General features: G+C 37.0%; 3 protein-coding genes across 9 annotated transcripts; 1 reads left to right on the forward strand and 2 right to left on the reverse strand.

Moving 5' to 3' along the window:
- Positions 1–3,612: 3,612 nt before the first annotated feature.
- Positions 3,613–7,649, reverse strand: snip1 (Smad nuclear interacting protein). Its single transcript, XM_038301269.1, has 4 exons — positions 7,352–7,649; positions 5,781–5,910; positions 4,454–4,998; positions 3,613–4,340 (listed from the first exon to the last, which is right to left on the reverse strand). The coding sequence occupies exons 1-4, from the start codon at positions 7,510–7,512 to the stop codon at positions 4,085–4,087; spliced, it is 1,092 nt and encodes a 363-aa protein (XP_038157197.1). The 5' UTR covers positions 7,513–7,649; the 3' UTR covers positions 3,613–4,084.
- Positions 7,650–8,081: 432 nt separating this feature from the next.
- Positions 8,082–25,890, forward strand: dnali1 (dynein, axonemal, light intermediate chain 1). Of its 6 annotated transcripts, none has more exons than XM_038301254.1 (7): positions 8,082–8,278; positions 9,506–9,612; positions 21,420–21,589; positions 23,644–23,822; positions 24,019–24,183; positions 24,975–25,109; positions 25,217–25,890. In XM_038301254.1, exons 1-7 carry the CDS (start codon positions 8,201–8,203, stop codon positions 25,226–25,228), a joined length of 846 nt encoding a protein of 281 aa, XP_038157182.1. In that variant the 5' UTR covers positions 8,082–8,200; the 3' UTR covers positions 25,229–25,890. The 6 variants fall into 6 exon arrangements, with proteins under 6 accessions (XP_038157182.1, XP_038157184.1, XP_038157181.1 ...); XM_038301256.1 differs by having other exon boundaries at positions 9,509–9,612; XM_038301253.1 differs by lacking the exon at positions 9,506–9,612 and adding an exon at positions 21,239–21,345 and having other exon boundaries at positions 8,085–8,278.
- On the reverse strand, positions 15,301–43,817 carry gnl2 (guanine nucleotide binding protein-like 2 (nucleolar)). 2 transcript variants are annotated; one of them, XM_038301250.1, is made up of 16 exons: positions 43,598–43,817; positions 40,310–40,394; positions 40,099–40,193; positions 39,802–39,941; positions 37,377–37,561; positions 37,207–37,273; positions 34,517–34,675; positions 34,294–34,407; positions 32,798–32,926; positions 32,411–32,515; positions 27,383–27,541; positions 27,135–27,242; positions 26,588–27,051; positions 26,204–26,301; positions 25,985–26,064; positions 25,304–25,610 (listed from the first exon to the last, which is right to left on the reverse strand). In XM_038301250.1, the coding sequence occupies exons 1-16, from the start codon at positions 43,659–43,661 to the stop codon at positions 25,467–25,469; spliced, it is 2,196 nt and encodes a 731-aa protein (XP_038157178.1). In that variant the 5' UTR covers positions 43,662–43,817; the 3' UTR covers positions 25,304–25,466. The 2 variants fall into 2 exon arrangements, with proteins under 2 accessions (XP_038157179.1, XP_038157178.1); XM_038301251.1 differs by lacking the exons at positions 25,304–25,610; positions 25,985–26,064; positions 26,204–26,301 and adding exons at positions 15,301–15,336; positions 15,623–15,803 and having other exon boundaries at positions 26,769–27,051.
- Positions 43,818–71,917: the final 28,100 nt, after the last annotated feature.

Here is a 71,917-nt window from a genome sequence, read left to right on the forward strand (position 1 = left end):
GTCTGGGGTTAAAGAGGGGCTGTAGAATCCAACAAAGCTGCATTGCACAAGTCTTTAGGACACCATCTGGACCTGGTGAATCATTATCATTCAGTTTTCTCTTGACTTCGCTTCTAGAGACAGACAGCTGGGAGGCAGCGGGAGAAGCAGCATCTTCTGATTTGTCAGAGAACAAGAGCATTGAAGCATGCAGGTCTATGGCAGAAGGGGAAACATTTAAGGTGTTACAGAGAAGCTTTGGGTCAAAGGACAGAAGAATGTCCTTTTGACTTTGAGCAGAAGAGAAGAAAGCTGACATTGTTTCTGAACTGAACCTATCACTGCAAAAACATCTTTAAATGAGTAAAACATTCTTAAAATACGTTTATTTACCATTTATTTGAATAGGGAAATAAGATGATCTGCCAATAGAATTAGTATTTTTAGCCTTAAAATAAGATAATTAGGTATTATTCACTTGATTTAAGGGACTACACATTTTCTTTCTTATTTTTTTATGTAAAGTGTCTTATTCCATCAGCAAAATGTCTCATTTAGCTCCTTAAGTCAAGAAGAAATGCACTGAATTTAAGAAAAATTGACTTACAGATTTACAAGGATTTAAATTTTTTGCAGTTTATTTAAGAATGTGTTCACTTCATTGCCTCTGTGTGGACAGACTTCCATCTGTCTGAACCTCCTTCTGCTTGAAGCCTGTCATCATCTTCTTTCCGGATCACACGTCTCTAATTTTGTTTATCTGGAGCTTGTTTTCTGGCCTGTTCCTGCCTCTTTGTTTTCTTATATCTTGACCTATAGTTGTATACTATCCTTTATACTAAATCATTTGTTGCCTCACTTCCTGAAGGCTCTCTGTTCCTTGTTTAGCAGTTCTTTCACATCCCTAGCGTTCCAGAGTTTTTAATTGGGGAAGCATGTAATTGTTCCGGGGGATGGTATATCTACACAGAAGTTTATGTAGTCAATCACACACTCAGTTGTTGCATTGAAGTCCTCTCCATGTGGCCAACATTCCAGTGCGTAGCATCTAAACAACAATGCGGGGTTTCATCAGCCTTGTGTGACCAGTTCTTTTTACAGCAGTTTGTCTCTTACAAAGAGGATTTTACTCCAAGCAGGGCAAAACAAGTTTGTGATCCAGCTTCCCTAGAGGCTGTCTTGTTTAAGAGATGTATGAGTCTTTTAATTTGCATAGGACGAAGTCCTAAGATTAGTTTTCTCTGGTATAGCAGCTGACAAACTGTTGTAATGGTGGCAGTTTAGCAGACAGTGAGACATGTAACAGACAGTGAGGTGTGTAGCATGACTTTAAACGGGTTTTCCATTTCTCCTACACTGTCTAGATTCTTGATCACTGCTGCACTTTATAGATGGTAATGTTCATTTCACTGTTGTAAGCTGTATACATTGTAATTTGGTTTTGTATACACTCTGTATATAGAAAATGGTAATAAAGTTTGTAAAGTATTCAAAATAAACACTTAATTGTTAACAATTGTTGCCACAATTGCATTTGGCTGTTGTGTCTGTAGCTTGACAACAAATAAACTGAAGACATCACACAAAGTGGGGCAGCAGCAGAAAGTGGAATGTAAACAATTACCGAAAGAACACCAGTAAACTCTGGACAAATACTAAAGACGAAAAACGACTGCTACCAGTTTAATATCTGGGTTACAAAGACAAATCTGCACTGTAACATGTCCTGGATCTGTTACTCACATGCACTGCCATCCCATCTCCCTTGAGATTTCCATCCTTCTCTAAATCTCTGTCTGCTTGTGTGGTTAGAAACCCTGGCAGAGACACTGGAGGGATATGATCGTGCAACAACGTTTCAATTAAAACACATAATGCATCTTGATATTCTGGTTGGGTCCTTGGAGTTCCTCTAACTTGTTTCCTAAAGATCTCACATTGCTCAGAATGATTGTTACTGCTCTTCTCTTTTCTCCTTGCTCCTGCACTGCATCCTCTGTGCGTCGTTTTTAACTCAGCTGGTACTTGTGAAAGTAGTTGAAGTATTATTCAAGCTTTTGAGATGTTAAATAGCTGCTCCAGGGTGTAAAATACCAACTTGTTATGATTGCTATCGCTACACAATAACAAGTGTCCAGAGAAGAAAAAAATACTGGCAAAAATCCACCAGTTGTACAGCATCAAACACCAGAGGCAAAAAAACTAAAAAAAAAAACTAAAATAATAATAGTTCAATGAAGAGAATCAAATTCTTAAAAAAAAATACATCAAAATCATGTTAGCAGAGCTACTCCAACATACAGCCACCAATCAGGGCAATCCTAGCATCAGCTAAGCAGCTGCTTTAGGCCCACCTGCAAGAAAGGAATCCCAAAAGCATTTCTGTTTGGTAATTTCAATCCTCTTTTTAGCCAGTATAACTTTATGACCAATGAATATTATCTTATGAGATTTGAGCTACACACTTGCATGTTATTTAGTATTTTTGTTTAGTAGGGCTGCCACTAACGATTATTTACCAAATTGATTAATCTGTTATGTTTTCAATTAATGGATTAATAATCTAATAGCCAAAGGCTCCTTAAAGAAGACTTTTTACAAAATTAAACCAGGGGAAACAAACTTTTCAACTTGAGGAGTTCTGGATAGAGCATATTGACAGATTAAATTTTTTTTTTTTTTTAATCTTAAATGCAAAATGTTTATATATTTTTTATTTACAATTTTCATATAATTTCTGCTCTTAGTGGGTTGCTCTGTCAACTAAGGGCTGTTTGAGAGTCTCTATACTCCAATTGAAAATTTATCGATTACTGAATTTGTTAGTTATTCCAATAATCCATTAATCATGATTCATCTGATTGTTTCAGCCGTAGTTCAGACAAATGTGACATAAAGCAGATATTAAGCTATCATACTTGGTGCTTTAATTAAATTCTGCTTTGAGCCTCAGTGTGGATTAGGAGATGGCGTAAAGATAGCATGTTGTGTTTTCTAAATAGAAGTTATTGCCAGTTGTTATAGTGCCAGTTATCTTCTAGGAACTATTCTTGAACCTCTGGGGATGATTTGGCAGTTCTTTATAAGATGAAGGCCAATATGGAAAGACTTGAGCATTCTCTTCAGAAGACCATTAACAATACAGTGCATTAAAAAAAAGACTACTACAGAAGATCATTCCTGTCTGCAGCTTTCAACATCAATAACTTGAAAAAAGTTTAATAGCTACATTTGATTTCCCATTTGGAATAATAAATTGTTTTCAAATCCACTATTAAAATCTGTCTGGCTTTTTTCTAGATTTTTTTTACAACATTATAACCTCAACATATTTCAACTTCTAAATTTGAAAAAAAAAAAAAAAAAAAATAGTATTAGCAGTCACATCTAAACTGATTGGCAAAAAAATATATTCATTTGGTAAATTACATGCAGAGATAGTGTGTCTTACATGTTGGGGTGATTTTTCAGGAAAGGAAAGCCTGAGATCATTGCTTTTATTATATACACTAATCTACTGATCTGATCTACCATTCTGAATCATGCATAAAAAAATATATGTACACCAACAAAGCCTACATTAATTAATATTCTTTAAGTATAACAGGAACGCTAAGAATGTAAAACAGCCACAACCGGTCACTTTTTTTTATTTACAGTACAAAAAATAACACTTACTACAAATTGATATGAACTGAAAAACATGGCAGTCTCTGAATACCCATTGCAGTGATGCAGAGACAAATATTTCTCCTGCTTGTTCTACAAAAAAAAAGGTCAAAAGAAAAATAAATGCAATCTGTAGGTCTATACTTATTCTGTTAATAAGAAAGCTTTAAGAGTCCAGGGTGCACACTGCAGTCATGTTTGGTACCCTGACACATTACATGAGATCAGGAAGATCAATCATGCATCCCACAAACCTGAGAAAAAGAGGTCTATTTTGACACGACTGTGGCAGGATAAAGCAAGACTTCATTTCTTACAGAATATTTACAACACTACTCGCTTTCAGTAAACAATTCCTGCCTTTACCAGTTTATAAGTCATTTTTTAAGCACACAGCTTTATTTTAAAACAATTTCAAATATCGTATAATGGGCTATCACTCATCAAGCCCTTCGTCATCTTCTTCCTCCTGCTTTACATCCACTTCGCTGGTATCGGAGAACTCATGCAGCAGGACGTACTCGCGGCTGCTGAAGCCAAACTTAAGAACATCTTTTTCTTTGAGCTCATAGTAGCGCTGGGGTTCAATCCGCTGATTGTTCAAGTAGGTGCCATTTCCAGAACCAAGGTCAATAATGTAAGGCCTTACCCTGCGGCCAGTGGTGCCATCTGCTCGAGTATACTCCACCAACCTGCAAAACAAACAACCACAATTAACATTTATAATTAAAGTTAAACATGGTCCAAAAAAATAAAAAAGTCATCTAAATTGTCAGAAAACAGCCATGGCAGGTTTTCTTCCCACCTGTACTGGAATACTGCATGTTGCTTGGAGCACGAGGGATGGTCAATGGGGATATCAGCGATTCTTCGCTGTCGCCCCAACAAATAGGCACTCTGTCTGTGGATGTACATCACAGGTAGTGGTTCATCATTCTTAAAGGGGTACAATCTCCACCTACGCTTTGGAATGCGAGCCTCAGGGGGCTCGTTGTACTTGATCACCACTCCCCGGAATGTGTTGGTGTCTTCGGTGAGCGCGCCTGACAGTTCAAAGTTGGGCTTCTCTTTCTCAGCAGGAGGAGCCCTGGAGTCATCACTCCCTCCTTCGGATGTTCCAAAGTTAAGGTCCTCTTCTTCTTCTTCACGCCGTTGACGATTTTCCCTGCGCCGCTCATCATGTTGCCGACGCTCGTCTTGCTGAGAAGCCAGGGCAGTTCGTTCTCGGTTCCTGTCTCTGTTGTGCTCCCTTTCCCGTGACCTGTCTGTTTCCCATCGGCTCCGTCTATCATCCGACTGGTCACTCCTCTTTCTTCGGCCATCACCACCTGCCCTATGTTCGTCCCTTTCCTGTGGCATTTACAAAGAAAGCATTTACAGAGTGAATATATGTTGTGCTATATCATTTACACCATTTGTATGAATAAAAGCTTCCTAGTGTTGGTAAAATAGTGAAATGATTCCATGCTGTTCTAATAACAGCAAGACAACCTTTTTTTTAAGTTACTAGTGGCTATAAAAAAAACAAAATCAAAACTAAAAAGTTGAATTAATTTGTATATTACAAATTTAAAGACTGATAAAAATCATCATAGCACAACACTGCCAACACCATGCTTTATAGTTTGGATGGCCTCTTTATGTGAAGTGTTTTCTCTTCACATTGATGCATTTTGAATAGAGCTCACTGCACCTTGTTCCAGATGTCTGCCCTGTACCCATCATGGTTTATGGAGAAAGAAACAAATATATGGAATCCTACACTGAACAGCTGGCTTTATTACATCATTATAGTAGTAAACAGAGATGGTAGACTCCGTATATTTTTAATATAAATTGTTAGGGGAGTTGATTGAGAGTTTCATATTAGATGGTGCTTAATACAATCCACACTATCAAGAACTTTTAATTGGTATTTTTTTTATTTTAGAACAACCCATACCGCCCCCCCTGGACTACTTTTTTTGGTCCGTTATTACAGTGAAGCACACAGAATTTTGTAGAAAAACAATACAACAACGTTTGATGGATGTAAACACTGGTGCACAACCAACATGTGTATAGATATAGTGGGTTTCAATCCCAGCACCACTCATTTTGTTGATTTGAAAACTCAAACCTATTCTAATTACCCGCTTAATTTTGACATCACCACCACGATGAGGACTGCGGCTTCTTCTGTTTCTGGGAGATCCTCTACTTGTTCCAACAGGAGAGTTTGTCCTTCCGTCCAGCGAGCGCTGCCTAGCCCTGGGTGGTGATCTACATGACAGACCAAACAGACTCCTTAGCTAAGCACATACGTTTGAATACTTAATTCACTACGAAATCAAGTAAAATCTTGAATTAGTTTTAAATATGTGACTGTCATTTTAGGCAGTACCATATTAAAGTCAAAACCTTTTTCCAAAGGTCTACATTTTCACCTCTGCATATCACTGACGAAGATTGAAGAGTATTTAAACACATCATTACAGCCTACAAGAAAGTGAAAGCCTCATTTTCAAATGAGACTGCCATTAGATTATTTACAAATTCTGTTTAGTTTACGTACGAGCTATACTCTGTGTGAAACTTTCATAAAACATACATGAAGTGCCAGTTGATCAGGGATTCTTAAAAGAAAGGAGTTAATAACAGATGGAAGAAAGTAAAAACAGTCAGTATGTACGGATAAATCAGGAAATTAGCTGACGTTTGGGAGTCAGCAATGTAAGATAAAGGTGAGAAAATGTGTAAAAACAGAAGTCTTTGGTTATTGTCAACTAAAATAATCTCTCCAAATCATCATCAACCTTTAAGCAGCTTTAAATTATGTTTAAGTATACATTTGCTGTCTGAACAGTTCCAGAACCACAAGCACTCTGTGTCAGACAGTAATGCTTCTATCCCATTACAGGGGCATGACATAAATAGTATTCAATTTTAGAATGACACCAAAAACATTCGGGGGGGGGGGAAAAAAGCAACAGAAAATCGATACAATAGTGCAGTGGGTAGCACTACTGCCTTGCAGCAGGGAGGTTCTGGGTTCGATTCCTGGCCTGGGGGTCTTTCTGCATAGAGTTTGCATGTTCTCCCTGTGCATTCGTGGGTTCTCTCCCGGTGCTCCGGCTTTCTCCCACAGTCCAACCATGGCTTAATTGGTTAATTGGCTTCTCTAAATTGGCCTTTAGCTGTGAGTAATACACTGGCGACCAGTCCAGGATCTACCTTGCCTCTTGGCCATTGACTGCCTGAGGCACCGGCCCCACCGCGACCCTGACAGGACTAAGTTGGAGAAGATTGATGGATAGTGATGCGATCGTAGGTGCGGGGGAAAAAAAATATAGATTTGAGGCAGTAAAGAAAGATGCAGCATTCAGTGCTGCAACAGGTTATGGATGGGAGTAAGGAAACAGTTAAAAAAAGCGAAAAATATATTCAATGTTATTTTTTATCAGTATTCGAGCCTGCAGATTCTGTATATTTTATCAATTTATTGCTATATATATATATATATATATATATATATATATATATATATATATATATATATATATATAGTTTAAAAAAATGCCCCCCAATAGAAGCAACAACATCGCTGTTCGGATAAACGGACACAAATCACTCCCGATATATATTCTACTCAACAAATACAAAGGCTAAATGCGTGTCTAAAAGTGATATAATTAATTCTGTATAAGGATCTTATTAAATATACCTGCTCCCTCTTCTTCTCGGTGGACTCGATGTCCCGGTAGATCTGGACCTGGATCGGCGTGATCGCTGTGGCCTGCTGGGGCTCAGTTTCTCCTGTTTTATCTTTACTTCGGTCTCCCGCGTCGGAGACTCCCTTCTTCGGTGCCGTTTCTCTTTTGTCATTTTAAGAGAAAATAAATGTAGCAATATGGATATAGTGGAACTAAATGTACATCTTTACGCAAAAAAAGTCAACAAAAACCTGCTTCAAACCCTTACAAAACTTCTGGCACTGCGTCGTTACAACCAGTTCCGGTTCCTGTGGTACACAGAAAATGGTTCTCGGCAGAATCTTTGCCTTCTTTAAAAGTTCCGCTACTTTTGACGTTGCACATTCAAATTGGCCACATATATAGCCTATATCTAAGGTGCTGTTGTTTTACTTATTAATAAGTATAATTTATAGTTCTTGTTAGGTGTAAAAATATTAAAGAGTGTCATAAGCGAACATTAGGTGGCTACTGAGTCAAAAAATAAATTCAAATAAATTCAATTAAATATTTTTTTTTTTCCGATTGCCAGATTTCCAATCACGATTTGTCAAACTAGCTGACATACCGTTTTTTGTGTGTTTAGAAAAACTAAACCTTCATCAAAAAAGATCATATATTTGGTTCTTGTTTTGATAATTTAAGCACAGCTTAAGTACTTCTTTCTGCCATGCCATTTAAAAGACGTCAGGAACGACAGGACACCGTTACCATGACGACAGTTACAACAAACTTCAACGAGCAAATAAGTTTCGGTGTCTGCGGGCAAAACTTATTTTATTTTTCCTTTGTGTTAAAAAAAAAAAAAAAGGGCGTGAAAAATGATTCCTACATCCGATTCTCTTCTGAAATATAATAATCCGATGTCGATCAAGAATTCAGAGACTAAATCTCCAAAGGTGAGTTTGCTGCAGTCACATTGAAATGGTAGGTTTGTACATAATCGGACCAAGATTTATGCGGCAGGACCACCACAACATAATAGCTATGTGCGTTGAAATAAATTCCAATATAACCGAAAAGACTTGGCCTATGTGGTTAAAATAACAACAACAACAATAATAATAATAATAATAATAATAATGATAATAATAATAATTCAATTAGGCCTCCATGTATACTAATTAATTTCAACGAAAATGGATTACAGCTAAATAAAATAGTAATTTTTTCAAGGAAGAATAAATAGTTTCTTAGTTGATTGCTTAAGGAGTGTCTTCACCCAACGGCGAAAAAAAAAAAAAAAAGTTATAGCTCTTATTCTGGATTCAGTCTTTGATGAGAGGTTTGCTTCATAAGGATATCCAGACTGTACTTGTTTATATTTTACACACCACACTTTCCTTCCACCAATGTTTTCAAGACAATTTACATTTAAAATAAGGGAAAAACAATTTGCCTTCTCTTATTTCAGGAATATAAAATCTAATGATCTTATTTTAGGATTAAAGGCCAATTAATAACTACTCATTCCAAAGGAAATCAAATCGTATTTACCTACTAAAATTAAGGGGAAATACACTGAATTTAAAATAAATGAATAGATTAAAAAATAGAAAACTTTATTGATTTCATTTGGAGAAATTTATCTCTGCATTTAACCCATCCCCTTGGGGAGCAGTGGGCTGCCATTGTGCGGCAGTGTGGAGTTCAGAGTCTGGTTCAGGGATCCAGAGTGGCAGTCTGTGGAGATCGAAACTTGCAACCTTCTCAGAGCACAAGCGCACTGCTCTAATCACAAGGCCAACACTCCCAACGTAAATTAAGAACATTTTTTAATTATTTCTAGATAGTTTTTTTCAGTGTGGTCGGCTATTTTCTTCCCATGATTGTACACACCTGAACAATGTTTCTTTAAATGACATTACCTCAAGAGCAGGCTGCACAGCTTACAGCCCTGTTGCTTTGCAGCAAGAGCTGCTGCACGCAGCTTTTATCTTCTCCTCAACCATACGCTTGTTCTCTCTTGGTCCTCCACAGCTAAAGACACAACTTTTAACTGGTGTCTTTAAAGTGCTCTTAGGTGCATTCAACTATTAAATAGATTCAACTATTAAATGTTCACATAGCTTTTCTGTTATCTGGTATTCTCTGGACAGCTGCATAAAACAGGAACAATCCCTCAGCAGCCATCAGACTTCAAACCAGCTACTCCACCTTCTAAATCAAAACCTGCAATAAGTGAAGACAATGAGGAAACCAAGGAGGTCCTGGAAGTCATTTTTCCACCCAGGTATGCCCATGTTCTTATTTAGTAAAAACTGTCCTATTTATTTCAAACAATTTACTCTCAACCATTAATGTTGCAGGGAATGGATGGACGGAAATCTGCTGTGGGTGCAGAAGGTATCTACTGCTCCGTCTACAAGAGCAGATGTTATCCAACTGAAGAAACAGCTGGATACAAAGCTGCAGCAGAGACAGGCCAGGCTTACAGGCCTCTGTCCCATCCGCAGAGAGCTTTATTCTCAGTGTTTTGGTAAGGAGTTGCTCACAGTATTTTAGCAAGCTTCTGCTTGCTTACACACTTTTTAAAGTCATCAAGCTTCTTGCATCATTATGTACAACTGACCAAAGATATGGGGGGGAAATGTAGCATTAATTTCAACTTGTGAGTTTTCTTTGTATGAATGAAGATTTTAAAAGAATACTCTTGATTTTAGGCAGGCTATTCAGAGAGTTTGTTAGCCTTCAACAACTAGTTATGAAACATTGTCTTATTTCATCGCTCAGTTTTCTCCAAAGTTTCAGTCATCTGACACAAACATTCAAAATCAGATTAAAGGGAAATTGTTTAGATGTTTGGGAACCATCAAGGTTCAAGCCTTAAAAAGGCCTACATTAGTCTTCATAGCCTACATGGACTGGAGTGTTCCTGACTAAAAAAGAATGTCCGTTCCAAGGTCAATGCCTTTGAGCATGACTGAAATATGCAGTTGAAAATTTCAGGAAAAGCTAAATGATCTCTAGAGAAAATATTTATTACAAGATGAGGATGAGACAATGATAGAGTTGTTGAGCCAGTGTCAAGACAAATATTTAGAGTCATCAAGAAACAATTATCTAAAACAGGTAAGAGAAAAAAAAGTTCCTTTAATCTTACCTCACCGAGTAAATGGTTGAAAAACAGGCTCAACTAAGTGCAATAACATAAAAGCAAATCAAAGCTTATTTTTTTATTTTAAACAAGACTAGCTCACATGTAACTTCAATTCTACATTCAGTCTTATCCCCTTTAGGCAAGGCAAATTTATTTGTACAGTAAAATTCGGTTCAAGGACAATTCAAACAATGCTTTACATTAATTAAACAATAAAATAAAATAAAATGTTCTTCAGGTGATAAAAGGCTGATTTAGTAACTGTCTTTATCTGCCTCTGAATGTTCAGGTCTGAGTCCCTCATGACACCAACATTTCGGCCATAATCAGTAGTTTCCAGCTGTAGTCCATGAAGCTCTCTTACTTTGGTCTGAAGATTATTACCTAAGATTTGTTTTTATTCAGTTGAAGAAAGTTATGGTGCATCCAAATATAGATTTATTCTAAGCATCTACACAATGCCCTGATGGGTTCATAGTCACCTGGTAACATTGTGATGTAAAGCTGTGTGTCGTCGCAACAAAGTGATTTGAAGGTCCTGAATACCAATGTTACCATCTAGCATGTGAAGTAGACAGAGCCAGTTGGGGTGGGGGTGTGGGGTGTGATTATGGCTTTCAGGAAGTGTTTGGCTGCAAAGAGGAAGAGTTTTTTTTTTTTTTTACAAAGATATTCCATTTGTTCTATTCGGGTCCCTTTTCACAGAAGATGTTATCAATAAAGCCAATTAATCTTGGTGAACAGGCACATTTGGTGAATTTATTCAGGTAGGAAACTCTGAACACTTCATTTCCTGCTGAAGGTGACGGGACAGGGCCCTTAATGTACGCTTTAAAATGAGACTGTCTCCTAGTGTTATGAACTCTAATCCTGTCTCTGCAATTTTGACTTCCTCTTAGCAACATCATTCCTATGTGAACGACCAAGTTCTTCACGATTGGATGGATCTGTGCAATTCTCATTTGAGGCTTCAGACAGGAAGCTACAGCCAACATTCAACATTTCTGCATTTTTCTAGTTGCAGAAGCATCTAATCTCATTCAAAGCATTGTCAGATACTTATGGTAGGGTGACCAAACGTCCGTATTTCCCGGGACATGTCCGTATTTCACGTCCTGTGCCGGGCGTCCCGGGTTCTTTGAAGAAAATGAGGAAATGTCCTGATTTTTTAAATTACCTTAATTGGACCATTAAATTTACAGGCACTACGGCACTGCGCACGGCGTAATCCCTGAGCCGCGTCAGTGTGGGCAGCCCTGTTCTTAATCAGAATATAGATAGCGTGGCTGTCAGTACGCCAACAACATGCAAAAGCGGAAATGTATGTTTACCGGCGATTTACAAAAGAGTAAATCGCTTTCAGACCGGGTCGAGACAAATGGGAGGCCTTGTGCACAGTGTGCAAAGCAGGCACATATGTCGTGGTGTCTAATGGAGGTGCAAGGAATCTGAAAAGCCACCTGGACACTAAAAGTAAAGATAGTCAATTGATATGTTTGTTCGTTTTTGGTACATTTTGAGATATTTTTCCCACACTAGAGGTATTTTTTGTTAATTAGCTTATTTGTTAATTTATTTTTTCCAATAGCCTACAGAACAGACATTATTTTGTTCATTGCTGAGGCTGAGTATCATCTGTTATTGGGAGTTGAGAGTTATTGTTAACTTTTGTTAATTGAGGGATGTTTAGATGAGACATTATTTCTTTCATTGTGCTATTCATTCATTACAGGAATTGTTAAGCATTTTTAATAAATACATTTTGAATAAGATTATCGTTTGTTATTGGAGTTATTGCTGTTGACTTTTACTGAAAAGCATTTTTAATAAATCAACTGTAAATATAATGTTATTGTAGGATTACGTAGGCCTATGTTAAGTGAGTGCATGCCACAGACATCTCTATGCATGGGAACAGAGACCCCCCCCCTTCCAAGGTGTCCTGGTTTTTCCAAATGAAAATATGGTCACCCTACTTGTTAAATGTTGTCTTACCTTGTCTGGAAACTGGCTGTTCTCTTAACAGGTCATCCAGTAGGCAGCAAACCTGTTTAGTGGAATACCTATACTCTCAGTAACCCCTTTCTTAGTTTGGGGAACAAACTGCTTTTTGCATCTGAAGAAGACATGTTTCTCTGAAGTCTTGCCCAGGTTTTGTCATCTAGATTTGGCGTCAACACTGTCTGGGGTCTTTTCAGATCTGGGTCGGATTGTTTGTTCTTTGGCTTTGCTCCAAGAGTTTCCCAGTGTGACCCGCAAAAGGGGGAACTTTTTAAAACAAGATGCACCAGAACACAGAATAGTCCACAATATTTTAATTAAAGAATTTCTTTAAAACATTTGTTAAAACATGGCTTCAGGCCTACTACTCTGTCTCTGGAAAGAAAAGGGATAATAGGAAATAAGGGAAATTTAAATTATAAAAAAAAAAGAACAAAACATGCAATGCAAAAGGAAATAAATTAGTAACTCAAAATAAAAGCAAACCCTTTATTAACTTCAATAATAAGCAAACAAGGGGTAACCTTCACATTAGCAGATCAAGCACACCAGCCACTTAGGCAGCTGACATGTAGGTAAAACAAAGACAGATGCAACTTGTAGAGGCCTGCTCAGCTATAAGGCCACCTGCCCTGCCCACCAATCAACGGCTTGCTTCTTGCTACACTTGGTGCACAGAGAGGGCCTGGTGGAACACCATCCCACCACACCAGCTACCAGTGTGGTTATTTTCATTAGACTCGGCCTGTTTCCCAAAGTTCTGTTGGTTAGTTGTTCCGACATGTTGCTGGCTAAAACCACAGGTGGGGTCATCTCAGTGTTTTCAGACACCGTCAAGGTCGAAACTGGCAGGGTTGTAACATTTTCATGACCAGCATTTAGGTCCAGTTATTTAATCTTCATTTCCATGACAGCCATCCTCTGTAGAAGCTTGTCCAAGTCCAGTGTGGTGAAGGGAGGCATTTTGTGCTGATGTGGACTTGTCCTCTGCAGTGTGATCATATAAAAATTTTCTATTAAGTAGCCCAGCTAGGGAATCCTTGAAAAAATTGTTTTGTCCAACTTTCTGTGGCTTTGGCTAAGAGATAAGATGGTAAAAAGTAAGAAAATATAAGCAAGCGGGAAGCAAGGAATAGATGCATCTGACCGAAGCCGACCATTTGGTTAATTGTTATAGGCTATGATTAAAAGCTGGGTCTGTGCCTAACTGTACAAACTATTTTAATTTAGATTAACAATGCCTGGAAAAGTAGCTAAAGCACCAAAGATAATCAGTGAAAAGCTTGGGAATATCTACAGACAGAACATAGTTTCTCAGACTCTTGGAAAGGATTGTTTATTCAAATATTTCTGGAGATGTATTAGTGTATTTTAAACTGAAATGGAAAAAAATGTGTAATTTTTTCCACCTGGAACAATTATTTTAAAGATTAGATGGAACAAACATTTGAAATTCCTGTAAATGTTGTATGTAGATTCAAACCTAGGATTTCTAGTAAATCTTTTTATCTATATGGACATATTTGTCAAAATTACACAAGACTGGATCACTTATAACTTTGACAATGCATTAATTTCTATCACCATTAGATGAATTAATCAGGCAGAGCACCATAACCTGTGCTGAGATGGGTCTGCTTCTGCTTAGAGTCAGAGACGAGATTCAGATGACCATCAAAACCTACCAGAAGATGATTGAAAGCAGCATTCTTTATGGCTACAGAAAGGCGCTACAATCTGAACTTGAAACTGTGGATTTAAATAAAAGGGTAAGGGCATATATTATTATTTTTTTGTTAATATTTAATAATTTCAACCCTTTCTGGCTTAAACTATGGTATTGGATTTAAGTTAAAAATCCAGCAGAGAGCACTCTTGGTTTCCAGATGCAACTGGTTACTGTGGTATTCCTACTGTGTCTTTTACATTTGTAGGTTGAAGATCTAGAAAGGGAGAAACAGGATCTGCTGAAAAAAATGGATGAACAGAAAGAGGAAAATGATATAAGGATAAAGAGTGAAGCTCACAAGATTGAAGTGCTGGAAAGCAACTACAAAGAAGAAATCAAGGTTTTGAGGAGAACCATACAACAGTTAAAGGTGACAAAATGTATATAAATACACATACACACATTTTTGTGACATGTAGGATTTCCAAACATTTATAGAAATACATTTTGATTGCAGATGCTACTGGAAGGAAGCAATACTCCAGAGAATTGAAGCGTAACAAGGAGGAAGGCAGACTCACCGAGTTTGTCAAATGAACAAGTCTCAAGAAATTCGGCATTTTATTTTTAGAGCATCACAAATATATTTCAAGCAGTTAACATGGCCACATTGATGTTTAGGATTTAGTTTTTGCCAGTTTCTTTTCAATAGAATGTAGCCAATTTGGCTGATTTATAAACCTATTATATGTTTGTTTTCTGTCAGTCCAGTGCTTTGATCTTTTAGCTCCACGGCTTTCTGTAGTTTGAGGTGGAGACTTTCTGTTCTTGTTCTTGTTTTTCACATTGTGTGTGACAGGTATCACCAAATATACAAGAGTCAGAGAGCTGGAATGTTCATACTGTTTAATCATTAAACTAATAAAAAGGTGCAAAAGTTTGTGGTTATGATTTAAAATCTGAAACCGTTTATGTGGCAGAAATTATTTAGAAAATAACATTTTTTTACATTAGCAAACAAAACCTACTAAACTGTTTGATGTAAGCCTGTGCTGCTGCAAGGACTCAACATCCTCCTCCATTTTTCTCTTCTTGGTCGCCTGGGTTGTAGCTGAAATAATGAAATTATAGACAAAAAAACAACCTGTTACCAGAGTCTCTCTGGTCAGAAAGGGGCCTTTGGTATTCTGTCCAAACAGATGGAGAAAGAGCAAACTGTGAAGTTTTCCAAGCAAAGCCAGCTGTTTATTTCTTCTGGGATTTGCAGACATGAACTAAACTGGACCAAGATTAACTAAACAGTTGATATTAAAATCGTGATTTAGTCTATGGGCTTAAAATGATTGTTGCCACAGTTTGAATGAATGATATGCCTTTCTTCTCTTTGCCTGCATCTTATTACTGAATAAAAACTAAGGCTACAGTCCAAGACAAAGAAAACATGTAATAAGAAACTTGGACATCAGAACCTACCGGATGGCTGAGAAGCGCTTGGATTTGGCTCGGTCCAGGAACTGCTTGTACTTGGCTATTTTCTCATCATGCTCACGGATTACCTCCCGTAAACTCTTTTTGCCTTTCGTAGAGTCAGTCTGACACGATGTGTCCTCAGAGACCTCAGCGTCTCCTTCAGCTGGGTCTACGCTGGGCTCATCTTCATCAACATCCTCCTCAGCGTCAGAGCCAGAAAAGTCAGACAAGTCTAAGTCTGGCATTTCCACCGGGATTAAATCTTCCTCAGTGAACTCTGGTGCCACGTTGATCTTGCCGAAGTTCTGTCGGACATTAGCCAGTATCTTCTGGACCTGCTCCTTCTGCCGCTGCTGCTCCTGTTCCCCTGAGATGACGTCCTGGTTCTCCAGCTGCTCCTCCTAAACCTTCTCCTCTGCAGCTGGCGGTGCTTCAATGGGCAATGTTTTTTCATCCTACAGCAGTTACAGTAATTGAGTAATGCACATGAAAAGAACCGAGCAGTGATGGAGAAGTGAAACATTTAGCTAAGTCTTACATCTGGATCTCCCTCAGGTCCAGGAGGCTTCACAAAGAAAGGGATCCGTCCTCTCTGCCAGTCATTCAACACCATTTCAGAGACCGTACTGAGATCAGGCTCACCTCCCTGTAAACGCAGATAAATCAAACTGTTTACATTAAATCTTTTGGAACCTGACAGCATTTTATCAATATTCAAAGATCAATATCACAGCTAAAAAATTAAAGTAGCCTCGGGTAAAATTGTAATAGAAATGATGGGATGACCTTCAGAAGCTTCCCAGTAGGAAAGGCCAGCTTCTCTAGGAAGTCTTCAGGTGAAGTCCATGTTGGAATACGATACGTCTTCTGGATGTATTCAGGTTTGGCTCGCTCCAGTACCGCGCCAATATGCTCTTCTGGGTTTTTTATCTTCTCCACTTGAACCTTATCAAGGAAGAAGAAATACAATACATGAACTTAAAACCTTTGATGATGGAAGTTATGCTAATGTAACAGACCGTTCTGTGTCTGTATGTTAAAGTTGTTTCCATCCCTGTTGCCGGAGAGCGAAAGTTTGCTGGGTGTACGGCAGGGGGAGCTTGTGAGTTTTGGTTATGTGTTGAAGGGAGAAGAAGAAAATAAAACCGGAAGCGGGGTTACCTCCGAAAACTCTGGCCCGTCACCTGTCCCGTTATTGCATATAAAGTTCATAATACGGACCTAAAACGCTCGGTTACACTAATTACAATGCTAAACCTCCCAAACAGCAAACATTTACCTTTCAAAAAAATACTTAAACTTAGTGTTTGAATTTCTTATACATTTCTCAGCGAAGGAAATTCTCCTTGTTTGGAAATTATCTGTATGCTTAACCAACCCTAAAACAAAACCTCAATGAGGTTTACATTCTTAAAAAAAGGCAGTTCTGGATTAACCCTGCTTTGGTTAAGATAAAATGAAAGCAGACAAACACATATAAAAAAAAAACCAACTAAAAACAGAGATCACCGTTTTCACATTCCGGACTGCTAAAAGCCAAAATGGCCAAAACTCAAAACCTGATACCACTCTGCTATAATTGGAGATTAAGAGCTTTGGAAATGTCGCCTTTCTAATTAATTTTATAATCTTAAAAAAAAAAAAGTATGGAAAAAAAAAAACTCTTATCGCCTCTAACACACAGTGTGTGAGAGAAAAAATATTCCAAATAAAATCAGTTAAAATGTGTTTTTTTCTCTTTATTCTTTAAGACAACAGAACCAGTTAAAACTGGTCTCACTGTGTCAAAAAAAAAAAAAAAAAGACAAAAAAAGTAAAAATTGGACTGGGTGTCCTACATTAAACACAGATTTTTATATATTTTGTTAAAAGCACAATGTTTAACTTATCTGGCTTTTAATTAGCAAAAAATGAAGTATTGGTTTTATAAATTTGTATTCTAATAACGTACCATCTTAAATGAATGCGTTCTCAAAGCTTTGAATTAGTAGATCATAAAAACATAGTTTTTGGTCCATGCACCATTGGGTCGTTTCTTTGCTATTACAGTTACTGAAACGAGAAAAATGTGACGAACCAGGATAAATTTGAGAGTCCATGCATTTTTTAAAAATGCGTTTCATCATTTAACTCTTAGTTTTTTGTGCACAAAAAAGGCAACAAACATAGTAAAAACCAGCTTCAAACCCTTACAAAACTTCTAGCACTGCGTCGTTACAACCACCTCTGGTTGCTGTAATAAAATTAAAATGGCTGCAGACTTTTATAAAAAATGAAACAAGTTTATGGTTTAGTTTCCCTTCAGAACTTTTTCAAAAAATTGGAGGAATAAAATTTCTCTGAAGATGTAACTTTGATCCTTTCAAATTACCATAAATTATCAGACTACCACACACAAGTTCTAAAGTATTGGAAAATGTTATACAAGCACAATTTTATGCCACATAATAAGATTATTTGAAATAACAAATTAATTTTGTATAAGAGAAAATCTGTATACTACAGAGAATGGGAGGAAAAGGGTATCTGGGCCATTGTACATCTTATGGACACAAAGGGTGATATTCTGGATTACACAGTATTTAAAAGAATATATAATTTAGATTGTCCAAGGAAAAAATTTCTATCTCTGATTAGGGCAATTCCGGCAACCATGATACATTTGGTCAAAGGAATGGTTAAATATTCTGATGTAACACTGATCTTTCCCACTCTTCTTATAGATAATTACAATTTTATGGATCTCAAATTTAATAACAAAATGATAAGAGAACACATAAACAATACAATTTTTCCTCTCCCAGTTAAGAGGAACATATATTTAAACGTGTTTTCAGAGATGGAAGTTCTTAAGGTTAGAACCAGATTTTTCTCATTTCCTATATTACCAAAGATGAAAGAAGTTCATCTTAAAACTGTAAATAATATATATCCCTGTGCAGAAATCTTAAGTTTAAGATTTAAATTTGATGTTAGTGTATGTAACTTTTGTCAGAAAGATCTAGAAAGACAAGAACATCTTTTTTACAATTGTTGTGTGGTTAAGTCTTTTTGGGGCAAGATTTATGATTGGTTATCAACGTGATTCCTAATTTTGAATATAAAGGAGTTAAATTTGACATTACTTTTCATGAAATTTTTTTTAGAATTTTTATGTAATATTATTTTCATTATGGGAAAATTCTTTATCCACAATTGCAGATTCTTTAAAGTTTCTCCAAATTTTCAAGCATTCCAAAACAATATTAAAAGTTTTCATGCATCGATTAAGTTACTGGAGAACAACAAGGCCTTAAAGTTTTCAGACTTGATAGCAATACACTTTAGTTAAACCCCTGTGTTTTTTTTTAAATTTAATTTTCTTTCTTATTCTTTTATATTTTATGTTTCTTTTTCTGAAAGAAAACTGTTATGGTTGACATATGTTCAATTGTACGTTTTTGCTTTTCTGATAGTGTTATTTGGATATATGGAAAAAAAAAAAAAGTTACAACCACTTCCGGTTCCATTTGAAGCGCTTAATAAGTACTTACTTCTTAATAAGTATAACGTATAGTTCTTGTTAGCTGTAAAAAAAATATATATATATATATATATATATTAAAGAGTGTCATAAGCGAACGTTAGGTGGCTACTGAGTCAAAAATTTGATTAAAATAAATTAAATGTAATATTTTTTTCCAATCACGATTTTCCGAACTAGCTGACATACTGTTTTTTGTGTGTTTAGAAAAACTAACCCTTCATCAAAAAAGATCATATATTGGGTTCTTGTTTTGATAATTTAAGCACAGCTTAAGTACTTCTTTCTGCCATGCCATTTAAAAGACGTCAGGAACAACAGGACACCGTTACCATGACGACAGTTACAACCAACTTCAACGAGCAAATAAGTTTCGGTGTCTGCGGGCAAAACTTATTTTATTTTTTCTTTGTGTTAAAAAAAAAGGAAGTGAAAAATGATTCCTTTATCTGATTCTCTTCTGAAATACAATAATCCGATGTTGATCAAGAATTCAGAGACTAAATCTCCAAAGGTGAGTTTGTTGCAGTCACATTGAAATGGTAGGTTTGTACATAAATCGGACCAAGATTTATGCGGCAGGACCACCACAACATAATAGATATGTGCCTTAAAATTAATTCCAATATAACCAAAAAGAGTAGGCCTATGTGGTTAAAATAATAATAATAATAATTCAATTAGGCCTCCATTCAATTAGGTCCAGGAGGCTTCACAAAGAAAGGGATCCGTCCTCTCTGCCAGTCATTCAACACCATTTCAGAGACCGTACTGAGATCAGGCTCACCTCCCTGTAAACGCAGATAAATCAAACTGTTTACATTAAATCTTTTGGAACCTGACAGCATTTTATCAATATTCAAAGATCAATATCACAGCTAAAAAATTAAAGTAGCCTCGGGTAAAATTGTAATAGAAATGATGGGATGACCTTCAGAAGCTTCCCAGTAGGAAAGGCCAGCTTCTCTAGGAAGTCTTCAGGTTAGGCCTCCATGTATACTTAATTAGTTTAAACGATTATGGACTAAAGCTAAATAAAATAGTATTTTTTTCAATGAAGAATAAATAGTTTCTAAGTTGATTGCTTAAGGGGGGGAACGGGGGAAAAAAAAGAAAAAAGTTTTAGCTCTTATTCTGGATTCAGTCTTTGATGAGAGGTTTGCTTCATAAGGATATCCAGACTGTACTTGTTTATATTTTACATACCACACTTTCCTTCCACCAACGTTTTCATTTGCTTGGTTTCAGGACTTCAAACCATCACCTTTGGGAAACCTTAAACTGCAGAAAATTCAAATCTAAATAAGTCTTTTTTTTTCTTTTCTTGAAATAAGTGCATATTTTCTTGATTTGAGGGGGAAAGTGAGACACTTTGCCAATTCCACAAGACAATTTACATTTTAAATAAGGGAAAAACAATTTGCCTTCTCTTATTTCAGGAACATAAAATCTAATGATCTTATTTTAGGATTAAAGGCCAATTAATAACTACTCATTCTAATGTCAAATCAAACCGTATTTACCTACTAAAATTAAGGGGAAATACACTCAATTTAAAATAAATAATAAAAAATCGAAAACTTTATTGATTTCATATTGGAGAAATTTACCTATGCATTTAACCCATTCCCTTGGGGAGCAGTGGGCTGCCATTGTGCGGCAGTGTGGAGTTCAGAGTCTTGTTCAGGGATCCAGAGTGGCAGTCTTCTAAGAGCACAAGCGCACTGCTCTAATCACAAGAACTACAATCCGAAAATAAATTAAGAATTTTTTTAAATTATTTCTAGATAGTTTTTTTCAGTGTGGTCAGCTATTTTCTTCCCATGATTGTACACACCTGAACAACGTTTCTTTAAATGACATTACCTCAGAGCAGGCTGCACAGCTTACAGCCCTGTTGCTTTGCAGAAAGAGCTGCTGAATGCAGCTTTTATCTTCTCCTGAATCATACGCTTGTTCTCTCTTGGTCCCCCACAGTCCAAAGACTCAACTGTTAACTGGTGTCTTTAAAGTGCTCTTAGGTGCATGTTTAGATTCAACTGGTACATTTTCACATAACTTTTCTGTTATCTGGTATTCTCTGGACAATCCCTCAGCAGCCATCAGATTTCCAACCAGCTACTCCACCTTCTAAATCAAAACCTGCAACGAGTGAAGACAATAAGGAAACCAAGGAGGTCCTGGAAGTCATTTTTCCACCCAGGTATGCCCATGTTCTTATTTAGTAAACTGTCCTATTTATTTCAAACAATTTATTCTCAACCATTAATGTTGCAGGGAATGGATGGACGGAAACCAGCTGTGGGTGCAGAAGGTATCTACTGCTCCGTCTACAAGAGCAGATGTTATCCAACTGAAGAAACAGCTGGATACAAAGCTGCAGCAGAGACAGGCCAGGCTTACAGGCATCTGTCCCATCCGCAGAGAGCTTTATTCTCAGTGTTTTGGTAAGGACTTGCTGGTGATGCAATCAATATACCCACCATCATACACTTCTAATGAGAAGTTTACATTGCTACACCTCTACACATCTACTGATATTTGAATAACAGTATTTTAGCAAGCTTCTGCGCATCATTATGTACAACTGACCAAAGGTATGGGGGGGGGGGGGGGGGGGAATGTAGCATTAATTTTAGCTTGTGTGTTTTCTTTGGATGAATCAAGATTTTAAAAGAATACTCTTGATTTTAGGCAGGCTATTCAGAGAGTTTGTTAGCCTTCTACAACTAGTTATGAAACATTGTCTTATTTCATTGCTCAGTTTTCTGCCAAGTTTCAGTCATCTGACACAAACATTCAAAATCAGATTAAAGGGAAATTGTTTAGATGTTTGGGAACCATCAAGGTTCAAGCCTTTAAAAGGCCTACATTAGTCTTCATAGCCTACATGGACTGGAGTGTTCCTGACTAAAAAAGAATGTCCGTTCCAAGGTCAATGCCTTTGAGCATGACTGAAATATGCAGTTGAAAATTTCAGGAAAAGCTAAATGATCTCTAGAGAAAATATTTATTACAAGATGAGGATGAGACAATGATAGAGTTGTTGAGCCAGTGTCAAGACAAATATTTAGAGTCATCAAGAAACAATTATCTAAAACAGGTAAGAGAAAAAAAAGTTCCTTTAATCTTACCTCACCGAGTAAATGGTTGAAAAACAGGCTCAACTAAGTGCAATAACATAAAAGCAAATCAAAGCTTATTTTTTTATTTTAAACAAGACTAGCTCACATGTAACTTCAATTCTACATTCAGTCTTATCCCCTTTAGGCAAGGCAAATGTATTTGTACAGTAAAATTCGGTTCAAGGACAATTCAAACTGCTTTACATTATTTAAACAATAAAATAAAATATTCTTCAGGTGATAAAGGCTGATAAAAGAGTGGGCAGGGTGGGACACCATCCCACCACACCAGCTACCAGTGTGGTTATTTTCATTAGACTCTGCCCGTTTCCCAAAGTTCTGTTGGTTAGTTGTTCCGACATGTTGCTATTTAAAACCACAGGTGGGGTCATCTCAGTGTTTTCAGACACCTTCAAGGATGAAATTGGCAGGGTTGTAACATTTTCCTGACCAGCATTTAGTTCCAGTTGTTTAATCTTCATTTCCATGACAGCCATCCTCTGTAGAAGCTTGTCCAAGTCCAGTGTGGTGAAGGGAGGCATTTTGTGCTGATGTGGACTTGTCCTCTGCAGTGTGATCATATAAAAATTTTCTATTAAGTAGCCCAGCTAGGGAATCCTTGAAAAAATTGTTTTGTCCAACTTTCTGTGGCTTTGGCTAAGAGATAAGATGGTAAAAAGTAAGAAAATATAAGCAAGCGGGAAGCAAGGAATAGATGCGTCTGACCGAAGCCGACCATTTGGTTAATTGTTATAGGCTATGATTAAAAGCTGGGTCTGTGCCTAACTGTACAAACTATTTTAATTTAGATTAACAATGCCTGGAAAAGTAGCTAAAGCACCAAAGATAATCAGTGAAAAGCTTGGGAATATCTACAGACAGAACATAGTTTCTCAGACTCTTGGAAAGGATTGTTTATTCAAATATTTCTGGAGATGTATTAGTGTATTTTAAACTGAAATGGAAAAAATGTGTAATTTTTTCCACCTGGAACAATTATAATTTTTTTTTTTTTTACATACTCTAATAATCCCAGAGGGAAATTGCTTCTCTGCATTTAACCCATCCCCTTAAGAGGCGCCCGGGGAGCAGTGTGAGGTTAAGGGTCTTGCTCAGGGACCCAGAGTGGCAGTCTGTGGGAGTGGGGGATCGAACTCACAATCTCAGGATTCAAAGCCCAATGCCCTAACCACTAGGCCACCACTCCATTTTAAAAATTAGATGGGACAAACATATGAAATTCATGTAAATGTTGTATGTAGATTCAAACCTAGGATTTCTAGTAGTTTCTTTATCTACATGGCCATATTTGTCAAAATTACACAAGACTGGATCACTTATAACTTTGACAATGCATTCATTTCTATCATCATTAGATGAATTAATCAGGCAGACCACCATAACCTGTGCTGAGATGGGTCTGCTTCTGCTGAGTGTCAGAGACGAGAGTCAAATGACCATCAAAACCTACCAGAAGATGATTGAAAGCAGCATTCTTTATGGCAGCAGAAAGGCGCTACAATCTGAACTTGAAATGGTGGATTTAGAAAAAAGGGTAAGGGCATCAGTTTATCACTTTTTACAATGAATATTTTTTTTTGTTAATAAGCTGTATGTAATAATTTCAACCCTTTCTGGCTTAAACTATGGTATTGGATATTACCGTAGTTAGAACTCCATCAGAGAGCACTCTTTATTTCCAGATGCAACTGATAACTGTGGACTTCCTACTGTGTCTTTCACATTTGTAGGTTGAAGATCTAGAAAGGGAGAAACAGGATCTGCTGAAAAAAATGGATGAACAGAAAGAGGAAAATGATGTATGGATAAAGAGTGAAGCTCACAAGATTTTAGTGCTGGAAAGCAACTACAAAGAAGAAATCAAGGTTTTGAAGAGAAACTTACAACAGCTAAAGGTGACAAAATGTATATATATTAGGGGTGGAACAGTTCACAAAATCCACGGTTCAGTTCACGGTTTCGTGGTCACGGTTTTCGGTTCGGTATATGTTGATTGTTACCCCGAAATCCCATAAAAATTAATGAAATTAATGAAAAAATCCCCCAAAAAATAATGAATTGTAATTATTTTTAATGATCCGCGGAAACCCTCGATCATTTCTGCATGTTTTGCTGCTTTGAATTTAATCATCTTGTGCATGCCCTTTACTATTTCCAAGGAACTTTGAGCAGGCGGTCTGGAGCACAGCGGAGTGCTGACGGAGTATGTGGGATTTCGGGGTTAGCCTGACATGTTGCTGTTAGCATAAACAAAACGTGTTGCACAATGCTTGCACACTGTTGCACTTTTATAAACAACTTTCTTTCCGCCGTCATCGTAAGTCACTCTAAATGCAAAGTGGTCCCATACAGCAGACCTATAAAGCGCTGCTGCGTCTTCCAACTCCTGTTCTTTGCCACTTGCCATACTCCACAACTGATTTTTTTTCTGCTACACCCGGCTTCGCTTCTTCTTCTTCTTGTTAACTACTGGTGGTTGGCTTTAGTCGCAGTACCGCCACCTTCTGCTCTGGAGTGTACACGCTTCGCCTATGAGAAAAAGGAGCAGCGCATGAACCGAACGGTTCGGATGGTTTTCATAAACTGTTCCATCATATATATATATATATATATATATATATATACACACAAACTTTTGTGACATGTAGGATTTCCAAACATTTATAGAAATACATTTTGATTGCAGATGCAACAAAAAATGGATGAACAGAAAGAGGAAAATGATGTATGGATAAAGCGTGAAGCTCACAGGATTGAAGTACTGGAAAGCAACTACAAAGAAGAAATCAAGGTTTTGAAGAGAAACTTACAACAGTTAGAGGTGACAAAATGTGTGTGTATATATATATATATATACACACACACATACACACATTTTTGTGACATGTAGGATTTCCAAACATTTATAGAAATACATTTTGATTGCAGATGCAACTGTAAGGAAGCAATACTCCAGAGAATTGAAGCGTAACAAGGAGGAAGGCAGACTCACCGAGTTTGTCAAATGAACAAGTCTCAAAAAATTCTGCATTTTATTTTTAGAGCATCACAGATATATTTCAAGCAGTTAACATGGCCACATTGATGTTTAGGATTTAGTTTTTGCCAGTTTCTTTTCAATAGAATGTAGCCAATTTGGCTGATTTATAAACCTATTATATGTTTGCTATCTGTCAGTCTAGTGCTTTGATCTTTTAGCTCCACGGCTTTCTGTAGTTTGAGGTGGAGCCTTTCTGTTCTTGTTCTTGTTTTTCACATTGTGTGTTTCATAGTAATGCACGCCAACTTTCTTTCCCTTCTTGGCACGGTCTAGCGCTCTTCTCTGTAAACATGGGGGAAAAAAAGTACAAAAAATGGCATCAGAAAAATTAAACCCACCATGCCATGCAAAAATATTAATCCTCACTTTGTCACATTAGTAAATTTCAAGGTAGTTTATTGGAACAAAGTGTAATGAAATAGATTTTCAATAATTGTAGCATGCAAACATGCGTCCTTTCAATGTATATAAAGCTAAAAACAAGTATCACCAAATATACTAGAGTCAGAGAGCTGGACTGTTTATACTGTTTAATCACTAAACTAATAAAAAGGTGCAAAAGTTTGTGGTTATGATTTAAAATCTGAAACCGTTTATGTGGCACAAATCATTTAGAAAATAACCTTTTTTTACATTAGCAAACAAAACCTACTGACCTGTTTAGATGTAAGCCTGTGCTGCTGCAAGGACTCAACATCCTCCTCCATTTTTCTCTTCTTGGTCGCCTGGGTTGTAGCTGAAAAAATGAAATTATAGACAAAAAACAAGGAAAAAAAGAAAACAGCTGTTAGTGCATAAATGTCAACTGACCCAGCCAAAGGGTTGCACTGTTCAGAAATGTTGGACTTCCACCACAGAGCGATAAATGGGCGTACCTGTTACCAGAGTCTCTCCCTTCTGGGTTTGTTTAGCTGCTGCTTCCTGTTTGGTCTTCATGCCTGAAAGCACTTTGTCAGAAAGGGCCTTTGGTATTCTGTCCAAACAGATGGAGAAAGAGCAAACTGTGAAGTTTTCCAAGCAAAACCAGCTGTTTATTTCTTCTGGGATTTGCAGACATGAACTAAACTGGACCAAGATTAACTAAATAGTTGGTATTAAAATCGTGATATAGTCTATGGGCTTAAAATGATTGTTGCCACAGTTTGAATGAATGATATGCCTTTCTTCTCTTTGCCTGCATCTTATTACTGAATAAAAACTAAGGCTACAGTCCAAGACAAAGAAAACATGTAATAAGAAACTTGAACATCAGAACCTACCGGATGGCTGAGAAGCGCTTGGATTTGGCTCGGTCCAGGAACTGCTTGTACTTGGCTATTTTCTCATCATGCTCACGGATTACCTCCCGTAAACTCTTTTTGCCTTTCGTAGAGTCAGTCTGACACGATGTGTCCTCAGAGACCTCAGCGTCTCCTTCAGCTGGGTCTACGCTGGGCTCATCTTCCTCCTCATCTTCATCAACATCCTCCTCAGCGTCAGAGCCAGAAAAGTCAGACAAGTCTAAGTCTGGCATTTCCACCGGGATTAAATCTTCCTCAGTGAACTCTGGTGCCACGTTGATCTTGCCGAAGTTCTGTCGGACATTAGCCAGTATCTTCTGGACCTGCTCCTTCTGCCGCTGCTGCTCCTGTTCCCCTGAGATGACGTCCTGGTTCTCCAGCTGCTCCTCCTGAACCTTTTCCTCTGCAGCTGGTGGTGCTTCAATGGGCAATGTTTTTTCATCCTACAGCAGTTACAGTAATTGAGTAATGCACATGAAAAGAACCGAGCAGTGATGGAGAAGTGAAACATTTAGCTAAGTCTTACATCTGGATCTCCCTCAGGTCCAGGAGGCTTCACAAAGAAAGGGATCCGTCCTCTCTGCCAGTCATTCAACACCATTTTAGAGACCGTACTGAGATCAGGCTCACCTCCCTGTAAACGCAGATAAATCAAACTGTTTACATTTAATCTTTTGGAACCTGACAGCATTTTTATCAATATTCAAAGATCAATATCACAACAAAAAATGTAAGTAGCCTCGGGTAAAATTGTAATAGAAATGATGGGATGACCTTCAGAAGCTTCCCAGTACGAAAGGCCAGCTTCTCTAGGAAGTCTTCAGGTGAAGTCCATGTTGGAATACGGTACGTCTTCTGGATGTATTCAGGTTTGGCTCGCTCCAGTACCGCACCAATATGCTCTTCTGGGTTTTTTATCTTCTCCACTTGAACCTTATCAAGGAAGAAGAAATGCAATATACAGGTGCTGGTCATAAAATTAGAATATCATGAAAAAGTAGATTGATTTCAGTAATTCCATTTAAGAAGTGAAACTTGTATATTATATTCATACATTACATACAAACTCATATATTTCAGATGTTTATTTTGTTTAATTTTGATGATTACAAATGACAACAAATGAAAATCTCAAATTCATCATATCAGAAAATTAGAATATTGTGAAAAGGTTCAAAATTGATGGCCCCTGGTGCCACACTCTAATCAGCTAATTAACTCAAACCACCTGCAAAAGCCTTTAAATGGTCTTTCAGTCTAGTTCTATAGGCTACACAATCATGGGGAAGACTGCTGACTTGACAGTTGTCCAAAAGACGACCATCGACACCTTGCACAAGGAGGGCAAGACACAAAAGGTCATCGCTAAAGAGGCTGGCTGTTCACAGAGCTCGGTGTCCAAGCACATTAATAGAGAGGCGAAGGGAAGGAAAAGATGTGGTCGAAAAAAGTGTACAAGCAAGAGAGATAACCGCACCCTGGAGAGGATTGTGAAACAAAATCCCTTCAAAAATGTGGGGGAGATTCACAAAGAGTGGACTGCAGCTGGAGTGAGTGCTTCAAGAACCACCACACACAGACGTATGAAAGACATGGGTTTCTGCTGTCGCATTCCTTGTGTCAAGCCACTCTTGAACCACAGACAGCGTCAGAAGCGTCTTGCCTGGGCTAAAGAGAAACAGGACTGGACTGCTGGTGAGTGGTCCAAAGTCATGTTCTCTGATGAAAGTAAATTTTGCATTTCCTTTGGAAATCAAGGTCCCAGAGTCTGGAGGAAAAGAAGAGAGGCACTTCATCCACGTTGCTTGAAGTCCAGTGTAAAGTTTCCACAGTCAGTGATGGTTTGGGGTGCCATGTCATCTGCTGGTGTTGGTCCATTGTGTTTTCTGAGGTCCAGGGTCAACGCAGCCACATACCAGGAAGTTTTAGAGCACTTCATGCTTCCTGCAGCTGACCAACTTTTTGGAGATGCAGATTTCATTTTCCAACAGGACTTGGCACCTGCACACAGTGCCAAAGCTACCAGTACCTGGTTGAAGGACCATGATATCCCTGTTCTTAATTGGCCAGCAAACTCTCCTGACCTTAACCCCATAGAAAATCTATGGGGTATTGTGAAGAAGATGATGCAATACACCAGACCCAACAATTCAGAAGAGCTAAAAGCCACTATTAGAGCAACCTGGGCTATCATAACACCTGAGCAGTGCCACAGACTGATCGACTCCATGCCACGCCGCATTGCTGCAGTAATACAGGCCAAAGGAGGCCCAACTAAATACTGAGTGCTGTACATGCTCATACTTTTCATGTTCATACTTTTCAGTTGGCCAACATTTCTATAAATCCTTTGTTTTTATTGGTCTTCAGTAATATTCTAATTTTCTGATATGATGAATTTGAGATTTTCATTTGTTGTCATTTGTAATCATCAAAATTAAACAAAATAAACATCTGAAATATATGAGTTTGTATGTAATGTATGAATATAATATACAAGTTTCACTTTTTAAATGGAATTACTGAAATCAATCTACTTTTTCATGATATTCTAATTTTATGACCAGCACCTGTATAAACTTAAAACCTTTGATGATGGAAGTTATGCTAATTACAATGCTAAACCTCCCAAACAGCAAACATTTACCTTTCAAAAAAATACTTAAACTTAGTGTTTGAATTTCTTATATATTTCCCAGCGAAGGAAATTCTCCTTGTTTGGAAATTATCTGTATGCTTAACCAACCCTAAAACAAAACCTCAATGAGGTTTACATTCTTTAAAAAAGGCAGTTCTGGATTAACCCTGCTTTGGTTAAGATAAAATGAAAACAGACAAACACACACAAAAAAAACCCAACCCAACTAAAAACAGAGTTCACCGTTTTACTCAAAACCTGATACTTTTGAAAAAGGGAATGCACAAAAATAAGGGTTACCAGATTGCAAATACAGCAACAACATTTAGTGATAAAGATACTGAGTTTGAAAAAAAACAAAACTTAACATCAGTTTTATTCTGTGAGAAATATCCTTGAAATAAAGCCCAAAAGAGCAGATGTATATATTGAGCTACTAGGAAGAACTATAACAAGGTATAGAAATGACTAGGGGTGTAAATCTCATCCATCATGGCGATTCGATTCAGTATCGATTTCCTGACCCAACGATTCGATTATTTTCGATACTTAAGAATACACCACGATTCGATTCGATTCGATTAATCGATTAATCGGTTAATTTTTTTTTTATTATTATTATTTTTTTACACCTTACAGGCTAAACAAAGTTTCAAGTTTGAAATAAATCAATGAAAGCTGTAATATCATTATGCATTTTCTTTAGAAACAACAGCAAATAACAGAAGTAGAAAAGTTGCATCAAAAAATACTGCAAAAATACTGCACAATATCAGTGTAATGAGTTCAATGCAATACCTCGGCTCCAGAGAAACTGTCCAACATATTTTTTTAGAATGTAATAAATATATTCAGGAAAGAGAGATGTTGTGTAGAGAGTTAGACAGGAATAAAAATAAACTAGATATAAGGGAATTGTTTCAAAGGTCATCTGGGGATGTAGTTTTTGGGGGTATTTTTAATTTTCTAAGAAGAACGGGTATTTTAGGGAGAATATAATAGTTTGTCTGGTCCATACTCCATTCTGGAAGGTGGCGGTAATGCACCTATAAGTTGTTTGCCAACCGCCATTAAAAAAAAGAAGAAGAAGAAGGCTCCAGAGTGTTGACGTCACCGCCCCTTGAGAGACGCTCCGCTGCACCTCTCCCAGATTGTAGCTGACCGCAAACAGTGCAGCAGACAGGAGGCCGGCTAGTTTTCTTTTTATGACCGAAATTGCGGAAAACAACTCGTGAAGTTTGACCCGCTAGAAGAGCGAGGTGCGCGAGAACGCTGGGAGCCTTTTTCCAGCTGAATCTCCGCTCTTTTTGCCCCATTGTCCCTCCGTCGTCGGACTAAACTCGCCCCCACTTCCTCATCGCCTCGGCCGTATCTAGACCCACAGCGTGTAGCTCAGACCACGCTTAAATACTGGGCATAATTTAAAAATGTCTGTGTGAAGCTTGCTGCAACAAACTGCTGTAAGAGTATAACCAGGAAGCGCGGTAGGAGGGGAAAATAGGTTTAGCGGCACCGCAGCACGGGAGGGAGAATTACGCCCAGGAGCAAATGGATAAAAATAGACCGGAGGGGGAAAAAAAAACATTAATCGATTATCTTGCGGACGTGTCGATGCATCGGATCGTCGGCTTTTGGATCGATGCATCGATACAAAACGATTATTATTTACACCCCTAGAAATGACTGTAGTTTATTTCAGTTGACAGAGCCGCACTTGAAGTTGCTCTGTTCCCTGAGCTGCCATGGATCCTGTTATGGTCCATGCAGGTTTTAAAATATTTTACTGGAAGTCTTTGAGTTAAGGTTGTCATCTCCTGAGACTGCCATCTAGGCTTGGAATACTTATAATGATTATAATGTTTTATTTGTTTTGCATGTTGAATTTTTAAGGTCTCAAATTTCTAAACAAGAATTACATGCCTCAGTAATGCTAACCACCACTCTGCTACAATTGGAGATTAAGAGCTTTTAAAATGTTGCCTTTCTAAATAATTTTATATGGGAAACATTTATGACACTCCATGGGTTCCATTGTAGGTGTCCCTCAAAGCTGATGCAATTCATTCAGCTCACCACTAGATGGTGCACCAGTGTTAGAATCTTACACACCCACGCTTTACCCCAGGCTCACACCGACTCCGGTCGGTGGGTGCGGCGCCGCAGTGATTCCAAGTCATTAAAAAGACGTAAACCTCTCTCACCGGCTGCTGAGCTGTCCGGCTGCGGTTACCGAGACACTCCGGCGCTGCAGAAAATTCCGCAAGAAAGCTATCCTTGCGGCGTGCCGGAGCCCTCCGCAACAAGCTCTCGCAAAAATCCTTTATTTGGGCCGTGTTATCGCGTGAAGTTACGTAAACTCAAGTGAACTTCTGTTAAATCTCCGGACCTGTTGCCGGAGCCGCAGAGCCGCACCACACCGTAGTCAAAAGGGCGGTGTGAGAGGGGGTGTGCGGGAGTTGCGGTCTCCGTCGGCTCGGTAACTGCACCGGAGCCAGTGTGAGCAAGGGATTAAGAAAGGTCAAGAGTCTAAAGAGGAGCAGTGAACATTTTGAAATGTCATATCGTTATGCACCTGTGGATCAAAACTGAAAGAACCAGGCACAGCTATTCAAGGAAATCATCAAAATATGCCAATTAGAAACAAGAAGCTTTTTTTATTATATTTTTTCAAAGCACAGATTTTGTATTTAACATTAACGTCATAAAAACAAGGGTAACTTCCCAGAACCTAAACATTTTCAACTCAATTTAGTTTTGTTGGTAATGGTTTAAGGCTTTGTAGTAGCCAAGTATGAACCTGGAAGACTACTGTAGATTAACCCTTGATTGGCATAGTTTTTTTTTTTTTTTTATATAATTTTTATTTTATTTTTTCCCCAGTGCAAAAAATGAACTGAGGGAGTGGTGGCCTAGTGATTAAGGCATTGCACATGGAATCCAGAGTTTCTGAGTCCGAGCCCCACTCCCACAGACTGCCACTGTGGGTCCCTGAGCAAAGACCCTTAACCCCGCACGATTGCAGCCCACTGCACCCCAGGGGGGATGGGTTAAATGCAGAGAGTGGATTTGTTGCTCTGTAGTTGTGACAGTGTAATGACAATAAAATGCTGAAAAAAAAAGAAAACAAAAAAAAAGAAAACTAATGGACAAAAAGAAAAACGTACCACTCCCTTGAGGACAATATCAGACTCACTGTCCTCTGATGGGTAAACAACACCGGGGCAGTCTATGAGGAAGATGCGTCTCATGAGTGTGATGTACTGCCACACCTAGGAGAGGGATGCCAGCCATTAGCAGTAGTAAGCAGTTACAGGTCGGTGCTTTAATTAGCTTTTAGCATCAGTACATACTGGCTGCCACTATTAGAACTTTGATTCATGAACAGAACAAAGCTCACAGCATAAATGTTAATACCTCTGCTTTTACAGATATTTATATTTACAGAGCCTTGAGGATTTATATCCTACTAAGATCTTCCTATTTAAATTCTAATAATAAAGTCAACTTTTTTGTATAGACTTTCAACATAAAATAAAGAATATCAACCTAACCTTTGTTTCTCCAGCAATGGGTGCCACGTTGCAGACCTTCTTGGATCGCAGAGTGTTTATAACTGAACTCTTTCCAACATTTGGATAACCGATGAAACCCACACTTATTTGCTTCTTGTCTTTGTGGAGCTGTACGTGAAGAAAAAAAAGAAATAAAGCTCAGCCTGCTGGGATACAATTTTTAAAAAGAACACTTTAATTAAATATAGTAAAAAAATTGATGTTTTTTTTGTTTCAAAGCATAAATCCAGGGTTATCACAAGAACAAAGAACAAATGGAGCTTGAAAATTGTTTCTAAAGGTCAGTTTTCTGGAACTAAAATCTCTGGACAGAAAAGCAGCTCATAATTTTAAACATTCCACTTCATCGATCAAGCATGTTAGAAGCAAAATAAAGGCATGGACTGGTAGAAAGCCCAACGAATAATGAGTTTATGATATTTCTCAATGTTTTTCATAACTACTTGAAAAAAAAAAAAAAAAAAAAAGGAAAATAAAAAACAGCACCGGCAAACTACAGATAACAGGAACATCAGTTTTTATATACCGTATTTTCACGACTATAGGGCGCATATAAAAGTCTTTTTTTCCCCCTCAAAATGTGCGCCGCGCCCTATAGTGCGGTGCGCCCTATAGTGCGGCGCGCCCTATAGTGCGGCGCGCCCTATAGTGCGCCGCGCCCTATAGTGCGCCGCGCCCTATAGTGCGGTGCGCCCTATGTGTTGTTAATGCGGACGTTGTTAAGACCACCATGAGAACGTTAAAGGGGGAAGTGTTACTGCGCCTTTTAGTATGGTGCGCCTTATGGTCGTGAAAATACGGTATTAGATGGTCAAAGAAAGCTAAATTGTTCCTCATTTCCTTTGTATGAAAAAAAAAAAAAAAAGTACTTCTGATGTGAGGTTAGGTGAGTTAAGCTTTCTGTGGTTTTCCACACCAATAGCGCTCCCATTCCGCTTCATACAACTAGTCAGCTGATCCAATAAGAGACTACTATATTTTTCCCTACAGGAAAAAGCTCAAATGTGGACCTTTGGAAATATCCATGCTCACAAAACAAAAAATAACAAAGAAAGTTAGAATAAAACTACTGCAGTGGGAAGAAAAGAACCGCTCTGAGGCATCTTGTTCTTATCGTAGCACTTGCTTGCTAAAAAGCCTTCCTAAAAACCTGGAGGCAGCTGAGATTATTAACCTAAAATAATTATTTTGGATTCCTCTTGCCCGTGGACAGCTGGAGATAGGCACCGGCACCCCTCGCGACCCCACTTGGGATTAAGCGTGTCAGAAATGAAACCATTTTGGATAATAGCATTCCAAATGATTTACTCTTTAATTTGATATATTATATTCATGATTCCATTTAGTTGTAATGCTGGAATAAAAATTCTCAGACCAGTATAGATTTAAAATATAGATTTTGATTTAATTTCACATTTCTATTTAGCCTCCATGCTCTACAAGATAAGGGTTTCCATCTGATGGAATCAGCTCACCTTCCCAAACTGCCTGAGGAGCTGGATGAGAGAGCCTTTACCAAAGGAGTTGGTCAGGCTAGCATGGAAAGCCAGAGTCGGATACTCTTGTGACAAAACAGCAACCCACCGTTTCTGATTTGAGGGAAAATTGAGACATAATAAAAAAAAAAAAAAAAAAAGTATGCATTACGGGCACAGCAACACAGCAAAGCAAAGATGAAACATGCTAGAAATATCTCACCGTAACCCAAGTAGGGATGAGGTCACATTTGTTTAATACAAATATGAGATGTTTCCAAGGCTTCTCTTTTTTCAGGTATGTCTCGATGCTCTTGGAGCGGGTTCCTATCGGATCACGGGCGTCCAGCACTTGGATGATGACATCAGACGAGTCAATCACCTTTAAAACAAGATTGAGCACACGTTGGTTTGTTGCGCCAAAGGCAGAATGGGCCCTAAACTACTGGCTGTTAAGTTCAAACCTAAATAGCGAACTATCACACTGAAACGGCCTATCCAGAAAAGAACCTCAGCTCAATAATCAGGACTGCAAGTGGGACAGATGATGCTTCTAGAGCATGGAGAAAAATAAAAAATAAATGACTAGTTTACCTGCCAAACTAACTGATGCTCAATGCTAGGGCTGCAACAACGAATCGATAAAATCGATAAAAATCGACTTTTAAAAGCGTTGGCAACGAATTTCATCATCGATTAGTTGTGTCGCGCGATTAATGCGTCATCCGCTGCCGTCGTCATCACTGCAGCTTGGCTGAAACGGGGGAAGAAAAAAAAATACGGCAGCGCCGCAGGTGCAGTGTTGCCAACTCAGCGACTTCGTCGCTATATTTAGCGACTTTTCAGACCCCTCCAGCGACTATTTTTCAAAAAAGCGACTAGCGACAAATCTGGCGACTTTTTACGGTGTCACTGGCGGCTTTTGGAGACTCTTACGTGAAAGCATGTATCGTTCCTCCAGCAGCAGCTGCTGCCGTGGGGTGCCTCCCCCATCCCAACCCGTTCTCCAGCTCCCACAGGAGTCCCTCTCAGCGCTGCAGTCAGAGCAGCAGGATGTTCACCCTCAGCGTCCAGACTGCAAATGAAGCGCGCATGCGCCGGGATTGACGGCGCAAATTGATCACAATAATTAAAATAGCTTGCGCTTTGTAAAGTGAAAAAAGTCGTAACATGCAACTTTTGTAAAAACAAATTAACATGGCACGGAAGCACCACTGTTATGACGCAGCACCTGAAAAGAAAACACATTGGAGCCTTCAATGGCAGTGAAGAGAGCTGATCAGCAGGATGAGTAACCATGTTTGTTTCATTTTAAAGAGGGGAAACGTAACGTCAGTTTCTCAGGTAGCTCATCTGATGCTTTCCTTACCGTGTTAGTAGGTTACAGACAGTGATAAGGTTGGCTACTTATTTTACTTTTAATTTAATTTGAATTAGCTTAAGCAGCGTTTACATTTACTTTATAAATAAATTAACTTGCAAATTATGAGGGCAAGGCTTTTAAAGTTTAAATCTTCAGGCAAAGATAAAGTAAAGAAGATCCTGCAATTTATGGAAGTAAAGCAGAATAAAATCAAGCAAGATCAGTAATATGTCAATTAATTATATGCCACATTCCCATGTAAATATCTGTCTTTGGAGGATGTGTTTTATTAGCACCCCTAGTTCTCTCATTTTTATTCCAAATACAATTTATCATTTGAATCACAGGGCTATTTTTATCTCTATGGTTCAGTATTTTCTCAAGTAGCAACTTTAACTGCTATACTTTCCTGTCTTAAAAGGCAGAACTCTTCTAGTAAAAAAAAAACAACAACTCATTTTTTTAAATGGGAGGACCTATGGTTTGAACCCCTCAGGGGCTTTTAAAAACAAAAATGTCTTTTTTGCGCTTTATGAAACAAAGTACCCTATATTTTGTGGATGTACAGCTACATTTCTCATGTAAGTTTGCGTAGTTTTAACACAAACATTTATTTTTCATATTGCACCAGTACAGTTAATGAGCAACCTGTACTTGTGTGCTTGTTTGGTATGTCTAAAATGTTTATTTTGGAATAAAGAGGTTAATATAAAAAATATTTTTTGTCCGATTCATCGATCAATCGAAAAAATAATCGGCCGATTCATCGATTTTTAAAATAATCATTAGTTGCAGCCCTACTCTATGCTTTCTGCAACCTTTCTTCATCAGTTTAGGGCTCAGACAACAAAATATGCTCCTGATATGAATCAATGACCCTTTTATTGGTTTGGCTTGCAGCAGTAAAGCACTGCAACATCAGGGTCTAGGTTTTTTTTAGAGAACCAATCCCTTGTTCACTGCAGCATCTAATAACCTTTGCTTTTATCCAATATTTGGAGAAAGCACTGGTGCGGTTGTTTCGATCAGCTGAAGCTGGCTGAACGACTCTAATGCCAGTCCTGTGTCTGTTAGAAAAGTTCATCCACTTTCTAGTGGGCCAACATCATGATGGTTTATATTCCAAACCAAACCCATTTATAAATATTTAGACAACAGAGGATGTTATCATAGCCTAAAAACCATGCAAACATTAGATACAACAACCTACATGTTCTTTCCCCAGCATTATTCTTTTCAAAAAATGATTGTTGATATTTTTTCTTTGTCAAGAAACATTTAAATGTGTAAATTCTGTTTTAGCACAGAAAAAAAAGTACAAGTGAGCCAAAATTTTAAAGAAGCTAAGGACAATCAAACAGAAACCAATGTTTGTTTTTATACAACGTAACACTAATAAGACAGCAGCAGCTCGACTGTATGGTAGCTATTTTCTCAATTTGAGAATCCCTTGAATTGACTGGGACCAGTCAGATCTGCTGTCACTGTTTCCCACCACGACTCAAACCAGGAAGCTACAAATGTTTGAAAAAACACTTTAAATCTCTTACCTTGTAAAGTTCTCCCCAGATCCTCTTTGACTGGCCCTTTTTGAAAATCTCTTCACGCACTTCCTCCCTGTTCAGGAAAAAATAAAATAAAAGTCATTATCAATAACCATATCATACCATAAAAAAAAAAAAAAAAAACATTTTGCAATTAGAGCAAGTGAACCTCTTACCGGACGCCTGTGTCCTCCATCACCAGGTTGCTATCCTTCTCTGCGTCGTAGTTCAGGACCGAAGCCTCTGCTCTCTCTAGGAGGTCCTTCACATCTCCAACCATCAGACTGGGCCGCTTCCTCTGAGCCTTCGGTCCAAATGTGGTCTCAAAACCCTCCGTGTCTAGAATGTGCACCTTAGAGTTCTGCAACAACATAGAAAAACCATTTAAGAGCACTGACAGTATTCAAGAACATTGAATTAGAAACATTAAAGAAGAATGATCTACAACAGATTATGAATCCAGAAACCACATTTTGTTTTTTGAAACGACACAACCAGCCTATGAGATTTTTCTTAGAAGTAAATAATTCTTCAGTTCCACAAAATATATAGCTAAAAAGTCAATATAAAAGAGTTGCTCATATATCTAAAGGTAAGGTGTAGGGGCACGCAGGTGGCACAGTGGTTAGTGTGCACAACTCATGTACGGAGGCCTTAGTTGTCGATGCAGCCAACCTGGGTTTCGAACCCGGTCTGTGGTCCTTTCTCGCATGTCTGTCCCTCTGTAATACCCCCTTTCCTGTCAGCCTACTGTGAGAGAAAGTTCCACTAGTGCCGTAAAACCTCAAAAAAAAAAAAAAAAGTTATGGTCATGCATAAATAAAATGCATGCCATATTTTTGAGTTAAATTTAAAGTGAATTAGGGCCGAAACAATTAATTATGTATGTAATTCCCATTTACATAGATTACATTACTCGAATAATCAAAAAAATAATCAACAGATTAATCAATTTACAAATAATCAAATTTTTCCCTCTATTTAATCTTGCAGCCCTAGATTAAATAGAGGAAAAGCTCCAACTGATGGAGAATATTTTGCATAGAAAGCGTCCAAAGCTTTAGGACAAATATAGAATACCATAATATGTAATGTTAAAGCCTTTGAGCCTGTTCTAGCACTCAGTGTTCACACCCTACGACTTTAAAGAACATATTAGCATTTTAACTCTGTAATTTTTAGCTCTTTGTGAAATAAACATCATTTTAGAAGGAAAATGAGATATTTATGTTGTGTCTCACTACACTTCATGCTGACATGCAGGCCGTACTCGGGCTCATAAGTTTCATTTAACTTGTTTTAAAAAGGCTCAAACTTCTGTATGTAGTTGTAGGTCTGTTTGGATGTTTAGTCCCTTGTGTTTGGTAGTTTTCAGTTATTGCATGACAAATTTAGATTTCAGAGGTGCTTTTGTGAACGACTGTCTTAAAAAGAAATCAGGTACAAAATGCCAGCCATCTGTTTTCATTTCTAAATGCACATCTGTAGAAGTAAAATCTAATTAGCAAAATACACTAAATTGATATACATTTCACAGACAGAGGGAACAGTTGTGTGTGGAGCCACTTCTTGAAGGATGTAATGTGTTGGATGAAGCATCTGCATTAGTGAAAAACACTCAAAATTTATCAGGATAAATCCCCCTTGCTGTGACACGGTGTAGAATTGGTTACATCCTGCAATACATGTAGTTTTCTTGATGGGTGATGGGGATGTTTTTTTATCATTGAAGGCAAGATCCACTAAGCTAAAAACAATCTAAACATTAAAACCTTTTTAGAAACTGCAAAATACTTCAGCCTGGTCTACAAGGAAAGTGACCACAGAGGAGTGAATTAGATCAAAGCTTGAGCTATTTTGCAAAGAGGAACATCCTAAAATGTCCCTTTCCAGATGTACAAAGCAGATTAAGGTATTGTGGGTAGTAGGGTTGTCAAAAGTATTGATACTCAAAAGAGTATAGATACTGAAAAGTTGTATCCGGATACAATACTCATTTTCAAAAGTATCGATACAGTGCTACCACCAGTGGCACCTAAACAGTCATTCATCTTATGCGCAGATTACAGGAAAATGCACTTTCTGAACACTGTTTGATTGAATAATTCTGTTCACTTTTCGGTTTCAGACTTTTTTCTGTAACAGGTGCAGCTGCTGGGAATTTTTTTTTTTTAACTGGTTTGGCTAGTGTCATTGTTATGTGTGTAAAGCATAGCCAAGGAAGGAACACTTAATTTTAATTTTGTAAGTTTTTTATCAAGCTTGCTTAATATTGTGCACAGTATACAACCTCAAAATGTTGTTTATTGTATTTATTTATCTATTTATTGTATTTTGTTTATTAATGAAAAAAATTCTGTTGAAATTTTGGAGTCTTTGTTTTTATCCTTGTGGTATCGAAAATGACATTGAGTATCGAATATTTTACTTAGTATCGGTATCCAGTTGAAAAGTTAAGTATTGTGACAACCCTAGTGGGTAGGTGAGCTAAATGCAGATGGCTGCTACACTTTCCAGGGTTTCTTCAAAAAAAAAAAAAAAGGAAAATCAAAATCCTTTTTTCTAACTGCAAAAGTTCACTATTGCTATTATTTTACTCACATGAGCTTTGACTCTGTCATGGAGAAGAGACATGGGCAGTTTGCTTTGCCTCATCACCACACGATATGGATCCTTCTGCACCGCCCCCATCTCTTCTTGGAACTTCTGCAGGGATGACTGCTTTATCACCCGAGTGTTTGCTAAAAAAAAACAACTGATTAAGACTCAATAGGTTTAAATATTCAAAAATTGATCAGATATGAAAAAAAAAGTCCACTAATTACATTAGAGGATATTATAAACAACAGGAGATTCTCAAACATCATTAGCAGCAACAGAAAAACAACATTTACTCACCAAACCATTTGATGTTGGGTTCAACTCTGGCGACTGTTCCTGGAGTTACAGTAGACTGGTACTGTAGAGGTTTAATCACTTTCCCTTGTTTGTTACTGTAGACAGAACCAAACCGCTAGTGTTAATACAGGAAGTATATTTTTTTAAATTTACCTGAAATCACCATAAAATTCTGTTAGAAACATTAGCAGAATATATTTTCATCCATTACCATCTTTGTTTTTGTCTGTACATATTCAGACGCTTGATGGTGGCTCTGTCCCTCATGTTGTTCCCGCCTGCCCCCTTGACTCGATCTGTGAACATTAAGATCTTTGATAATTCACCATCAAGACATTTCCTTTAAACAGTTCAACTTTACACAGTTATATAGAAAAATAGCATAAAAAACAACAAAAATGTATTCTTTACATTAATACCATCACCTCAAACAATTCGACTTTTACATCCACACTCTTCTCAGTAAAATACTTTTCTGTGTAAAAATCTCTACATCATGTTGATCAAGTTAATTATTTGAGCGCCACTGACAAAATTTAGTAAAAAATATTAAAATAGCTCAGAAATGGATTTTGCTGATAAAGAAACCAACAGAAAAAAAGGTTTAATCAGGACAAACCAAGAAGGGAAAAAGGCCATCAACTTCCTGCAATTGAGCTATAATGTGGCCTAAAAAAAAAAAAAAAAAAAATACCATTAAGCCTTGCAGAGGAATTAAATCACTTGAGATTTTCCCGAAGGACCTTATTCGATAGCCGACTGACGCAGAGTTTCAGGACAGATGATTAATAGATTTAAAATGATAAATTCAATTTTATGTTTATAAAGATTTAATTTCTGGAAATCAGAGCTAGTATCCTGAAACTTTTTGATGCACCTCATTTAAAAAAAAACCTGAATCAAATGAGTAGCTCGTTCCCATGCCAGTGCTGGGCTAAATGAGGGGATTGAGCCTTTCGATTCAGGTGTGTTAGAGAAGAGTAGAGGTGAGTATTGGCATGAGTGTTGCGATTCGATACATGTCGCGATACTTGGGTCACAATACGATATTATCACGATATTGCAGTATCACTATATATTGCCATATTTTCCCCAGCTATCAAAATCAAATGATGAGATAAAACAGCAAGTGCTGTATATTTTCATCAGAAAATATTGATTAGGTATTATTATCCATGTTGTTTGGGGTTTTCTTCCACTGTGACTGCCTCAAATACAGATTTGGTGCTGCACGCACAGTTAAAGGGCTCCACAGCACTTTCTGCCAGAGTGGTGGTGCAGAGGTAGCCCATTTTCCCATCAATGTTTTATGTAACCATTTTTTTTTAATCGATACTAAGAAGTGAAAGATCGATATTATATTGGGCAGCCGAATATCACGATATATCGCCAAAACGATTATTTCCCACACCCCTAGAGAAGAGATGCATCTAAAAGTTACAGGATGGTAGTGCTTGAGGACTGGACTTGAGCACCCCTGGCCTAAACCTAGTAGAGAATGTGGATGCAGGAGCTTGCGCTGCAACCAAAAGGTTGTGGGTGGAAGTCCCAACACTGGCTTTCAGTGTTGTGTCTTTGGGCAAGACACGACCCGCATTGCCTACTGACGGTGGTCAGAGGGCTCAGTGGAACATGTACACACCAGCCTCACTTCTGTCAGTGAGCCCAAGGGAAGCTATGGCTACAATGTAACTTACCACCATCAGTGTGTACGTGACTGTTTGATTGACAGAATGCAGTGTAAAGCCGGGCATACACTATGCGATATTTTAAATTGTTGCAAGCAGCTACAGCTCTGTATGACGAAACAGCAAGGTTTAAAAGTTCACTACTCACGATGTATGGTCTCACACCGTGCAGACCGACGCTCTAATGCGACCATACGATGGTCGACTGAATTTCAAACATGTTTGATTTTCTCCCGACCTTACGATTCCTGATCAGGAGGTGGTCGTGGGAGGCTAATCACCTCTCGTTTCCCCCTGTATACTACATATGACCAGGCTGAAAGTCTGCCTGATTGAAAAATTCTCGCACAACTGGAAAACGGGCCCAGAATTGGCAAAAAAAAAAAAATATATATATATATATATATATATATATCGTACAGTGTATGCCCAGCTTAAAGCGCTTTGTTCAAGTCTCCCAACTTGAAATAGCGCTATAGAAGTAAAGCTAATTTACTCTTGTTACATAAAGGGAGTTTTCTGCTGCCTATGTCAATATTTAGAATATTTTTCTGCAGTTAATACTGTAGGCCACGGAAAATGATTAAATAATAAATCTTAATGTTTAAAACATAACAAACAGACATAAATCTAGTAAATATATACACTTTTGTCATATCTTTTATAATGCGTTTGACTTGTGGAACTCTGTTGATGTACGCTGCAGAGTTTCTACCCGGGTCCCCTTGTAAATGAGATCTTGGTCTCAGTGGGGTTTTCATCTGGTTAAATAAAGAAAAGTGAAAATAAGTTACTTTGTAGCATGAATTAAAAGTGACAACATAAATCAAGACATTACGGTATTAAAGGTACTTTTTTTTTGTTGGACTTGAGGATAGTCCAATTTTCAGACTGCCTAACTGAAGGGATTTATTAGCTAAGAGACATTGTTATCAAAATCAACAAAATAAAATAAGACATTGTTTTGCTTAAGATTTAAAGTTGCAAAATACATCAAAGATTTTTTTTCAGTGCAAAATGATTGTGCGCAATATTGCAAAAGCAAATAAGTGATAGAGCAGTAGGAGAACGCCCTTAAAATCTAAGTGGGATATTCATTTAAAATATTATAATATATTTGGATATTAGTATGTTTTAATCATAATCCCTGTCCTCATTAAATGGCCATGTTTTTTTCTTCTTCTAATATTTAGTCAGATCCTGCATTATGGAAATCAAAAAGTCAATGATATTCTACATTTATTGGGGTTAAACCCTTTCATGTTAAAGTCACGGATAAACATATAACAATTTCTTTTATTCTATTCACTCCATCATGGTTTTGGTCTTATCACCTTTATGCTGACAACCCAAATTCAAAATTATTAAAACAATGTTTGTCCACCAAGAAGAAGGATTTGTTTTTTCCATTGCATCTGGAAACGAACATGATGATGCTTTACCTTACAAGTTAGCAGAGATTTTTGGCTTTAAAATGATATTTCTGAATAATGTCACTTCCCATTTGCCCCATAAACACACGTATTAGTTTATATAAATCTACAATTAAAAGTATAAGCCTGTTGTGACAAACTTAAAGTCACATTGATGCACGGTACGTGTAAATTTAAATGATTTCACTAGTTTCCAAATAGTGTGGATAGTACCGCTAAATAGTTTAGCCTGAGAAACAACTGTGTCCTTAAATATATTATTTCAATTAACTTTAAGATCCCAATATCATCATCGTCGTTCGCATCCAGCAGACAGAAGATTAAGCTAACGGTATTAGCTACAGTTAGCTCCAGGTGTAAACAAGCTTGCTTCCTTACCGGGGTTGGAGCTTGACGAGGACGGGTTTATGGAGCTCTTTCCCTTAAACTGTGGCTTCACCATGTTGGCTGCGTGCTAGGCAAGCCCTTCCACAGGAAAATAAAAAATGTAAACCAAATGGAGGTAAATAAAAGCTGTAGTTTGAAGCCTTCCCCTCTTTCCTCAGAGATGTTAAAGTCTGCACGTGTCCCACTGTTGAAACCGGAAGAACCTCACGACCAGAGGAAACAATTCTTCTTCTTCTTCTTGAAATTCTTATGGCGGTTGGCAAAAAGGTTAGGTAAACATTACCGCCACTAACTGGTAAGGAGTGTGGACCCAGCAAATTAAAAGCTGTAAATTCAAAAAATATTTTTAATATTTATTAAGTACAGCATGCGATTTAAAATATAATTTTCTGTTAAAAATCAATATCTATTTATTAAGATACATGTTTTCCTTTTTTACTCTTCATGTTAACCGGAACTAGCCAGTGGCTATACAATATTTTCTCCAGAAGAGGGCGCAATCCTATATGAGTTAAAGAGTCGGGGCATTTCATGTTGACTGAAAAGATGAAGACGATAAATTAGGAGGTTCAGACTTTATTGTAAAATCTGATTTTGAGGTTAGCAGGATTCCATTGAAGCTGTCCAACTTCCACAAGCAGATTTTACATTATTCGAAAATGATATTCACATTTATATGAATATAACTAACCCTAACCCATATGGAACAATAGAGTAACAATATTTAAGCATAAATCTATTTTCAAAAAGGAATGGTTCAACAAAGACATTATTTTGGTTAGAGATTTCTTGCATTATAGTGTTATTTTCAATAAAAAAAAAAATATTATTTGAATTGTTCTCAAAGGAAGTATAACTCGATTCCACTGCCTTTAATTCAAATGTTAGGTTATATAATAACTCATCACTATTACTCCCCACCCTGTTGATTGCACAATGCAATATGTTTGACAAGAAATGTACTAACAATCTCATTAGCAGTCTTTTGAAAGCCAGAAAATGTCATGATTATGATTGATCTATTAGGAAGGGAGATATTCCTGTTAGTATAGATGCATACCACAAGTCAAAGAGACTCAATTAAAAGTCATGAGCAAAATTGACCCTGACGCAGAATAAAAGAAAATATTTGCTTTCTTTGGTGGATCAATGTTCATTTTTTAATAATAGTCAAACCCTTGTACATTTGTTCTAGTACACAACACTTTTGGATTAAGATGAAAGATTGGATTTCTCTAAAAAATTAATGATGTGCCCCCATTTGCATTATATGATGTATTTTTTATACAGACGATCATTTGTATTTCTGTGCTAAATGGAGAAATGCTAAACCTTCCTTTCAATTGTTTATTAATGACTTTAAGAAATGTTTTCATCCTTTAAAAAGCTGAAAAAAGACAGATATGGAAGAAAATTGAGTTTGAACTTTTTCTAATTTCTGCTATTCTAAATACCACCCACCTTTATTGTATCTTAGAATTCCATGGCTCCTTCTATGTTCCAATTTAAGTTTTTGTCTTCACAAAAATCCCCTGCTGTCACATATATCATTTTGTATATTGTATTATAATTAATCTTCAGTTGTGTGTTCATATTTCATTGCTTAATAAGATGAAAAGAAAAGACAAATAACTTAAAAGCTGCCACATATTACATTGAAATGAAATAAAGTAGATCACAAATGCATCTTCACTTAAGTCCTAACTGAAAACCATAGCTTAACATATAATCTTGTATTATTTTGTCCATTTAGACCCATTTCAAAACCACCAACTAACGTATATCCATGTTTAGTTTAGTTCAAGTTTAAGTCACATTTTGTTGATATATTTAATATTGTGACTGAAAGGCTGATGCAAACGCTTATGAACAAATGCTTTCGTTCAACAAAATTAAGCAATCCTTCACTTATCAATAAACAATTCAGTAATAATACTTCCTTTGCAGTGATAATTTTCAAATACAATGTCAACAGCTTTTTTAAAAACGAGAATGAATGTACATAACTTTAACTCAAAATTAGGAATTTACATTTATTTCTAAAATTATATTTACTCCTGGAATAGAAAATAACATTTGAATACAATCTAGTCGTGATAAGTTTTTGCTTTTTTCACATTAATTGCATTATTCTACAATATACAAGATCAAGATAAATTTCATAATATTTAAATTTATAAATAGTGGATTAGCATGGTCACAAATCCTGCTTTATTTATGTAGGACTCTTTTGTTGCAACATAATCATTTCTATTGTAAATTTGTAAGTTGTTCCCCATAAATCCACGCATTTTGTTAAATAAGGGTGTATCTGGGAGTTATATATTATATAAAAACCTTTATTTGGCATGTTCTTCTGTTTATGCAAAATTAATATTGACTTTCAATTGATTCTATTACATATTTTAAATGGTGTTTCCAGCACAGTTTATTATCAATAAGTACTCCCACAAAATGTTATCTCCCAAACTGTTGACGTTAAAAAAAGAAGAAAGGTCTAGTTTCTGGACTTTTGGGTTTCAAAAAGAAATGAAACAAAAAAACAACTGTTTTTAAAAAGAGGGATGCAAAGCTTGGATGCAATGAGTTTGCAGCCTCCTTTTTGCAGACAGTCAAAATGCCCAGGGCCCGCATGTCAGCCTGGAGTCTTTTTTACTGTATTTGCATGTTCTCCCTCTCGCATGCATGGGTTTGCTCCAGGAACTCCCCCAGTCCAAATCTTGATTGTTAGGTTGTTTGGTGACTCTAAATTGTGAGTGTGTGTGTTCATATCTTTTGTGTGTTGCAATGTACTGCCGACTTGTTTAAGGTTCCTCCTGCCCTGCGCCAACCAACTACTGCAGAGAGGTACAGTATCAGCCCCTGAAAATGTGAAATATGGAGGGAAAAAGTATGACTTTAAAGACTTTTATATGTTACTGAACAACTATGCTGTTGTCTCTAATAATAATAATAATAATAACAATAATAATAGAAGAGGCTCTGATACATTGACAGTTTGCATGTGCTGCATTGACAATGTGCATGTGCTGCACTGACAGTGTGCATTAAGAGTGTGCATGTGCTGCATTGACAGTGTGCATGTGTGATTTAATCATGGCTCAAAGCCGAGGTGGGAAAGTCAGTAAAGACTCTGATCTGTAGAGGCGCCATTAGGTATTCAGTTTATACAGCCAGGACACTGAGGAATGTTTTCTGTTCATTTTCATACTGATGAAAATTGAACTGAATGCACAAGAAATGTTCAACACGTTTCTTTCTTTCTTTCTTTCTTTCTTTCTTTCTTTCTTTCTTTCTTTCTTTCTTTCTTTCTTTTTTTTTTTTTTTTTTTAGATTCAGGAGTCTTTATTGTGTTTAGTCTATTATGTGTCTTTATTTTGATTACAATTAAACCCAACCTTTAAACTGGAAGTTAACTAAAGGGAAATATTATAATAGTAGAACCTGCATTTGTTTTGGAGTAAATTTATAACGAGGGGCAGGTTAAGTCTCTGGGTACCCTGGCTGTCAGATGTTCCCTGAGAACAACAGAGAGACAGCCTGGTGAAAATGAACTATCTTAATGTTTTAAATTCTCTGTAGTGCTTCATTGTGGTCCAAGGCCTGAACAGGATGTGTAGGATCAAGAGATGAATTACAAGAGATAGTTTTTTTGTTTGCCCCAGACTTGTACAGGTCATGGATGGAGGCAAGGTCAAACCTGATGGTTGTCTCTGTAGAGCGGCTGTAATGTAAGTGGTGCAGAGGATGACTAGTAGCTTCAGTGGAAGGTTGTGCTCCCCTGGTTGCTACTAATTTTTCTATTTAGCTTCCCTTCAATGGCCTCCTTATAAATCTAGAATAGTTTAAAATTCTTCCTCTCACATGTACAGCCCCAAATAGCTCCATCTTGTTGTACTAACAGAGCACTTATCACTCAATCTGCAGGTTTACTTGTTATTCCTATAATTTCTAAGAGTGGAATGACAGGCAAATCTTTCCGTTTGTTAGGCTCCTCTCCTGTGCATCCAACTACCGGTTTTATTCCATGATGCAGTAATGATGCAGACACCTCAACTATTTTTAAGACTTGGCTCAACACTTTCCTTTTTGATAAGCTTAAAGATAGAGTGCCTGAGATCCTCCTAAGCCATCTCTATATTTATGCTGATATTGGTTTAGACCACTGGAGGACATAGGGACCACTTCATTCTACTTCTATTTTCCATTTCTGCATTATTTGATGTCCTTTTTGCTTTTTTTTTGTTATAGTAGCTACATCTCTCCTAGTGCTCTGTTTAGCTTTTGCATAATCTAGGAGGGAGGCATCAGCTTAGCGCTGTCATGAACAACTTAAATTATGGATGATAGAGCTAGAAAGTATAATAGAAATAGAAAGTATTAATGGTTCAGTGCCTTAATTAGTGCTTATAGTTAGAGTGGCTCAGGTTATTCTGATCTATCTCTATAGTTATGCTGCTATAGGCTTAGATTTCTGGAGGACATAGGGACCCCTATTTCATCATTTTGCTTCATTCTCTTTCTATTCTCCCACTCTGCAGAATCTGTTAGTTTAATCTCTAATGTTATGCTCTCTCTGCTGTTTCTCATAGTACTTCACCTTGTCTGTTTGGCTGTGACTCCATCCTGGAGAGAAATATCAGCTGTACTGCGGCCATCAACACCTTTGTTTTTAGATGTTCGAGAATGCCCTTATTCAGTGTAGTCCTGTTTCTCTGACTGTGACTGCCTGGATGTGCTCTCTTCATCCTCTGACATGGGAGCTGGCTCGGAGCTCGTCTGCCTGGCTGTGTGTTTCCTGGACGGGGCCGCCTTTTATAGCTGCTTTTTGTATCTCTGCTTCTGTCTCTTTGAATCCCAGTCGGCCTCGGCTGATGGCCGCTCACACTAAGCCTGGTTCTGCTGGAAGTTTCTTCCTGATAAAAGGGAGTTTTTCCAATCCACTGTCGCTACAAGCATGCTTAGTGAGAGGGATTGCATTCGAGTCAATGAGTCAATGCTATCAACTGGTTTTCCTTAGATAGAAAACTTTGAATCAATTTGACTGTATGATCTGGTGAACTGTAAAGTGCCTTGAGATGACATGTTGTGAATTGGTGCTATATAAATAAACTGAATGGAATTTAATTAATGTTCAATGCGGCTTCTGTCTTTTTTTACCTCCCTGCCCTAATCTCCACATTTTAAAAGGCTCCTGTCTGTATGTCGATTCATTGTTGCCCCAGGATAAGACCGCTGTCAGTGGGTCATCGGCAAACATCTGGAGTTTACCAATTGGGTCTGTCGTGATGCAGTTGGTCCTTCCCACTCCCCCTTCTTTTCAGGCACCAATTTGTGTTTTCTCTAAAGTGTTTAGAGTAATCATATTAGCCTAAGCAAAAGTAACCAGTCTGTCTTGACCAGGGCTCACCAACATAGGCAGATCTACTGGGGTGGCATAGGGTGGCAAATGCCACCCTAAATGACAGCCATGCCACCCCTGCTGCCACCCCAGTTGGCGGTAGGGGTGGCGAGGCTTTTAAATTATGGATAATATGAGAATTACGACCGCTAATTTCTAATGTCGGACTGCAGTGAAGACGCGAGAGCGGCTGAGACTGATTTGTTTTGAAAACCGAGTGGAGCAAACCGAGGGAGCCAGGGGTCATGGGGAGAGGAGACACGGGATGAAACAGGTAAAAACTGATTAACTTTCTATTGAGAAGTTTAATTATAATGAAAGCACAATGTTGCTAGCATAGCTGCAATGCTGATTTACAGATGATAAAAACCAGGTTGCAGAACGTTATTTCTCTAACTATGATGTTAGTTAGGCCTGAAGTCTCAGGCTCATAAAGACATATTTGCGGTCAACTATGACAGAAAAGAGACGATCAAGTTTGGTTGAACTCAAATCAAAACGCACAAATGCATTAGATCTAGATACATTTGTGAAGCATTTTGCTGAGCAACATGGAAATCGCCGCATTCAGCTGTTATATGCATTTCAACTTTATGTTATGCTCTCTGGTGAGCCTTTACAGAACTGTTACATTTTGTTTTGGCACCTGAGAAAATCTGATATTTCCTTTAATAAAACCAAAAGAGTTAAAAGTAAAGTTAAAAATGTGATACTGGTGTAAATCCTGCTTAATATGAAGCAGTTTTGTTATTTCTTTTTTTGTATATATAGTATGAAACTATCCAGAAGTGACCTGTATGAACCTACTCGCAACATTTTTTGTACTTTTTCAGACTGGAAGCAAAATTTATTTTTATGTTGCTTCTTTTCAGATTTGTGGAGATTTTGATGTAACATACAGAACCTGCCTTTTTGTTGATTTCTTGATACAGCAGCTCTATCTACAGCATATTTACATGCATGGAATGTCCCTTTCATGTTGCTGTAACTGCTGTATGACAAGTTACTGAGGAAAAAAATGGGATAAATGTGTTTTCAGAGTAAACAATACATAGATGTCCGGTACCTTGTTTGGGTGCCTTGATCCATTTATTTCTACTGTGTAGTAATGCTCACTTTAGTACAGCTCAGTCCATAGATCTCTGATGGGTAAGTTTTTCTTTCTATAGTTTTTTCTTGTGCAAATGCTGCAAAGCTGCCTCTCTGACAGTCAGTCTCACACATCTGCGACTCAGCACCTGTGTCTTACCTTAATACCTTTCCTGTGATAATGCCCCTCTAGAAGTAGTGTTATCCTTCTTCTATCTCCTATTAAGTGAGATCTAATTGTACGGTTTCTAATATGAACGGCTTCACATGAAACACTGACTGTACATACTATTCTCACCAAACTGTGATAACTGTGATTAAATTCAGTGTAAACAAATGCCATATGTTGCCACCCCTCAAAAATTCCTGCCCCCCTCTCGCCACCCCGTAAATATTTTTCTAGATCCGCCCCTGCTCACCAACCTTTTTAAGGCTTGGTGCTACTTTGTGTGCACTGAGTCATAGGACTACCAGTACTAACCTATGAACTGGAGGGGTCAGTGTTCACCTAAAAGTCATTCATAATAAACATATTTTTATTGTTTCTTTTAATGTCTAATTTTCCTTTAGATATTGTCCTTCTTAGATCTCTGTAAATAATTAAATGCTCTAAATGATGAAATGCTGTATTAATTAAAAAAGAAGAAGAGCAACAAAATAAAATAAAATATCAAACTTAGCCCACTGGTTGTCATGATTTGGTAGTGGATAGATGATTCAAAATGCAGAGGCAGGAAGGCAGAGGTGATTTTCTTGAGGGTTTAATATAAGGTTAACAGAAAAAAAGAGGCCGGAATCCAAAAATCCAAACATGAAAAACTAAGCCAAAACAAAGTGAAAACCAGGAGTCCAACTATCCAAAATCCCAAAATCAAACATGAAAACAAAGTCAAAACAAACCAGAAACCATGGAGACATAAGGGGGGATTCAATCTAAAAGAGGAAAGCTCAGAGAGACGGACGAGGACCCAGCAAACAAGAACTTCTTCTTCTTCTATTTTTTTTAATGGTGGTTTGCAAAAAACTTATAGGTGCATTACCACCACCTTCCAGAATGGAGTATGGATCAGACAATCTATTATATTCTCCCTAAAAATACCCGTTCTTCTTAGAAAACTAAAAATACTCCCAAAAACTACATCCCCAGATGACCATTGAAACAATTCCCTTATATCTAGTTTATTTTTATTCCAGCCTAACTCTCTACACAACATCTCTCTTTCCTGAGTATATATAAAGCATATTTTTTTACATTCTAAAAAAATATGTTGGACAGTTTCTAATTTCCCACAAATACAACACCCTGTATTATGCTTATTCATTATTTTAAGAGTACTATTTAATCCTGTATGTCCGAATCTTATCCTAGATACAATATCTGCTTCTTTTTTAATTCTGTTACATTTTCCTAATTCTCCAACCTTTTTTTGAATGCTATAATAAAATCTAGCATTCCCTCCTTTATCCCACTGTTCTTGCCCCTTTTTTCTTGAAATATATTTGAATAATATTCTTCAACTAATTTTTGCAAACAAGAACCGAAGAGGGAGAGCATTTAAAGGAGACTGAGATAAAGAGAAGACTAATGAGTAGATTGGGAACAGGTGAGCACAGGGCAGGAGAGGAAAAGAGCATAGGAAAAAGGAGAACACAAGAGGGCAGCAGAGGGAACAAATAAAAAACCTATAAAAGCTGAAAATAACCAGAAAACACAACAAAATAAGAATTAGACCACTAAGAAAATAAAACATGGAGCAAAGTAAAACTGAAAACTCAAAAGAAAAACAAAACAGAGCCAAGACTGAAACAGTAACTAAGAATAAACCAGATAACACAGCAAGATAAAAATCAAACCACTAACACTAGAAAACAAGGAGTAAAGCAAAACTGAACACTAAAAACAAAATATAACAGAACCAAGACTGAGACAGTAACTGAGAAAATACCCAAGGAACACAACAAAATAAGAATCAAACCAAAAAAACCTATAAAACAAAGAGCAAAGCAAAACTGAATATCAAAAGAAAAACATAACAGAAACAGAAACCTAACACTGGTGAGTTGCTCTGTTTTCAGTATCTTACTACATTTGTCAAATAAAAAACCTTTAAGAAGCAATCCACCTTTTAAACTTATTTTCTGCAGCAATTGTCTTTTGTTATTACTCCCCAGATCAACCAGTGAAGCAGCATAATCAGAAACAGCTTAAATTAAGTCATTCACTTTTTGACTTATGTTGTTAAAATGGAAATGATACTGATACATCAGTATAGGGTATCATATTCTTTACCCATGAAGAAATCTCCCAAAAGTAAAAAAAAAAGAAACTCTAAACACAATTCATCGATTTTCGACAACATTTTAAAATATTTTTCGTAGATAAATAATCTTATTTGAGAAGTCCAACAAGCTAATAAAGAAGACTGGATCTATTCTAGAACGTCGTTGAGAACCACCAAAGATGTTCATCATGTAATGAAGAATATTATAGACAGCCATGAGCATCCTCTTCAGGAGATGGAAACAAAAACAGAGTGTCTTCAGTCAGAGGCTTCTCCAGATTCAGGTGAAGACAGACCATTACAGAATATCCTTCCCACCTACAGCTATCAACACCTTTAACAACTCATTGAAAAAAATACTGCAAGTTAGAACATGTAATTTCCCTCTGCGATCATACATTATTTTTTAATTGAATTGAACTGAAATGAATTTAAAGAATTTTATTGAGTACGCTGTATCTTTTTCTTAAAAAATATTATTTAAACTAAGGTAAATTATTTTTTTTACGGTTAAACATATAGAAAGAGAAACTATTCTATGAAAAGACATTACTTTGAATATAAATCAAAAGACAAGACTTGCAATAACCTACATGTTTTGTTCAATAAGTTGCTCAACAAAGAAACTCATCTAACATCCTTTTAGGACAACAAACATATGTGGGGAAAAAAACACTAGGGAGAAAAAGAAAAATCAGGTTATGAAACAAACCAATTTGCTGCTGGTAGTAAAACATAAAAAGCGCGCAGTTTCACTGTAAACATTATAATCAGTCCATTATTTCTTCACAGCATGGATTTAATATGCTGTGGCAGGAATTAAAGACCATTCCTTTAAAAACTTCTACAGTCTCTCAGCCTCATTTCCTTCATTCAAAGCTTCTCAAGATCCACTGCAAAACAGACCATTACAGAAGATCCTTCCCACCAGCAGCTGTTAACATGCACACCAATTTGATGAAAAAACAAACAAACAAAAACACCTATAAACTATTATGTATAGCTTGTAAATTCCCCTTGATCAATTTTGTAAAAAAAAAAAAAGAGAAGGATAAAACTTCGGTCCATTCCAACTCACAGAACTGGTGTAACTATGCCAGGTTTGTATAAGACATAACACTGACCGCACCTGACATTTCAGTAAGGTAAGTGTTCTTAAGTTTGAAACCTTCTTCCTTAATCATCTTTTTAGCAGTAGTCACTGCACATAACTGCACTCCATCACCAGCTTCACCAAATTACAGTAGTATTTTGCTTTTCTTTTGTTATTACACAGATTTTGCAGCAAAAACATCCAGATGCAGAACCCATGATGGCTTGAGTGTTATGGTTCTCCCCTTTGGGACTTTTGAGTTTTCAGTTATCTATGTCATTCTGTTTTGTTGCTCTTTGGTTTATTATCCATTCTGTGTTATATTTAAGATGTGTTGCATTGTTTGAGTTGTTCTCTGTTGCTCTCTTATGCCTGTCTCCTCTCCCCTTGGCTCCCTTCTCGTTACCTCTATCCACACCTGCTCCATATGAGCTCATAAGCCCCTTCTTTTTTCTGTTCCTAGTATATACATCACCTCTGCAGTTCCTCATTGCTGGTTTCTTGTTGTTATTTGGCTCCTCATGTGTGTTTTCCCCTGACATCTCCTAGTTTTCTGTGTTCTGCTCTTGGATTTTGTTTCTGTTTGCCATTAAATCAGCAAATACTCATCCCTGCATTAAGGTCCTCAACCAACTTCCACCCAACCCTGACATGGCTATTATGTTTGCACTTGCATCTATTTATTTAGAAAGATTATTATTAACAAATTAAGCATCTGGATATCACATATCCAAAGGATGAACCAGATGTGTAATGTTCAACAATTCTGTTCCCATCCTCTTGGCCGATTCCTTTGGATTTGTCCATAATATCATATAAAGAAGCAGGATGTTTTGGGCGTTGCTTTGAAATACAGCCACAGGTCTGCCTGTGGTTAATACCGTTGTGAATGAATTAAACCAGGCAATTATTTTGATTTTAACAAACCTAATAAAAGAAGATTATATGTGGAAAAAAAGTCTGAATGAAATGTTATGCTAGTGTATGTGCAGTTCTGGTTTAAACTGGTTGTTTGTTTGTCTTTTTGTAAGATAACAGCATAACAGGCTGAAAGAGTAATGACTCATTTATTGCTCTGCTGATTTTTATTTTAAGCTGACAAACAAAAACCTCATCGGTCTTTACATTTTAGCTACAGCATAAGTCTAACAGTTTTCAAACTGAAGTAAAAATATATTTGAAAAAAGAAAAAATACATATGAAGAGACTGTACATCCAATATAAATCAACATACAAGACTTACAATAACTTTTGCATGAGTTTTAATTAGTTGAATCATTTTCTCAGCAAACAAATTCCTCTTCCTTCCAGTTGTACAGAAAAATGAGATGTAACAAACAAATGTGGGAAAAGCACTGGAGGAGCAGAAAGAACATGTTTTGAAAGAAACCAATTTGCTGCTGGTAGTAAAACAGAAAAAGCACGCAGCTTCACTGTAAACAATATAATCAGTCCATTATTTCTTCACAGCATGGATTTAATATGCTGTGGCAGGAATTACAAACATTTGCTTTAAAAACCTCTGCAGTCTCTCAGCCTCATTTCCTTCCCAGGATATACCAGAAAAAGAAGATTTTTAGATGCTAAAGTAAGAAGTACAGTGAGACAAAAATCAGTAAAAAGAGGAGAAGTATGACAGATGCTGCTTCATCGTTTAGCAAAAGAGCATGAAAATGTGTGTGAATAATAAGTCAGTGTGCCTTAAGAACAGAAACCCTGAGTCAAAGCTAGACCGCAGCAGCTTAATGACGGACTGCAGATGCCCCTGGGCCTGACTAAACAGAAATAAAGAAATTGATGAAGGCTTTAAAGGTGCAACTGTTTATAGCTTGACTGTTGATAATGTCCTGCTGAGATTGCTTAAGGGGCTTAAAGAGAGGGATTCTGAACACTGCTTTGTCATGAGCTGTGCTTTATTTAGACCAGAGCCACTGCAGGAAAAGGTCTGTTCTAATGGCTAACCATTAGTCTGAACACTTTTGCTTTTGCACATTTCACCAATCAATCACAGGGAAACACAGCTACGTAGGACAAACAGTAATTTATAATGATACAGAGTCCAAAGACAATGTGAGAGACCATGCACCAAAGATGTATTTTTGGACTGTGGAAGGTAACTGCAGTGAACCAATGCATACGCTGCAAAAATATGCAATGAACTTAAACTCATGACTTTCATGAAGCCACTCAAATATATGATAAAATGTTAAATAAAAAAATAAATAAAAAAAATCCAAAAGTATTAATGATTGAATTTATTTAAAAGAAACTTTAAAATCATTAGACCTAAGAGGCGTGGACAAGAAGGATCTTTTTTGTTGAAGCCTCTAACACAAGAATTTCTTATATAGAGTGAATATATGAAGAAGAAGATGTTTATGGTTTTATACAAAGTTTAGCGTTTTCTAAAGCACCATTATTTGTATAAACTATAAAAAATGAGCTCCAAAGCATCCCAAAAACAGAGACAGACCTATTTATGAAAGTGCTGACCTTTTTAAGTTTTCACAGTTTGATGCTCCTTCTACAACATGTGATTGGACTTTCCAATGGAATAATAGATGGTACAAAAACTGACCATCTACTGAGAGATACCAAGTGGAGGGTGGGGGTAGCAGTGGGGCACAAAAAACAAAAGAAACCAAAAAAATAAAAAATAAATATATCCTGAAATAAATAAATGTACCATTAAATGTCCTACTAAATAATTAAATGTGCTATTTTTTTGTTTATTTATTATTTGAAATGTGGAATAAAATCATTAAATGAAACAATTCAATACAGTTTATTTATATAGCTCTAATTCAAGGCTTCAAGGCACTTAACAGAGACAATTCAACTAGATCATACAGTTGGATTGATTCAAAGTTTTCTATCTAAGGAAAACCAGTTGATTGCATCGACTCATTGAATTAAAGGCAATCCCTCATACCAAGCAGGCTTGTAACGACAGTGGAGAGGAAAAACTCCCTTTTAACAGGAAAAAAAACCTCCAGCAAAACCAGGCTCAGTATGAGCGGCCATCTGCCGAGGCCGAGTGGGGTTCAAGGAGATAGAAGCAAACATACAGAAAGAAGTAGAGATAGAAAAGGTAACTGTCAACCAGCTCCACAGGTGGCCCTGTCCAGGAAACACACAGCCAGGCAGACGAGCTCCATGCCCCAGATCCCACGTCAGAGGGTAAAAGACAACATCCAGCTAGTCACAGTCAGAGAAACAGGACTACACTGAAAAACAGACCAAGCTACAACATCAATAAACAAAGGTGTTGATGGCAGCAGCACAGCTGATATTTCTCTCCAGGATGGAGTCACAGCCAAACAGGATGGAACCAGAAGAAGCTACTATGAGAAAATGCACAGTTAATTAAATTTTCATTTCATTTAATTCTTCATTATTTTTATTTACAGTATATATAATAATTAACAAAGATAAATACTTTATATTTGTATGCATTTTCAGGGAGTTCACAACGAATGGGCTCTGATAAGAGGATGATGGACCACCGCACTTGAGGAATCAAATAATGCAGAATATAGATAGGAATTCAAGAGTTCATTAGATAACAGGCGGGATTTATGAACTCAATCCGGTCTGTGAGTAATAAAGTAAACATAAAACTGGCAATGAACCAGAAAAAAACTATTTGCAAACCAACATGATCAAAAGTGCTGTTAAGTTTGTGTTTAAATTTTTCAATTTTTGTTGACATTTTTCTGAAGCAGATTTATTTTAATTTGGCATTACGTCTTACTTCTTGGCTGACTTTCCTCTGACTTTGTTGCGTAGTGTCCATTCAAAACAGAACCCCAATCACTCGTGGTCAGACAGTGGTCAAGAAAAATCTCGAGTGGTCATGATTTTGTCAGCCCTTGTAACAAATTCAAACAAGAACATTTCTCACACTTTTTAAAGTTTGTCATGAGTTATCTTTGGCTATGAGAGAGAGCAGTTTCTGTTACTATGAGATCAAAGATCAGTAATCAAAAGTCGCAACCAGACATTTTCTCAAAACTAGGATTTGATAGTCATCAACTGAATGTGTTAAATCAGGTTTACTCAGCATTATGTCACGGGTAAGAGGATAAGTAATAGGGCTGCTACATACATATACATTTGCTTGTTCTTAAGGAGGCGAGAATGAGAAAAAAATTGTTTTGCCTCCAAGTATTTTATTATTTTGCCTCTTTTTAGCTGATTTATATTCATTCTATTGGAGAAAGTTTATAGTAATACACCAAACCAACTTGCTTCTTTAAAAAAGTAAAAAATCACTGTGTCTGTGGTCAGATATGATCTAAAAAAATATGGGACCTACCATTTTTAATTTGCTGTGATACTTTCCAAATATTGATTTCTGTATAAAATCTAAACATATGTTAAAGATTGAAATCGCAGACAGAAATCGCATTTATAAATTTGAACAACTTAATGACCCTCAGAGTCAACGCACTCTCTCTGAGGGGCTCTTGTCATCACAAAACATCCACACTTCATTTAGGGAGAGATATGTTTTTGCAATTTTGAAAAAAAAATCTACAAGACAAAAAAAAAGAAGAATAAAATTATAAGCAAGTGCCAATGCAGCAAAGATAAATGACAGTGTTAGAAAAACTAAACTTCGGATGAAGTGAAAAAATTTGTTGTTTTTCAACAAAATATCCTTCCCTAATGCGTAATATCCTCTGTTTATTTTTACCAGGCCTAAATCTTTCACTTGTTTTGTTCACAGCTTGTCATGGCCACAAGTTTCACACCACATTAATCATGCATAATCTGTTGGCAGCAACCCCAGGCAGACGCACGAGGAGCGGTCTAATGAATGGTGTTTATGAGTGCTAATCTGTGGCATGTAAACCACAGTATTTGGTGGAGATAAGCTGCAATAAGGTGAAAATGGATTTCTCACTGTGTTCTTAGCAGACACCCTCAGTGCACTTGGCTCAGCACTTAATTTCAAACTATTTAGCAAAAGATCTGAAGATCATTATATCTATTATTAATTGAGTTTCCCTGGAAGTTCTGATGTAGACTAAATTTTGACACCTATAATCCCCGAGGAGAGTAAAATAAAATCTCTTCCAGGCCCCCAGGTGAAGCTAGTCACAATGGAAAAACTGAGTTATCTGGTTACCTAAAATAATTCTAAACATTGATTGTTAGTCATCTCTCATTGATAAGATTGAAATCACTTATAGACAGATGGAAACTATTATTGGAAAATATTACTAAAAGGTCTTAATAACCACAGTTTGAAGAGAGCCTAATGGAAAGATGTTATGAGCTGTTACAATGGTAAACCATTACACATGGCTTACTCAGAGACAGGTTTATATCCTGTCATTTTCTGTAGACTTAGTTTTGCAAATGAAATTCAGAGATAGTCTCCCACAGTGAGGAGAAAAGAAAAAAGCTCAATTCTAACACGTCATATAAATGCACATGCAATGTTATGATTTTGGATATTTATTTGTGTTTAATGGATTGTAAATCAAGTATTTCACAGAAATATAGTTTTATTTGTTGGTGAAAAAGAACACATGGCAAACCTTTAATGCTGTACAAAACCTTTTTAGTTGCGGCCCTGAAGAAAGCTGTATGTTTATTTAAAGATAGACATACCTTCACAGCTCAGTTCTGGCCCTTCTTTTGTCATGGGACTGCATTCATATTTTATAGATCACCTTGGCTTAACCTATCAAGCTCCCATATAAAAAAAAGCTTAACCACATAGAGTTCAAATTTCTGTGGTTATTTCCACAAGATTTTGGTCCTTCAGATTTTTCTCTTACAGGAATAAGATATATCCTTTTGTTTACTGTTCCTACAATGCCAAAGCTAGTTTTTTGGCAAAAGAAACCCTTTTTTATGTTTCTGGACAGCCTGTTTTTAACAACAGTTCTGGTTTTCTGTTTTCCCATGCTTCATACTCTTTGTATAATAGGTTGTTGTCTGCCAATCTCTTTAACAAAAACCGGGACTACTCTCTCCGCCATCCTCTTTCTAAACATAAGGTTTCACTTTTGAAAAAATGATACTGCAGCATAACAAAAAAATCACACAAACGATTTTCAGTAAGTATATTTGTTGAACCCATGATACTTTTTGTTATGTTACTTTTAAACAGTTTCTCCCACAACAAATACAGTTTAATGCATGTGGAAATGTTCTTTCATAAATGATGCAGGATAATATAATATGAGGTTTACCCTTCTTGATGCTTCATGACGTGACACCTAGTTTTTTTGTGTGTGTGTCATTTTCTGAAGTACCGATGGCTTGTTTTTTTTTTGTTGCGCAACAAAAGAAATCTTCCAGCCTCACAGCTACAACATTCTACATGTTAAGAATAAACAGAAATTTAATATCCAATAATTTTGTGCAATTTTGTCAAATGTGGCTCTCTCTAGGGCAGGATTTTCTATTGAGTTAGACAATAGGATATCATTATATTAATGGACAATTGCTTATCATAAGATCATGTATTGTTAAACCTGAAATCATACCCACTTCTTTCTCAGCACTTAATCCTTTCATTGTTTTTTCTGAGGTTCTTGGTAACAGTTTTCACATGTCATGGGGTGAGGATTTCGACCACTTGTTTTAAAGTGAAAGGGGGAAACAGAGGCTTTTTTGGAAGCCACCTTTAAATGCGATTTTTCTTTCACATTCATCTTGATCCCTTGTTTGTTGTCCAGATGGAATTGAATCATCAGCTACAGGAAGAATCCTATTTTTCTTTGAAAGCATCTTTAATACACATCATTTGTTGAAACCACAATGTTAAGATTTGTTCTAAAATAGGTGCAAATAAGATCACCACACTAACTATAATAAATTCCCAGGGAAAGGTCCAGAAGTGTATGATAATTAAAATAAATAAACTAAGAAGAAATGAAGGTAAATAGCAAACCAATTAATAAAATAGTTTGTTATTTAGTATTAGCCACCATAACAAAGGAATTTACTATCTTAGTGTGATTTCCCCCCCAAGTTCTATTTTGAAAGCAGTCCTGTTAGGAGTAAGGTGGATTGTCTGACAGTTGTGAATTAGTCATGGGTTACACAAAAAATGGGATATGCAAAAGAAAGTTGATAGGTGATAGAGGTGATACTATAGACATTTTCATCTCATAAAAGATTGTAACTGAGACAATTATGCTCATTTGTCTCCTGCTTAATGGGGAAAGTTAAAAATAATTTTGTTTGGTTCAGCATCATCTGATTCTTATGACATGTCACACACCTCATGCATCCATGTTGTCAGACAGCATGAGAGGCACAAGAGAGTCTGGCTCTGGGCTTGTTTCTGCGATTCTCAACCCATGAATCTAAGAAAGTACACTAATGAAAAAGTACAACTTCAGCTTGTGCAATTTCTCCACACACTGCTTAATATTCTCTATTATCATCCATATGTCATAAACTGTATTTAGCAAGTCTCATGAAGATGGGCTGCATGGTGGCCCAGCTGTCTGTAGTCTTGCAGCAGATGACCATGGGTTTGAATCTGAACTGGTGTAGTTCAAAAACCTGATTGTTTGTTCACTTGAACAGTTTAAATCAGGCATGGCCAAAGTCAGGCCTCGAGGGCAGGTGTCCTGCAGGTTTAAAAGGTTTCCCTGATTTAGCACAGCTGATTCTGATGATTGCAACTCAGCAATAGCCTGTTATTCAGCCACCAATGAAAATAAGCTGTGCTGGAGAAGGGAAACTTCTAAACCCTGCAAGACAGCAGCCCTTGAGGACTGACTTTGGGCATGCCTGGTTTAAATTCTCATTAGCCATGAGCATTTGTATAGCATAGTTGCTTTTTTCTGCGCTGGTCTGTGATGGGTTACTGACCCATACAGGGTGTTCTCTGCCTTTCTACCAATGACTCTAGGAGATGCCCACAAAGTAGTGATAGACAATAAATGATAAATAACATATCTACATGCAAGCCATTTATCCATATATAGCACCCGTTTTGCCTTATTGGAAGCCACCATTAAGTCCTTCTATAATGATTGACTAACCAAGAGTCTCAACAGAGACTGAAATCCACACAAAAGAGTATCTGTCTTGGCACTTGGCTTAACAATGCTATTTCTTTCCAACAATCTAAACCAAAATGATCAGCTAAAAATAAACATTGCATGGCAGGTTTTGGGGAGGCTGCATGCCAAACTCTTTTCTGCCACAGAATTTCCCCACTTGAATTGACATAGTGTTCACTGGAGGTGGGCAACACAACCCTTCTCTCTAGTTTTTGTGCAGCTCACTGAAACCGCTTGTCTCCTGTGTTTTATCTACTGCCCTGTCAATTAGATAGGGACAACAGAGAAGCCTATTTGGACAGAGGTCTGTATCACCTCAAGGCTGTGGGTGCCACTGCTGAGGTCATGCTATGAAAGGGAAATGGAGCACCACTGTTTCCTCTGAGCATTTTAAGACACAAGCGATTACATTGACTGATGTGTCCAAGGGACCCTGTTTAGTGGGGGATCAAAGGCAGCCTAGAGACCACCTGGAACTTCTCTTGGCAGTAGACTTTGCCTGTAAAAGTAAGAATCACTATGGGAAAACAGGAGTTAAAGCACTGCTCCTCTTGTTCCCACCCTGATCTTCGTGAGAAAAGTGGCGGTATTACTGAAGATCTAACTTTACTATCAGTCTGAGTTTTCTAGGGTTTCAGTGAGACATTTAAGTGTAAGTAGATGAGGAACTGAGCAAGCAGAAGAAGCTTTAGTTTAAAAACAAATACTTTAACTGAGTACCAAAACCTTGGCCTCACTGATCGTTAGCTTTACTCTGCCATAACCCCGGCAGATGAGTGATAAATAGGTTAGGCTGCGACAGTTTAACAATTGGTCTATTTTGTTTTAACATCCTGGTAGGTCCTCGAGACCGCCCTGAAAGCTGGCTAAAGAACTTGTTAAACCACACAAACAATCTGCATATTCATTATTTATAATCATTGTTCAGTCATGTTTAAATTGTTTTTAATGGTGGTGGTGGTTCTGGTGCTGGGAAACTTTTAAATGTAATCTCATTTGTAAGACACTGAAACCCTTATTTTTTTGTTGCTGTCACTATTTAAATGTGGACATTAAAGCATGGATGGATTCATGTGATGGATGAATGTGTTGATTTAGGTGATTTGATTGGGAAGATTTAGAGCTAATGTGTAATTTACAAGCACACCTTACAAAAAACAGTAAACTAACCACATGGCAACAATATTTTTGTCTGGCAGTTCATTAGTGTTAAGTACTATGATAAAGTTAGCTGATTAATTAGGAATAATAGACAAACAGCTCTCATTTTAACAGCAAGTACTACTCCTATATTAGGGGTATCTAATGTTTTCATTTTAAAAAGTCACGTTTGTGACTATGCTACTAAAAAAAAAAAAAAAAAAAAGTTATCACAAGTCATAATAAAGATATAACAAGAAAGCCAAGGAAATTAAAACAACATTTTCTATTGTATAACTTAGAACAAAAACTACATTTAGTTTCCAAAAGAAAAAAAATATTTTGTAGAAAGAGGCAAACTAAGTGATCCATCAGAAACATGAAAGACAAATAACACTAGATAGTCAACCTAGAAGTATAAACCACATAGTTGAAGCTAAATAGAATAAAATTACTTTTGAAATCCCTTTACCACTAGATACCTGCTGTTGTACATATTCTATGCAGGTATTGATGGTAAAAAAAAAAAGAAAAGAAGAACCCTTCTTATTGCCTTAAAAATCAAGATTATTTCTTATTCTGTCTCTGGAGCTGCAGGTTGCAGATGCCTGAAGGAAAGAATAAACACCAATAACTTATCTCCAGAACATCAACAAAGATATTTAAAGTTGAACCAAACTCACTTTAACAAACTCTATAACTTGGCAATTGCAATTACTGATTTAAACTATATACTCTCTTAATTGTAATGTTTAATTTTTTTATATTGTGTCTGTGGTGTAAGATGATATCAGTGTCAACAAAGTGCTTAGACATAAAATGTATTATTACTAATATTAATGTTATAATAATGAGTAAAAGGAAAATTCAGAAAAAAAACAACCCGTATGAGAATAAAACAGAAACAAATAACTTAGAAAATGATGCATTAATCAGATGTTGAAGAACCAAGCTAGGTTTAAGAGGTTTGTAATTAGGCCAAGTAATCATAAAAGTTGAACAAAATACAGGTAAGTGAAAGTGGGGACGAGCACGTAGGACAGCCTTACATAAACATATCACCAGAATGATTGACAAATAGGAGGACCACTTATTTTGATGATCCACCCGGAAAAAGAACATCCACAATTATACCTTTAAGATAGTTCACAAAATTATGAGCAACCAATAAAGCCATAGATCACATCAAAGTCATGCTGTAAAATGCACTTCTACAAGCTATTAAAACATTGGATGCATTCAGTTAGTTTTGCATGAAATGCTTTTGCTTTTTGGATAATAGTATTTGTTTTTTTTAAAGTAATGTCAGTGAGGGATTTGCTGTGCCTTTTTGTAGACTTGAATTTAGATCCAAATAACTTCAATACTATTGCGGGAAAGTCCTAATCTTTTAAAAAACCTAGAAATAAACAATGATTTCCTTGTTTTATATTTAATTACAACAGCATCTTTGTTTTTCCGTGCAAAGAATATTTCTTCCATCTCTGCTTTCATAAACCCTTTCTGTTTATACTCAAAGTAACATAACAATGGGACACTTTCTGATCATGTTTCAGAAAGATTAGCCCATCAGCTTAATTCTTTTAGCTGATGGGCTAAAGAAAATCAGTGCAAATGCATTAGCTGTTAAATGTCACAATTTGGGGGAAGTCTGCTAATCACAGAGGGTTTTGGCAATAACAGATGAAATGTTTTTGAATTTTTGTCTGAGATCCAGTGGCGTGGCTTTGGAAAAACAGCGGCGTTCATCTGTACAAAGCCAGATGCTAACAAGAGAGATTTTTGTGGTCAAACCCAAGATGGATCCTAAAGCCAAATTATTCTTGTTTTAATAAATAAAGTGAATTAATAACTAAAAAGAATATTGTCCCAAGAGACCTGCAACCATCTCAATGCATACCAGTACATACAGAAAGATGCTTTTTCATACTAAACATATGGATTATATATGTTTGTACTCCACATGTTATGCTTTATGCATCATTTCCTACATTCTTCCTGTCATCACAAAATTCATTTCAGATGATTGCTGAACACATGCACACAATAGATTCTAACCCCATCGCCAGGAATGAAGAGTAGCTGCAGGTTTATTAAACTTGAATGTCTTAATCACTTGTATCTCGGAAAAAGTCAGTGTACCTAAACTCTATGAAGGTATGATTGCTCAGACATAATCGTTTTGTTTGTTCCTGTTTCCATTGCATCCACCCATGACACTTTGGGGAAATGAAGCTATGTTTGTTTTACCGAACACTTCTGAAAGTTATTTCTTAATACCCTCTTGAGTTTCCAATGGAAATAAAACACAAATGTTTGTTTCCAACCAGCACAGGTCTTTATTCATCTTTATCCTGAGTAATTGCTTGATTTGTCTATGGGATACACTGTCCCTTTGCCTTTAAAGGAGAAACTTTCTTGAATGAGCATCAGTGTTACATTTCCACTCCATTACTACCGTCTTATTCATGGGGACTGAACAAAATAAAATAAGTGGCATTTATAGCTCTTAAACATGCAATATAGTTTTCTCCCTGTTTGTAATCTTTGTATGAATCAGGAGCTGTGTAAAATTCACACAACCTAAACCATTTTTATTAACCTTCTGTTTTTGTAGTACTTTTAAAGAAGCCCAGTTTCCATTCTCCACCATAATTAAAATCTAAATTCTGGTATGAAATTTAATTCATTCATTTGATAATTATGTTTTTACATCATTAACATAATCAGCACAACTCTTTTCATTCAATAGGCCAAATGGGCATCAGTCATGCTTTAAAATAGTAACATGTAGCTACTAAAGCTTTGTCTAAACTGTGCAGAAACTTACCAACTTGTAGAAGACGCATGAATGTACTTGAGACATCTCATAAACTGAAGTGGTGATCACTTCGACACTAAATCAAAATTATGCATACTGCTTTTATAGTTTTTTAATTTTTTAATTTTTTATGCAACACTGCATAAATTTTGACTTAAGAATTAGATTTATATTCACATATATTAAATGATTTTTCAGATCGCTACAGCATTTGGGGGTATAAATTCTCTGTTAAATCTACAGATTTTAAGTGTTCCCTTGAGGAGGACTTCTTGACCTCAGTCTGCTGGTCCAAAGTGGTCTGCTATTAGATTCCAAAACACTTCAATTTTGCAACAGTGCAGTGTTGCCAGTTGCTTTCAGCTTTCCACCCCTACTGGATAAATATTATACCATATTGGTTTAATCAAAAATTTCCTTTCTATTCGCCAGAGGTGGATCTTATCTTGTCTATGCCGCATAGACAACATAGGCAATTGCTGTGGGCGGCAACTGTGGAACAGCACTGTCTCACCCAGGGTGGCAAAAAGGCGTTAAACGGTCACTAAGCCATTTCATAAGTTTAGATGTCATGTTGAACTCTTACATGCATACATGCAACAGTAACATATCTCTGGTTGGGGCTCAAGAGAGTGGATTGGCAAGTACATTTTGATAGGGATCTTTGACTCTCTAAGGATATTGAGTTTCCAAGAGGAGATATTATCCAGAAAGTTGCCAGGAGATTGAGAAATGAGATTGGTGGAAACACAAAGTAAGGTTTATGCGCCAATGATAAACTGCCAGGAGAAAGCAATAACATTACATAACAGGCATGATGAGAAAATGAGAGAACTGAGGAGCCTGGATCCTGCAACCAAGATGAAGTGTTTAGAACTGGACATGAATTGCACTGGAATAAGTTAGTTAGATGAGTAAACACATTTGAGGAATGAGCCACAGACTAAGAGAATTTGATATAGCAGGGGAAAATAAAAACAAAAGTGGCAACTGCATGTAACACCCCAACATAGGATTTAGTAATAGCATCGGCGAAAAAAGGCAAATAGCATCTCTAAATGTAAACAGATAAGACATTGCTTGATATAGCTTTTGGGTTTATTTTTTTGGCATGCTTTGCTGCTTTGCTTGCATTGAAGAAGCTGACATAACCCCCCATAACAAAACAATAATAAGCACAATAGATTTTTATCTGAAATGGGTTTTACCTTGCCTCCACACAACAGAGTTAAATAAATGACTTGTTGGTCTCTGAGGAGGGAATGCATATTCTTACTAAGGTGTGATGGAGAAGAGACACTTCTAAGACATGTGGGACAGTGACTCTTGAGGACCAGGGCTCAAGACAAATGCCCTACAAAATATATAGTAAGGATGAGCCAGACTGTCTTAAATGTGAGTGAAATTAAGAGTTTACAATTCTGTAATATCATTCATATTTTAACCACAACTTTTATGTGAAATCACACATTTAAAAGTTGTCTAAAAGCTGTTTGTCTGTCAACCCCCTGCCATGAGCTACATTAGCTGAAATACTGGCTTTGAGAATGGACTTAGAAAAAACAGCCAAACTGCTTCTGTCTCCAGGAGGAACTAAATCTAAATCTGTTGGAATGTCCAAGACGTTAGAAAGATTCTGTGGTGCAGATCGGAACCCAGATGGATAGACTATTGTGAAGGGATTATTAGTTCCCATGTAGTCCACATGCCTCTCAGTCAGTCTTTTCTCCACCTTCATGTTTGTCTTTGTGTTCGACTTTGCTCCCTGGGTCCACTGAAATGGGAAAATTAGGTTTCACTCTTTAAAAGCTTTATGTTCATTACTTACCTGACTAGGGATTTGTTAGTTTGGTGTATTGGGAGGAAGTATAAAAAAAATATGTTTCCATGACATTGATCGAGATATGCTTAAGAATGCCAGATTTTCCAAGAATACCTCAGACTTTTAGTCTTTCATGTGCCTTGTATTTCCTTTTGAATGGTTTCAATTTGACCTCATGTAAAGAGAAGAGAACAATTCATCACTGGGTGCAGATTTGGCATTGAAGCCTGAAGGACCTGTAAATTAGTTACCAACTCTCATCAGAAAAATTGGAAAGATGCGGCCTAGTGGTTTGGAGGTCATAGAGCCTGGAATCCAGAGGTGCTGAGTTTGAGCCCCACTCCTACAAACTAACACTTAGGGTATCTGCCATCCCATTGTGGCAGCCCACTGCTCCCAAGGGAATGGATTAAATCCAGAGGTAAATTTCTCCAATGAGAGATAAATAAAGTTAAATTATTATAGAAAATGTGTAAAATGTTTGCTCAAATTGTGAGATTTTGAGATCCAGTTTCTGTTGAAGGTTTTTAATACTATTAATACTACTTACTATGTGTAATGATCCAGTTATAGAAACATGTTTTTATTTAATTCTCTAAACGTAAATTTGGTCAGATTTACCTATTGTCATTATTTTCATACTTCAGCAGACATAACTAATTAGCATGTTCTCTAGTCCTCCACATTTTGTAGAGGGTGTTCTTTTTTAATCCATTAATATCATGCTCAGGGTGCATAAAGGCCTCATTTAGCTGGTTGTCCTCTAGCCTGGTAAAAACTGACTAAGAAAAATAATTCCTGGCCATTTCACACAATACCCCAGGGAAACAGTAAGATATAAATAACTAATCATATTCCCATCACACTTAACAATTATTGATAAGCCTGTCACATATTTTTTTGGACATTCTACAAATAGTATCAAATGAGTTTCACAGCTTACACATGTCATGTACAATGCACACGTATATCAGTACTACAAAATCAAAACAACCAAAACTAAGATATTGAAAAACTGTGCAGGAAAAACTGACAAATAACAACAACTAATCTCATGTTACACAATCCAGGTGGTTCACTGACATCTGCATGCTGGATGGTTGAAACAAAAAATTAAGACTTCCTTTGCTGTTTGACTAAGTTAACAAACAATAATCTGGCTACTAGAGAGCGCTTCTTTAATCCTAAATATAATGATCAAATGCGGTAGTCAAGCATGCAAAACCCCTTTCAACTATACTTTCCCTTTATATTGTGGACTTTCTACATTTTCTATATTGCAACAACCTTCTAAAGGCATATAAAAACAAATACGAAAAGCACTTTACAACAAAACGTCATCTCATTTACTTGTTCAATCAAATGCAGACTCATAATGCATCAACACAATTTCAAACTGGCAATAAATTTAAAAATAAAAAGAGAAAGCAGAAGAAGACCATTTAAAAGAAGATTTAACTAAGAAGTTCCAAAAACAAGTATCATAACAAGAAATATCTCGTGTTCACAGAAAATATTCTAAAAATGAGAAAATGTCTTTTTAGCAGCAGTCATATTGTGCAGTGAACAGTAAAGGCATCTAAGGCAGGACTCTGCAGGAAGTGAAACACAGGTTACTGACCATGTCTATGGATGACAATGAATGTGAGAGTAACTAATCTGGTCTTATTTTTTATTTTATTTTTTTAACAGCGTCCTGTCTGGCAATGTGTACAGTGGCCCAGAAGCGTCAACAGTAATGCAAAAGCCGCAACACAAATTTAAAAGCCGCAACACAAATACAAAAGCCGCAACAGAAATAGATATGCTGCAACACAAATACAAAAGCCGCAACAGAAATACAAAGCTGGAACGCCTTTACAAAAGAGGCAACACAATTACAAAAGCTGCAACACAATTACCGGTAATCCCAGGACAGGGCACCGGCGCTGCCGGGTCCATCCCCCCCGTCCTTCCCCCCTCTGGTCTTTCTTTATTTTTTGGATTACCTGAAATCTGGATGGGGGAAGGGGTGTGAGAAAGAACCCGATGCTCACTGCGCCTCCTCGAATATTGTGTTGTTGCGTGTTGTTCTCAGGTGTAAATAAAACTGGGAGTACCAAAGGGGCACAGTCCACCCCCCCTTCGGAAGATAGCTGGTGCCAGTTCAGTCCGTGCCCCGAGGATGAGGTTGCTTCCAGTCGGCTGTCGACAACACATGGCACACGCTGCCCAGAGAGTTCCAGACGTTGAAGTCCCAGAGGCCGAAAAACAGGCAGGAGAGCAGAAATGAGCAGACGAAGGAAGGCAGGATAATCCAGAGGGCGAAGCCATAGCTGGTGTCAAGGATGTGCATAGGAGTCCCGGTCAGAAGTTCAGAGATACGAAGAGGTGCTGAAGGGAAATCCAGGATGGTGTCAGGAATCAGTTCAAGGTTCTGGTCAAAGACAAGCAGAATTCAGCAGGCATCTGAAGACTGGTCAGGAAAACAGATCAAAAGAGGGAGAGGTAGGCTAAGAGGTCCAAAGGTAGAAGGGGTCAGGGTCAGGCAATCAGAGCACAATTAGATACACTAGAGAACTTTTACCAAGGGCTCGAATAATCTGGCACTGATGACTGGTAGAAGGCAGGTTAAGTAGAAGCTTGAACAAGTAGCTCAGATGAAAGCTGAAAAAAAAAAAATAGAAAATAGCATAAAGAATATAAAATCATTAGTCCGTCATGTTTTATATCAGTGGTTAAATCTCATGGGGGAATCACTTTGCCCCCTAAAAAAACAACTGAGAATTTTTTGAACACCACATACTGTAGGTATTATTATTTGCATCTCTTTCTGACCATTGTGTATCTTTGATCTGATGGCTATTTTGAGAAATATAAGGAATCTCAAAGCTTAAATAATCACTTAGAATTAAAACAACAATGTTTTAACAACAGTGATTTAACCCAAAGATCTCCAATGTTACCTTATTAAGCATAAATAAAGCAGCTAAGGGATATGATTGATTAAGATGGGAAAACAGAGATGGGAAGTAGCTGCATGATTCTGTCATGACTGTCCATAATAAAAGCTGGTAATAGAAAAGTGCCCCTAAAGGTTAGTCTGGGGAGTGTATTGCATTAACTCATTTTAGAATAAGATTATTACAGGTTTGAAAAACTCCTGATAGTTGGCTATTCATGAGTAAATATTTGTCAGAAGCCATAGATTTGACATAAGATATAAGGTCTTGGAAAGTATTATTAGCAAAGTTTCAGTCCTATAACTTAGCTTGATCTGCCTTTTTTCCGCTCTGTTGCACTGAACCTTTTGCAAATTCTGTGCCTGATAGCCTATTTATGGTCTCATTCATGCCTCAGCTGCTTTCAAAAACATTCCATCCTTTGTGCACTATTGAGTTCGATGTCCATAGATTTGAGATTCCCTGATGGAACTCGTTCTCTATCCTTTTTGGTAAAGTGTCTGAAGCTGAGTCAGATGGAATGGAGAAACAAAGCTGCTTCCACCACCGTTAAGTAATTAGTTCCATACACTTTTACTGTTTATTTTTCTTTGATTTGAGCAGATAAAAGAGTTTGTCAATTAAATAAGATTATCTATGTTTAAATAAGAGAAAAACAACTTAATCATTTTATTATAAATGCATCATATCTGATTATCTTATATTAAGGTTAAAAATACTAATTTCATAGAAGAATAATTTTATTAATGTGCTCAAATTAAGAGCAAATACAATTTTCTAAAGAAATCTTTACCTATTTTTAGCACTGTCCCACAATATAACACTGACACCCGCAAGTGTCACAGTACACAGTTCTAGCTTTCCTTCAGACATATCAGTTTGCATGAGGAACAAAAAAGTTCAATTTTATACTTTTTACAAAGTATACTTCCCTCCACATTTTGCTATTTTTAAAATTGAAGCAAGGATACTCTTTGAGCTAAAGAAATAAAGTGCCAAAAAAACATTGTGTCTTAGACATATTAGATCAGTAGATTAGAAAAACAGAGCACATTCAACCTCAAAGATCCTGGCTCAGAACAGGATTGAACAGAGATCTTAAATAAAACTGCAGCACTAATCCCTTTTTTAAAGTGAAGCAACATCTTCAATTAAATCGTCATACAGAAAATACTCAAACTGAACATGCCTGATCTATGATTTATATTGAAGGGGAATAAAGATGTTTATAAAAGAAACAGTAGCCTTTCTTTATGTAATTGACTGTTTTTGAGACAGGCTGTCCCATCAAAGGTCAAGAGAGAAGCACACTCTGGGCAGATCGCCACTCCATTGCATGTTTTGGATAGTATTTATAAAAAAATAAAAAAATAAATTTGCAGTTAAATAAATTTTATAGCAATTTCTTAGGCGGAAAAACCTCCCATTTGCCCAATCAAATTTTAGGTGGATTTCCCCTCTAACCATTTAATCAGGATCCCACTGAAATACAATGTTTTTAAGCATGTAGCTGAAAGCCCAGAAGTTTTCTGTAAACGATCAAAAAATTGCATGTAAGTATTGTTCATGACAGTGATTATGCTGGCAGCACAGACTGTGGTTAGTCAGTTGCTGCAGGGATAAGTCCTCTTGTTTTTATTTCTTTGAAAACAAGTTAACTGTTCTTCTCACAGTGTTTAAGG

Source organism: Cyprinodon tularosa, unplaced genomic scaffold, assembly GCF_016077235.1.
Source record: "Cyprinodon tularosa strain WSP-4 unplaced genomic scaffold, ASM1607723v1 ctg464, whole genome shotgun sequence".
Lineage (NCBI taxonomy): Eukaryota > Metazoa > Chordata > Actinopteri > Cyprinodontiformes > Cyprinodontidae > Cyprinodon > Cyprinodon tularosa.

Bases quoted from the DNA above. Each gene is read 5' to 3' on its own strand.
- snip1 (XM_038301269.1), bottom strand. From the start codon at position 7,512: ATGACAAAAGAGAAACGGCACCGAAGAAGGGAGTCTCCGACGCGGGAG. The intron at 5,911-7,351 runs GTATATTTAATA...TCTGTCATGTAG, and splicing joins CCGAGAAGAAGAGGGAGCAG to ATCACCACCCAGGGCTAGGC. The intron at 4,341-4,453 runs GTGGGAAGAAAA...TTTGTTTTGCAG, and splicing joins CATGCAGTATTCCAGTACAG to GTTGGTGGAGTATACTCGAG.
- dnali1 (XM_038301254.1), top strand. From the start codon at position 8,201: ATGATTCCTACATCCGATTCTCTTCTGAAATATAATAATCCGATGTCG. The intron at 9,613-21,419 runs GTATGCCCATGT...TTAATGTTGCAG, and splicing joins GAAGTCATTTTTCCACCCAG to GGAATGGATGGACGGAAACC. The intron at 21,590-23,643 runs GTAAGGACTTGC...TATCATCATTAG, and splicing joins GCTTTATTCTCAGTGTTTTG to ATGAATTAATCAGGCAGACC.
- gnl2 (XM_038301250.1), bottom strand. From the start codon at position 43,661: ATGGTGAAGCCACAGTTTAAGGGAAAGAGCTCCATAAACCCGTCCTCG. The intron at 37,274-37,376 runs GTAAGAGGTTCA...TTTCCTGAACAG, and splicing joins ATGGAGGACACAGGCGTCCG to GGAGGAAGTGCGTGAAGAGA. The intron at 34,408-34,516 runs GTGAGATATTTC...CCCTCAAATCAG, and splicing joins TCATCCCTACTTGGGTTACG to AAACGGTGGGTTGCTGTTTT.